Source organism: Musca autumnalis, unplaced genomic scaffold (genome assembly GCF_047663935.1).
Source record: "Musca autumnalis isolate F117 unplaced genomic scaffold, ASM4766393v1 scaffold_3, whole genome shotgun sequence".
NCBI lineage: Eukaryota > Metazoa > Arthropoda > Insecta > Diptera > Muscidae > Musca > Musca autumnalis.
Window position 1 is genome coordinate 247260874 of NW_027411866.1, and position 63049 is coordinate 247323922.

Here is a 63049-nt window from a genome sequence, read left to right on the forward strand (position 1 = left end):
CAAACAAAACACCCTACATAGTGCCGCCAAACCACTGCCATTTTTTTAGAAAAAAAAACAAAGAAGAAGAATACACACACCAAACCAAATATAATTGTATGTAGATATCCACATTAAATACCTTGCATTCATTATTTTCACAATATACATTTGTATTTGAATTCAAGGAGAATGTATTTTAACACAAGAGGTCCTCAATTATCAAATATAAATCTTCATAAATTTAGAAGAATTTTTTTTTAAATTAAAATATTTTTTTTCGAATTTAAAATAATTCAACTGTTTAACATTCAATAAAACTACTGTGCAATTCAAATCTTCTATTTTTAAAAATACTACACACAACACAAAACGAACTATTTGAGTTAAAAACAAAATTAATTTAAAACAAAACTGAATTATAAAAAAAAAAAACAAAACAAAAATAAAATTGTCTGAAAAGGCTAAGCAGTATAAAGTTAACTATTTTTTAAAAAAAGTAAAAAATAAATTAAAATAGAAAATTAAAAATTAATAATAATTAATTAAGTGACAAATGAAAACTGAGAAAACCAAATATGCCAAATTATAATATAAAACCCTTAGAAACAATTTAGTTATTTAAACAAATATTTTAAGCATTACAACAAAGCGATTGATTGAAGCGAAAACATGACAAGAAGTAAAAACACAATCCCCAGAGAAAAAATACTCAAAAAATTAAAAATCAAGTAGTTAAATAAAAAATTATTTAAAAAAATATATAGACGAAAAAATTAAATTAATTTAAGTAAGCTCTAAAATTTATTAAGAATAAAGAAAAATCCAAATACAGTAAAAAGTTAACATTGCATAATTCGTAAAAATTTAGATTTAATCAAAAAACAAATATAGTTTATATTTTAAAATTAAAAAAAAAAATATTTAATTTTAACAATTAAGCAATACCCCGTTTAATACAATTTAAAACAACAAAAGGCAACAAACGAATATAAACGAGCCAACAGAAAAAGAAAAACAAACAAAAATATGCCAAACCAAAAAAAAAAAACATAATTATTTATGTCACATTGACATGCTTGGTTTAATGATTTTCCTGTTTTGTTGATTTTATTTTTTTTTTCTACAAAAAACAAAGACATATGCAAAAATATCGAAATACAAATTTGTTACAACAAACAAAACAACAACTACAATAGCAATAACAATAGCAAGGTGAGAAGTTAGCCATTTAGTGTTAAAATATTTATAAGAATTATTATAATACATATTTTGTAAATATAGTTAAAAATAGCAAAATAAATACTAATATAAAAAATTAAAACACAATGAAACTGAAAAAATTCCATATGGGTTGAAAAGTTTCAGTTCAATGTTTAAACTTTACTTTTGTAAATAATTAAACGTTCTTAATATTAAGCCTCAACATTTCAACACCTTTCTAACGGGGTATATGAGAGGAAACTTTATTAACTTTCCGCAATAAGACACACAGAGACTGGCAATTAAAATAAAATTAAAAAATAAGGAAGTCACCAAAAACGAAAACACAACAAGCAATTCCTATACTTTTTACACATCAGAAATTGAAATGCAAGGAAATTGAGCTAATATTTGTCCGAGAGAATATTTTCAGACGCGATGAGAATGTCCTCAATACAAGCAAAATAGAAGGACTGTTTATACGGAAATTCAAGCCATCCCAACGGCGTAATTTTCGGACATTTTCTTCAGTTACAGGAATCTGTTTGCTTTGAGTAAATCATATTTTGAAAATACTTACTGAATCCTAGATACGCATTGCCGAATAAAGATCGGGAATAGCTATTTTAAGGGAAAACGATATTCCGAAACCTTTGGAAACCACGTGTAATGGGTCCGACCAAGAACTTTTTCTCGGAAGCAAAATGTTCAAAAAATGTTCAATATTCGAACTCATCTTTTGCGATTTTGAGTTTCTCTGGAAATAACCTCCACCTCTTAACGGAATATGTTGGTCCTTTTGCATTAATGTGATGCTGATGTTAAAACAGCAGGTAACTTCGGTGTCGTGACATCAATACATTCGGAAACAATTGGATTACACCTTCCTTGGATATCCGAAATAAACATAAAATTCTGATCCAGGGAAAACCCGAGTAGTTAAATCAACTCCACAATAATTCCAAAATGTTTCAAAACGCCTGATCCAATTATTGGCTGTGCGACATCGGCAACAATGAATAGTAATTTGTATATTCACTCTCCGGCGGTTAAACTGAAATATTGGCTTCGACATCAGAGATAATCAATAAGCCACTTGAGCACACACAATTGTTTTTGGGTCTTATGTAAGTGTTTTCTAGCGCTCAAGTATTTTTTTCCACCACCACAAAAACACTTACGACGTTAAAGACCGTTGTTTGTGCGTATGGAGTAAAATAAGTGTCCATCCTATTTTATATACAAAACTCTCAAGTGTTGTGATGGTTTGCCAAGTGGTTCAACAAGTGGAAGCACACACAACACTGCAAACAATAAACAATTGTAATGTTATTTGCATTTGTTTCATTTGTGTATGGTTTTGCTTTGCTTTTACAAAATCTTTGAAAATGATCATTGCTCTCACTCTCTCTAGGAGAGCATGAGACAATCGGTTGAGTTACAAGGGTTGAAAACAACGCTTAATGTGCGATGAGCAACCAAGTAAAACAGAAAATACTATTGAGTAAACAAAACTAATTGGCAAAGCATACACAAGTGTCTAAAAATATCAATTTTAAAATAACTTTATTTTGAGTGGCTAGGCATACTTATACTTATTTTTGAGAGTGGCAAGCCACACTTACACTTGTTTTAGCAAGTAGCTCACGAGTGTCAAAATCAGCTACTTAAGTTTTTCTATGTTCGACATCTATAAAGAGCCTGCACTTCGATTCTTTATCTTGAATGGACAACCGACCACACACATCCCTTATCTTAGATGAGATGACTAATTATTTTCCGATACTTTGAAGGCCGACATTTTATAGCTTTCTTGTCAAACTTTTAATGGGTGATCCTACCCGAGAACTGCTTCTTGAACGGCTATAATTCACATTTTTGCCTGTTAGGACGAAGAGCATTCGTAAGAATTGAATGGACAAGGATTTTTTTGGAAATGAAAAAGGAAAATCGAACTGCGAGTTAGTTAGTATTGTAATTAAGAGACCAAGCTTATCAATGATTTTTCAAATGTGTTTCTTGAAGTGACGTTTGTTTTTCTTCCCCTAACTGTAAAACTATCTTACTTACTTAGCTGGCCCATTACAGAACATTTGTTTCATAGGCCGAACGAAGAAAAGATCTCCATTTCTCTCTATTTGTGGCTTCGCACTCAGGAATATCGCGCCTTTTCATCTCTTCATCCACTTGTTTGCGCCATCTATTCTTTGGCCTGCCAATTCTGCGTGCACCGCCAAGCGGTCCGTATTTATACGCCTTTTTGGCGGGTTCATCTTCGATCATTCTTATGATATGGCCTAGCCAACGCAATCGCTGCATCTCGATACGTTTAACTATATTGATGTCGTTGTATAGCGGATACAGCTCGTGGTTCATGCGACGTCGATATTCACCGTCAACGCAGATTGGTCCGTAGATCTTTCGAAGAATTTTTCTCTCAAACACACCAAGCACTGCCATGTCTGCTTGCGCAAGTACCCAGGCTTCGGAGCCATACATCAGCAGGGGTAATATCAGTGTTTTATAGAGCGTTATTTTTGTTTGACGATATGTGGCTTTGCTTTTAAACTGCTTACTTAAACCAAAGTAGCATCTGTTGGCCAATACAATTCTTCTTTTTATTTCACAACTGATGTCGTTTGTTGTGTTTACGGAGGTGCCGAGGTAGACGAAGTCTTTTACTACCTCAAAATTATAGGAACCAACTTCCACAGTTGGTCCGAGCTCAATGGACGCATTGCGCATCGACACCATTAACTTTGTCTTCCCACCGTTTACCGCCAGACCCACTTTTGCAGATTCTCCTTCGACCTTCCTAAAGGTATCAGTTACTTTTTTTACTGATCGGCCCATGATGTCTATATCATCAGCAAAAGCAAGTAACATGTTGCTATTGGTGTAGATTGTGCCACTTCTTTTGACGTTTGCCTCTCGTATAACCTTTTCCAGCAGGATGTTGAAGAGATCACACGAAAGGCTGTCTCCTTGTCTGAAACCTCTTTTGGTACAAAACTCTTCGGAGAGATTCTTTCCTATTTTAAATGAGGACCTCGTATCAGTTAAAGCCATTTTACAAAGCCGGATGAGCATTGCGGGGATACCAAATTCAGACATGGCTTGGAATACCTTTGAACGCAGCGGGCTGTCGAAGGCTGCTTTATAATCAACAAAGGTGGTAAGTGTCGATGTGCATCTTTTGGGTCTTCTCTAGGATTTGCCGCAGGGTAAATATCTGGTCAATGGTGGACTTGCCAGGTTTAAAGCCGCATTGGTACGGTCCAATTATTTCGCTGACCATAGGCTTTAGTCGTTCGCACAATATCCCTGACAGTATCATGTAGGCAATTTGAAGAAGACTTAGATCATACAGTATTATCTCCTTTCTTGCGGACGGGACACAGGATGCTCAGCATCCAATTGTAGGGTACGCGTTCTTCCTGCCAAATGTTGCTAACTAGCTGATGCATACACCTTATCAGCGTGTCGCCTCCGGTTTTGAACAGCTCGGCTTGTAGGCCTTGCCCCATGGGCTTCAGCTGCCTTATTATTCTTCAGCCGGTTTATTACTGTCTTTACCTCAGCTTGGCCCGGTGGTATACATTCAATACCATCTTCTGGGATTGGATCTGTGGTATCTTCGTCGTCTTCGCTGGATACCAACAGGTTTGAAAAATGCTCTTTACATATCCTGAGCACACTATCTGTATCAGTTACCAAATTACCTTGCTGGTCTCTACAGGAGGAGGCGCCTGTACCAAAGCCATCAGTTTGATGCTTCACTCTTTGGTAGAATTTTCGGACTTCATTCTGGCTCCTGTACATCTCGATTTTTTCACAATCCCGCTTTTCCATCTCTCTCTATTTCCTGCGGAAAAGACGTTTCTCCTCTCTCCTTTTCTCCCGATATCTTTCTCGTGCGCTACGCTTTGCTACGGATTGTAAAGTAGCCCTATATGCCGAATTGTTGCCGTACCAACAACAAGGTGGGGGTCCGAGTCTATGTTGGCTCCTCGGAACGATCGCACATCCAATACGCTCGATGAATGTCTTCCATCTATCACAACGTGATCAATTTGATTTCTTGTTCTTTTATCTGAGACAGCCAGATGCCCTTATAAATATCGAGATGTTTAAATCTGGTGCTGCTAAATACCATGTTTTTTGTCGCTGCGAAGCCAATCAGCCTCATTCCATTGTTCGACGTTTCATTATGGAGACTGAATTTCCCGACTGTTGAGCCAATTTTGGCATTAAAATCGTCTAGAATAATTTTAAGGTCATGGGCATGACAACGGTCATATGTTTCTTCTAAGCGCTCGTAGAATATATGTTTGGTCTGTTAGTCCTCGTCTTCGGTTGGAGCATAAAGCTAATATTAAAGAATTTTGCTTTTATCCGTATTGTAGCATGTCGTTCATTCACTTGTGTGAAGTTGGAGACCAGATATTTTAATCTCCTACCAACTACAAATCCGCAACCGAACTCATGCTTTGTGTCATGCCAGCTATAATACAGTGCTAACCTTTGGGTGTTGTTGTGACCCCTTTCTCAATCCATCATATTTCCTGTATGGCAGTAATGGCAGACTTGTACTTTTCAAGTACATCTGCCAATGCGTAAACTGCACCTTCTCCATAAAGAGAGCGAATATTCCAGGTACAGATACGTAAATCATGGCCCTTAAAACGTTTGCGGGGTCGTCAACTTTTCTTTCTTTTTTTCATAGTAGGCTGCTTTTTTCTAGGGCAGGGTTTCTAACCCGAAACCCAAGTTTTTAACGCTCTTATGGGTGAACGCGCTGCACATGTTAGCTCACTACCTTTAACGGGTATTAAAGGCAGTTCCCCAGGTGACATCACAGGGAAGCCAGTGTCCCCTAGAGATGAAAGAGGGACCAAAATAAATCCTGGGCTTTGCCATGTTAAAGCCGGTCAGGACCGTTCCTTGGTATCTTGCGTCCCCTACATCACCTATTAAAACTAAAATTTTGAATGAAAAATGGTAGAACATTACAACTACAATTTTTTGGTCGCTAACATGCCGAAAAGTAACATTAATTACTGGAATTATAACCATTTTAATTTTATCGATTTTTGTTGGTAATATAAAAATTAGCTAGAGAATCGCACCACATGCCAGGTGGTATTCCGTGTTGGTAGCGTCTAAGGTGTCTTCGGAAGTTTCTAGGTAGAGGTTTTTGATGTAGAAAGGTATAATTGGGATGTTTTGATTGATGGCATGTCATCAGGTACGAATGCTACCTGTTTATTTCACATTATACTGATATACTGGTAATATCCTGTATACTACATATACATATACCTCTGTCATTAAAAGCTATCCTGAGAGCATTGTTTTTGATTCTCTGTAATACATGTCACTGGATGTCACTTACAAATAACTTCCAGGTTGGACCGCGAAGTTATAACGGAACGACCTATGGCGTTATTGGTCGTCAAGATAGTTTCTTTTTCAATACCCAAGTAGAACAAGTGTAGAAGCTCTGTAACTTTTATCGATTGAAAAGTTGCTAAAACTGCAAGATTTTGGGGTTCAGGTTTAGTCGTCTACTCATACATCAAGTTGATATCTTAACTCCTGACCCTGTTATAGTCGATTTGGTAGGTGACAATACGAATACTGCATAATACACCATATGGGCATCTGGTTATGGTTGAGGTGGACTTGCAGGATAAACATTGAAAAATAATTGTGACACACCCATCTTTGTTTTGCGGTAGCGAAATTTCCGGCCTCTGAACTCAAAAAATGCTTGTCTACCATGTTGGCTACAACCACGACACGCTCAGGCGGTCTCTGTTGATTCAGATCATTCACTTGTTAAAGTATTTAGTGCCGTTGTGGTGATGTATACCTTACGAAAACCGCGTTGGTGATCTGCAAATGGCCAGTGTTTTACGAGAGACGGGAGAAGAGGCGCTACTAAAATCTTGTCCGCGGGAGACAGGAGGTAGATGGGCCGTTATGATTCTCCTATCTGGATCAGTTTATTAGGTTTTAGAAGTGAGATTACTCTAGCTGTCTAAAAATATCCGGAATCACCGAGATTGAAGATCATGCATCGTCAGGTAATCCACTGAAATAGGTCCTGGTTTTTTAGTCAACATGAATCTACGGTCTGAACCAAGTGCTTTTGAGGACTTGGCCTATGAGATGACCGCTACTACTTCATCTGCAGTGAAGAAGCGAGAGTCGTCATGGTGAGAAAACTTTTTAAATCTTCTCAACGTACTTTTCTTGGTTCAGAATGAAATGTGCTGTAAACTCTGGCTGATGTTCTTCATCTGCGATAGATAGGGGATGTATCCCGAGGACCGTATTCACACGATATGTTTTATGGCATCTGATGGGCTTGCTAATCTAGGGGTTCGCTCTTGTAACGTTGGATCTCTCTCCAGATCATGATAATCCCCCCTGACATACATATGTTCCTGTGTGGGAGTTCCTATCCACTATATGAGGCTTGAGATAATTCTCATGCCATTGTGTTGCGGTAGTGAAAGAATAGTCGTACCCTCATGCAGATCACATAAGGAGGCAGCTTGTTGCAGTTCTCAAGGCGTAATTTTTACAGGTTTCAATATTGTTCTATCGCATTACCCTTATGTTCACGGACCACACTGGCACCGCATGGCTTACCACAGACCGCCTTATCGCGCTATATGCATTCAACACGAACGACGTGTTGAATGTGACACCTACAATCTTTGGGGTACTAAGTTGTCGGAATTCTGCTACCATCTACACGGAAATTCCACTTTATGAGGTGAACAGAGCTGTCGTAGATTTAGTGCCGGATATCTGCACGTTCCTCGATGTGGTAAGATTGATCAATTCGTTGTGATCTCAACGTCGTTTGGAGAAGGTGGAATACGGAAAAATAAGATATTAAACAGCTCCAGAGATATCACCACACCTTGGGAAACTTCCATTGACTGAGGTCAAATCTTCTTTCTTCTTCCCAAGTCTTGAGACTGAATTAACCGTTGACCACAAATAACTATTTTTTGCTTCCACTTATGCTCACCGACCAACCTGTTAACTTCCATTTTCAGTTCCTTGACTCTCGATAAAGTTTGTCACGCTCAGTTCCAATTCCTCCCGCCTCTGGTTTTCAATTCTTTCCGCCTCAGGTAGAGAATTTGTCTCACGTTGGGTATTCGAACAGCAGAATGCGGAATGTTTTTTCTAATACTCGATCATCAGAAGTATTGGCCACTTCTCTGAAGCGGTGATTGGAGAACTCTCTGAAACTAGGCCAAATAGATTTTCCATGATTGACGAAAGTGCGGCGTTCAGAGGAAACGATGTCGGGCGGTCTGCAAATGTAGACGATTATTAGAAGAATATCTAACGTAAGATAAATGACAGGTTGCCAAATGACTTGGTTATGAACTGTAGCACTCTCTACTAATTGTGCCTGGCATTAATTTCCCCTAACAACAGTCGCCAAAGTGAGGTATTGTAGGCTCATAACCTAAAGAAAAACTTATTATCGGCGGGATGTACACGATAAGCAAGTTCTATTCCATAAGCGGTTCATTAGAGCCAGGCTCAAGTGAGTTAAGTCTGTATTGAACTGGCTGCTGCAAAAGAAAATGTTGTCCCCCACTTCCACTTTTGGTGCCATCCTTCCTCAGTGCATTGTAAGCTGCAGTTGTTCATGAGTTTGGGTTCCTGCACCCCGGCGACAATTTTATTCGTCCCACACATGAAGTCCACTATTTCCACGATCTTACCACGGAATTTCAAAAAAAAAAATACATTTTAAGGGGGATGCTACGATCGGTATTAAATGTTGCGGATGTGGTATTCGTATTCTGAAAACGAAAACAACGATCCACTGGGACTGCAGCATCACATCTAAGATGCACCCACTCCCGACTTCTATCATATTTCAGCACATTTACGAGAAGTGGACTTAGCATTGACTTAAGCGTGTTGAACCTTTGTGAAGAATGTACTTGAAGGTATGAGCCGACATAGTCCATCTTAGAACTTGATCTAAGAGTGCTCAACGTAGGGGATAATTATTTTTTAACTTTCATGTCAGACCAAAAAAACATTATGTCGTGGTAAACTAGTACTGTAAAAGGTATGTTAAACTTTTAATTTTGAAGTGAAAATGTAGATTTTTTTGTGGGGGAATTACTCAAACGAGTTTTTTGTTGAACTCCATCCCCGCAAAGGTCCATGTACAAAGGTTGAATCAATTCCAGTCGCTCCTCCCTATAATTATCGTAATATTTGTAATATGAACAAAGGTTGAACAAATGTCAGTCACTCCACCCTATAATTATCGTGACTATCAGCCATTTTTTTACTCAGCATGGGCTTTTTTGCACCTGTCGAGATCACAAAGACTGCTTTCGATGAAAACGTCAAAATGATTATGAAACAGCTCCTAAACTGTACTTAGCTAACATTTTGAACTTTTGTGAGGAAGCTACCCAAAGGAGTTGTCCGACATAGACCTTTTTGGAACTTCATGCTCGTTTTGAAGAAATGACACGAATTTCACTATTTGTAAGTTATCGTTTTTTCCTTTATTTATTCCAGTTCATTCCATTTTATTTTGTCGTGACAAATATTTTTAATTTCATTAAATGACAGGTTTATTTTTATGATGTCTGTTATTAGCGTTCTTCGCCATGTGTTCTTGGGTCGTTCACGTCTTCTCTTGCCTTGTGGATTCCATTCCAGAGCATACCTTGCAATGCAGTCGGGGGTTTTACGAAGAATGTGGCCCACCCAACTCCACTTTCTTTGCATTAGTTGTTTGCCAATCGGTACTTCGTTTGACTTCCTCCAGAGTTCGATATTAGATATTGCGTTAGGCCAGAAGATCCGCCAAATTATTCGTAGGAATTTGTTTATTTGTGTTTGCAGTTTTCGAATTATTGAGTTTGACGTCAACCATATTTCGCTGCCATACAATAATGTTGTTTTGACGCAGGCATTGAATATACGTAGCTTGGTTTGGATGGATATTTGTGGAGATCTCAATGTTTTAGTCAATCGTCCAAAGGCCGTTCTAGCTTTGCCCAGCTTAAAATACACATCGTCCTCTACTCCTCCTTGGGCTGATATAATACATCCTAGATAACAGAATTGTCCAACGAAGACAATCTCTACATTATATATATTGAATTTTCGGATGATGTTGCCGTTTATTTGCATGGCTTTAGTCTTGCGGATGTTGACTTCAAGGTCGATTCGTTTGCAGAGGACTGTTAAGTTATTGATTTTGCTTTGCATATCGGTATGTCTGTGGGATATTAGGTATATATCGTCTGCAAAGTCCAAACCTTCAAGATGACGCTGAAATCCCCATGCAATTCCTCTCTTTCTCTTGCAGACTTCGGCCATTGCAGTACCAAGCACTAGCGCAAACAATAGTGGGGATAGAGGGCAACCTTGTTTCACTCCAATGTTTGTGGTGAATGTATCGCTGTATATATTGTTGTGTTGAACTTTGAGTGATACATTCTCATACATTGCTTTTATTATGTGGATTATGTTGTGTGGGACTCCATTATTTCGCAAAGCATTCCATATTGCGCTGCGTTTTACCGAATCGAAGGATTTCGTGAAGTTAATGAACACTAGGTATAAGGGCGAATGCCATTCGATGGATTGCTCGATAAGTATTCGGAGAGTATTCGATTGGTCGATACAACCATGGGGTCTAAATCCAGCTTGTTAACCGTTTCACTTGATTTAGTCTACTAGGGTTTTAAGCTTTCCAATTTTATCCTCTACTATATTCTTTAGCATATTACAAGTAGTTTCCCATGAGTAGTTATTGTTTGGCAAAAGTGTATAATTTTTTGTTGTCTCAGCTCATCTCTTTTATTGGCGTTTGTTAATTTTTGGACCTCAAAGCGTTTCCGTACTCCCTGAGTATTGTGTCTTCTATTGACTCTCTTCAACTTGAGTTGGATGTGGGCAATGACCAATGCAAATGTGATCGATTTGGTTTCTTGTGTTTCCATCGGGCGATGTCCAAGTATATTTATGTATTTCCTTATGTGGAAATATCGAGCCACCTATGATGAGGTAGAAGGCGGAGTAATAATCAGTAATTTCAGTTGGTACCGTCTGGGCATTTAGAACTTTTGAGACAATATCTCAGAAAGCTTTGGCTTGCACATCGAAAACGTTGTTGGAATAGCCCCAAACTACAAGTTGACGAGCTGTTAGATATCCTTGATGTCGCCGTGTTCTCCATTTGACTTTCCTTATGTCATAACAGAGTTTTTCCCAATGTTTCGAGTGCTGCTCCACCTCGATGAATATATGTTGTGTCTAACTGGGGTTTCCCCATTTCTGAACGTCTTTGGCCATTCAACACAAACGGAAAACAAGTTCATTAAAGCAAAACTATCTTCGTCCTTCCTCTCAATAATTAAATAATCATTGTTTTCTCTATCCTTAAAAACACATTTTGCATTTGAAAACGTTCATATTAAAGTCCTGTGCTTTTAACTTAACATGAAAATAATTTCAAAAATTTTCAATATTTAAACATGTGAAATAAATTTTATGAAATTTAGTTTATAACGTATTGAGAACTGAACTTTTTAGCCCATATGTTGTAATTATAACATAATAACGAGAATAATAAAATATTGTATATAGTTAAATATATTAAAACACACACACCCAAGAACACAGAAACAATAATGTTGGTAATGTATGTAACTTCCTTTGCTATAAATCAACAAGAACAACAAACAAAAGAAAACAACAACAAAAACAATTTATTATTAACAAGACAAGACAACTTGTTCTCTGACAATGTCATATCTAACATTAGCAATCTTTAGCAACAACAACAACAAACAAATAACTTTAAACTGATAGCAACAAATGTTTAAACATTTCAAAAGAACAATTTTTACACACAAACATACAGACATAAGTATACATAACTTATATACCATGAAACCATAAAACTTAAACTACTAAACTTAAGCAAATACATATTACTTAATACTAACTACTCAACTAAACTAAACTTATACTCAATGCTACTGCTACTGTTACAACTGCTACAACTATTGAATTAACTAAATTCCTTGCTATTTGAAATCATTAGTTCTGGCCAAAATATGCCCTCACACACACCCACACACACACTTGATGGGATTCAAGTGACGCTTTTAAACCTAATCTAACATCAGTTAAACAAACTATTTACATTGCCACTCACACATATACACTTTCTTAATTCCCACACACATATTGTAACTAGTTTCCCCTTATTGCTATCTAACTGCTCTGCATATAATACTTACTCTCTATCAGCAAAACAAAAAATACTTCAAAAACAAAAGAAAATATTTATAGTTTTATCTGCTATAACTTAGTAATAATCTCTCTTATCTCTAAACTGAAAAAAATATTGCTAATAAAATTAAAAAATAAATAAATAACGAACATTTAAGTTAAGTATTAAATAAATATACAAAGTGAAAATAAAAGAGAATAAAACATAAAAACCAAAAAGGTCTTCCTTACAACTATACAAAAGCAAACAGAATAAGACAAAAAAAGTTAAACGAAAAACTAAACAACAACAAAAAACAACATAAATAAATTTAAAAACATTTTATATGGTCATTGAAGTTATTGATTGCTAAACTATAACAACACACACTATGATAACAAGTTTTCGTACTTATTACATTCATCCAAACATGCGAACGTTTTTCATACTATCAACTCAGAAATTAACATTCCTCAACATAATTAAAGAGCCATCCATTGCGTATGAGTAACATTTGATGAAATTGTGATAAATGTGCAAATTATTCAGTTAAGCAACTATTCCATGATAAAACAGTAGGTAGGCATTTCTTAACATATCATAATGATGATGTTTTACTAACTATAAGAGACATTTCAAACTGCTAGTGGACTTTCGTTGTTTGAACACAGCAGAGACATAGCAATTCTTCCTATGGATGACGTCGAAGCTCAAGAGAGATCGGTCAATAAAAACTTTAAATTTATAATCGGAACGAATAAAAGATGACATAAACGTAATATCTCTACCCATAGCGAAATGTTTCATGCCATAAGAACATTAATATGTCAACAAAACAAGTAAAAAAGTATCAGTCGGCTTTGCCGATAGAGATATACCCTCAGCCTCTGTGGATTGACAAACTTTTTTCCCAAAAAAAAAATTTAGCGGGGTTTTCAAAATTTTGGGCGTATGCACTTACAAAAGTGTGGATAGGATAACCGCTCAAAAATTTGCGGGGATATCGATAGATGGAGCCTACGAAAAACATTATATCGCTGTAAACTGGACCACTAGGAAAACCTTCGGAAAAAAATGTCCAAAGGATCCTCGAACAGACCCTTAACCATTTGTGTGGGTGGTACCGCAAGGATTTGACATATAGGGCCCAAATTTGAACATAAACTAAGTTTCGACAATATTTAAAGATCCAAAACTTGGACAAAATCGGTTGCTACGTCTATAAGAAATCGCAAGTACCATTTTAGCGAATATTTTCGAACTTTTGAGTCCTTATTGAAACCTCATCTAAGTCTGGTAGAAATTTCACGATGTGCAAAGTATGTTCCGAATGCGCACAAATGTTCCGAACATTTCCGAACTTTTGTGGGGGAGGTACCGGAAGGAGTGGTCCGATACAACCCATCTTCGAACTTAAACTAAGTTTGGACAAAATATTAAGAAAGCCAAATTTTGTACCCAATCGGCTCATCCGTTCGAGAGTTATCGTGCGCACCAGCCAGACAGACATACAGAAGGACGGACATTGCTAAATCGACTTCAAATTGTCTGAAACACATTGCGTCCAAACATACTTGGGGTCAAAAACCATTATTTCGATGAGGTACATTTTGCCCGTTAGCATAAATGCTGAGGGTATAAATATGCGGATACAAATACAAGCGCCTCGATTCTAAAGGTTGATCCATTTCGAGATTCCCAACTTTTTTAAAGAAAAACAAGTAAGCAAAGGCTATAGTAGGACGGGGCCGACCATGTGATACATCAAATTTTCATGCAATATTTGTACAAAAATCCAATTGGACAATTGGACAACTGAACTGAAAATTTCTCCGTCATGATAGAGACAATTTGTAGTATGGGAGGAAATTGTGGTTCTCTACACAAAACCCATTATATATTAGGCATTAGGCCCGTTATCTACAAGAAACATTATTGCAATTTGCATCAAGGGAAATGTCAGTAGTTATTTTTCCATATGTAGGCTACCTTGCCGGTATATGCCATCCAGGAATTAAAATATGGACCAAAAATAACATTTTTATATTTTTCATAAAAAAATAATGGTCCATTTAACCCACTAGATAATATGAGAGCATCAATCAAAATTGTAGGCATGTTTTTAGACCTAAAATGTCACATCGTGCAAAATTACGTGACTATTGAGCTATAATTACGACCTCTAGCGTGATTCTGATTACGTTACAAACAAATAACTGGATATATTATGCTGTTACTCTGTTATCTGAGCACGTAAATCAACATAATTGACAACAATGGAAAGGTCAAGAGATCATCTTCCAAGTGTAGCTTACTTGCCCGGAATGTCTCTTTCAGGAATAAAGATATAAGCTGTATATTAAAATCTTTCACACAAAAGTTTTGGTCCATTTATCCCTCTAAATATTATCTGATCGCCATCTCAAATTGCAAGCTTCTTCTTTGTCATATACTCTTACTCTTACTCGATCGGACTATTATTGCGACCTACAGAGCAGCTACAAAATCGGATAAAAATTAGGTTTTTGGTCCATTTCACCCGCTAAATATTTCACGATCATTACCAATTAAAATAGCGATCTATTCTGATGTGAAACCGACCTCCATACCAAATTTCGTGACGATCGGCCTGGAGTTTGATTACAATTTATAATGAACAGACGGACACACGGACGGACGGACGGACACACATCTCAAAATCGCTTTATCTCGCCGAGATATGAAGATTGGTATACCACATTGGGGGTCTCCCATGAATATTTCGCGGTGTTACATGAATTTTTACCAAAACAAACATATAATACCCTTTCCACATAGTGGTGTAGGGTATAAAAAAACAGAAAATTCAAATTGAATGGGAAATGTTTATTGTCATTGAAAGAACTTTCTTTGGCATTTATTATTGAAGCTTCTGTCTGCCAAATTTTGGCCACATACACTCGCCATCATCTGAATAGGTTTGAAATTTTTTCTTTTTATATGTTAAGGTATCTTCTGATGTGTTCGTATTACAGATCCATACAATTTAGTTTTTGAGAGTCCTTTACTATGCCAACATTCACTAGAAAAAACTTAACGATGTTGCCATCTTTTTGGAAAATATCCCAATTATAATAAAAAATTTACAAAGAAGTGTCCAATTGAATCAAATAAAATTGAAAAATTGTACTACCCATGCAAATATTGTGCAGTTTTGGATTTTGTTAGATTTTTATCTAGTATGAATTATATTTATTCTTTATTTTATTCTTTTATTCATCCTTTGACACTTTTCACCTGTAACCAAGTTTCATATTTTTTCCATGTATCAACTCGAAAAAAGAAGGAAAATATTTTTTCATCAAAAAATTGGGAAACATTTTTATGTTTTTCAGCAAAATTGATGCTTTCATTTCTTTGGTAACCCATAGTGAAATTTGACGAAGAATATTTTTGTCTTTGACGTCATCTCTCTAAAAGTATGTTTTGGGGGACAATTTTGAATAAAATCAGATGAAGTCCGACTTTACCCCAAAACGTGTTTTTCATTTTTAGAGATTCCTGGCGATTAGATAAGATTTACAGATTTGGTGTATTCTGAGACCTATAGTTAAACTTATGGAGAACAATTTTGTAGAATATTTGGATTAGATATGATCACATTTTAAAGGAGTTTTTGAAAGATTTTTGAAAAAAGGACTAACAAGACTCCTTTGATGAACCGCATGAGGGTTGAAATTTTTAACAAAATATTCCCCCACATCCTCCTCTGTGAAGTTGCCAAAGACACTATGTACCTAAAATGCAAGGATTCCAAGATATCTTATCGCGTTAAAGTTAAGTAGTTTTACTATCTGCGCCCATGCCCGACCGAAGCCATACATATATTTACCACGACCGCCTATAGAAAATATATTAGAGCTGCCCTGGCCATGACATTAAGATTGTCGTAGGAGTTTAGAATACAAAAATTATGAGGGAAAATATCTTTGGACCTACGATCGGGAATTTCAGCCATCACGAGTTAACATGTGCCAACACGATGAGATGTTGAGCAGCAACAAATGTCCACATCTCAAAATCCCCGGACGGCAATATATACCAGAAATCAGTTTACTTATTTCATGATAGACTGTGATAAAACACAGAGTAAATCACCAGACTAATGGTCATGGTGCAGAGACTTTCTTCTGAAAAGATAAAGAAGGTAATCTTATAATTGATACAGAGAAATTACTGATGATTTGAGAAAATTGTTTCAGCAGACTTTTGGCAACCAATAGAGTCTATCCAAAACGACGATATTGACTGTATATCACGTAGCTGAAATAAGATCAGGACCCAAATAAATCGGCTAAATATCAGTAGGAGCAGATGGGCTGGCAGCCGAACTATTCAACTACGTTGGTGGCATGCTGATATGGAATATGCATCAGTTAAAAAGCAAAATTTAGTTAGAGGGGCGTATTCCCACAAGACAATACGGTATGTTCCAGCCACAGAGGCATATGTCTATTTTCCATCGCATATAAAGTAGTGTCGAATGTATCGTTTGAGCTGCTTTTATGTTAATTTTTGGGCAGTTCGGTATCTGTGGGCCGGAATCGGAGAAAAAAGTTTAAAAATCGAATATTTTCAAAAGTTTTTGGCTATTTTCACATTTAAGAACCGGTCATAGACATTTCGTATGTTCCAAAAAGTTGTTTGCTGATATCTCTGTTACATTACTGTGGGCATTGTTTTCTTGAATTTTGAACGGTTTAGCATCTATGGAGCAGGGACCGAGAAAAGAGGATAAAAATCGCATTTGATTTACTATTTTGACCATCAAGAAACGTTTCTACAGAGATTTACTAAGATCTAAGGAACATTTTTTTAGTTGGTTGTTTGCCTCAGTTTTTTTTTCGGTTTGATATCTGTAGACTTAAATCTGAGAAAAAAATTAAAAGTGAAATTTGACCTTGACGATTTTGACCTTGAAGGTGAGGTTGAATGGATTAATTGTGAACACATTATTATTCTTTAAGACGAGAGCTACAACTTTTCTTCTACGAGTAAATCCAAATTCTTAGCAGTTTAGAAGATATGTGCCTGACAAAATAATCCCTTTTGACATCAAGGCCTCAGGCCTTTGGAGCCCATAACCGCAAAAGTTGAAGTGATAGGGAAAAACGCCGGGACACGTGTCTTCTTATTTTTGGTCTTCTATCCCGCTGCGGTGTCAGAATATGGTTTATAATTTTCGTGTCGCACAGTATAATCTATTTAACAAACATATATTACCTTAAAAAAATCGATAAATTTTTTAATGGTAAAGTTAAAGATCGTATGAGGTATGAGCGTTGGATTCGTAAAATCCATTGTGATTTGTATGGAGCATAGAAACTTTAAACGTGTATGGATTTCTCTTGTAATCGAATTTATACGTAGTTCGAAAACAGCTGTACCGATCATAATATATTTTTGTGCGCTCAAATCTTGTCTTTAAAACGTTTGTACTTGTATCATTTTTCTGTGTTGAAAGCAGAATATTCCGACATGTCTCCTCCGGATTCTTTTCGACCATACCGGGACGGAAGAAATTCCAATTTGGATGAGCTAGTTGTCACATCGGCGTCCACCGCACTCAAACATGGGTAAGATGTGAGGACTATATTGCTGAATGCTGGGACAACACCGGCTGCCGTTATCGATATCAGAATACTAGACTCACCTGCAGTCCTCCCAATATTAACCGCACATTTACTACTTACAACAAGTCGTTGCTGTTCTTATCGCTGAAAATGGATCCCTTTGCATTTTACAATGGATTCCAAGGTAAGGAATAGTGGACTTTGTGAGTCGGAAGAATACCATGGTCGCGCGTGAGAAAGAATCCCACTGAAGTGCTGTTGCACTAGATTGTTCAATACATATCTATTTCGCTTAAGACTCGCTCTAAGGTGTGGAACTGCCGAGCTAGAGCTGCTCCCGACGATTAGTAGCTGTATTCCATGTCTATATTAGTTCGCTTTTGGAGGGCAATAACTGACGGGTATCAGGACGCTTCAAACCTCATAACGAGATGTGGCATTCGATGTAGGTAATGACCAGAAGGGTATATCGCTGACTGAGCGATTGTTAGCTCTGTATTTTGCACGGTCAATGAGAACGCCAAAACCTGTCGAACCCTGGAAAGAGCAAGATATAACCTCAGTCACGTTTGGCGAAGAGTTTCGCAAGTTATTTTAATCGAAACTTTGTCATGCAGCTCGGAAGTGACAGGGCGAAGAGAAGAATATTGAGTCGCATTAGATCACTTCCTGTCACAACAGTTTACAATGGATGATGTTGCATATGCCATCAGGAACCATAGATCATACAAAGCATTGAACCCTGATGGTAAATTTATGGTAATGCTGAAACAGCTAGATGAACCGAGAGTTGAGTATCACACTAAAGTCATCAACCTGTCGCTAGCCACCCACATCGTGCCCGAAGTCTGGAAAATTGGAATGATGGTCCGGCTACTAAAGCCAGTCAAGATTGTCAACAAAGTTGAATCTTACATGCCGATTTCGCTTCTGTCGCCCGTAGCAACAACTCTTGAGGATTTACTCCTCCATAGAGTCAGAAATATTTATCCAGTTGCCGGTCACCAAGACTGATTCCGTAAACAGCGCAGTACTATAACAGCGCTGCACGCCATCTCCACACATATTAATCGTGGACTCTGCCAAAGCAAGCCGCGAGATAGAGCAGTGATGATGGCGCTCAACTTATCCGAAATCTTTCATACTGTCAAGCACTCCACGCTGATTGAGCAGACTACCATCCGGCCTTCTTTGAAACGTTCTATAATCAATTATATGTGTGGACGCCAGTTGTACGTATAATTCAGATACAAGAAGCCAAAGTCCCGTATAGTGATATTTCCGAAACTCGATTTAGTAATGTCTGTCTGGATAGCTGGAGCGCGCTATAATTGGTTCTAAAATTTGGCCTTCGTAATATTTTTGTATGTTTTGTAAATATTTTGTCCAAAGTTTGTTTAAGTTCCAAGCTGGGTCATATCGGTCCACTCCTTCGGGTACCTCCCCCACAAAATCTTTTCGCTAAAATTATGTTCACGATTAGTCTCGGAGGCAGTAACCAGTAACAGATCTAATCTAGCCATTTGTTTCATAACACTGCATATGGTAATGTTACTTTCAGGTTTAGATTGGGTTCGAATATGGGCTATATCGGTCCACTCTTCGGGTTCCTCCAACACAAAATTCGGAAAAAGAGAAGTTTAAGATATCCTCTCGGATAGTTTTGAAACTTGTTTTCAGAATATGTCGTTGCGGTCCCCATATACGATGTTAAAATTTTTTTTCTGGGGCAAGTCCATTTTTCCTGAATAAAATTGCAAATCCACAAGTTAATTCTCGCAGGTCCAACTTTTGCACTTTGTATTATTTCATATAATCATGTATTAGGTTGGAATATGGAATATTCGGTCCCGTCCTTCGGGTACCTCCCACACAAAATTTGGGAAAAGTGCAATTCATCTCGTATAGTTTTGAATTTTCTTCCAAAAAGTTCTTCCTGCGGGTCGTGTTACTGGACATCATGTTTTGTATGCGCCCATAGTTAAAATGGTACAATTTTTATCGGGGCGAATCCATACTTCCTGAGAAATTGTCCCTAAAACTCAAAATATCGACATCAGAAGTATAGTGTTTGCTTCATTTTTTTAGGTTCGTGGCTGAGGGTATATCTCTGTCGGCACAACTGACTGATGCTTTCTTACTTGTCTTCTTCTTATTTCATAACTGCATAGGTAGACGAAGTTTTTAACTAAATAAAAATTATAGGTGCCAAATTTCACAGTTGCTCCGGGTTCTAGGGACGCGTTGCGCGTCCGTTCAATCAACTTGTTTTTTCCGCGTATTACTGCCCAGATACTCCTTCGCTAGGTCTAAACCCGCATTGATATGACCCAATTATTTTCTTGACCATAGGCTTTAGTCGTTCGCACAATATTTTATAAGTAATAGAGGGCAGATCTATGCCCCTATAGTTAGACCACAGTCTTCTCTCCTTTCTTGTGGACGGGACACAGGATGCTCAAATTCAAATCCTCGTGTACCCGTTCTTCCTGCCAGATGGTGCTAACTAGCTGATAAGTGTGTCGCCTCTGATTTTAAAGAGAATATTGCATAGTTTTGTGATAAATGGCTACCTACCTACCGTTTTTAAAAAGCGTTTGCGGTGCCAAAGATAACTAAAAAACTAATGGACTGATTTTCATATATTTTTGTGGACGCTTTAAGAACAAATCGACACATTTCAACTTTCAAAATCGTGATAACTTAAAAAAAAAATTCTTTAAATTCGAACTTTGACCGCGATTTATTTATTTATTTTATTTATTTATTTATTTATTTTTTTTTTTTTTTGATTTTTCTCATCTATGAACATTGTAGTTTTAGAATCCGCAAAAACTTCCCAACTGTAAGCAACTTTCATTTAAAGTTAGTTAAGGTGCACCCTGTAGATGTACTTGCATATTACTAAAAAAACATTGTACTTTTCCTAACTTCTTAATATTTAGGAACAAAATTTGCTCAAAAATGGAGATATGGACGCAGCATGTCTATTCAAAACAATATTCATACAAATTTTTATATAACGTGATCCGCAGAATATATTCCCATTTAAGTCCCAGAAATAACCAAGGGAATCTGCCAATTCCATATAATGTTACTCATACCCGCAAAGTCGAAGGTCACACTAGCGCTGTTCCAAAATAGCGACTTCGAGTTTATAGGCGAGGGGTATGAGATATTGAAACCCCATTTAAGTCCCAGAAATAACCAAGGGAATCTGCCAATTCCATATAATGTTACTCATACCCGCAAAGTCGAAGGTCACACTAGCGCTGTTCCAAAATAGCGACTTCGAGTTTATAGGCGAGGGGTATGAGATATTGAAACCGCTGTGCCTGTTTTTCTGTGTTTGCGATGTTGCCGCTTTTCATTATTCGTTTCTAGAAACTCGCTAGTGTGACCAAGGACTACCAAACCTCATTCGCCCACATATTCGCCCATTCAAATGAAGCCAACAAAGAAACAAAACAAAAACTTGCCAAAAAAACAAACAAATATTGAACACAAAATAAGATCTGATAAATTCGTAATCAAAAAGGGTAATTTTTTTAAAATATTATTTTATAAAAGTATTTTTTAGTTAATTTTTACAACAATAACAGATAATAAGAAGAAGACAAAAACAAAACAAACTACAACAAAAAATAACGATTTTATTTAAACAATATATGGTTTCAAATGATATACAGAGTAACATTTTTGTGTCGCAAAATTTTTCATAGAACAACCAACAACAACAACAACAGCCGTAAAACAGAGGAAAACTAAATAATAATGGAAAATGAATAACAACTCTTCATTAATAGACAATCTTTGAAGAACAACAAAAAAGTTACATAGGATTTTTTTGGGGAAAGTCTTCAAAATTTGGGAAAAAATTACAAAACAAACAACAAAGTATGGATATCATTTTGACAATAGTTTAACAAAAGTAATTTGTTAATTGTAGAAAATTTGAAAAAAAAAAACTAAACAATTTTAGAGTTGGTTCCTTCCCTCAAACATTTCCAAAAATTAGTTATGATTACGAAAACAAAAAGCAATGGCGAATTTAGAAAAAAAACTTAAAAACTAAAACCAAACTAACGGAAAAACGTTACAAAAAACTCTTAACACTTTCCAAACAAAAATTATGAAATTCAAAATCAATAAAAAACACAAAGTAAAAATGGAATAATACACAAAAAATTGAAACCTCAATCTATTTCGGTTTCTTATAAAAAAACAATTAACATTACTAATTAAACAAAAACTCATCACTTGAAATCAAAATAATTTCAAAACACAACAAACAAAACTAAATCTTAATTCTTAAGTCTCTTAATCAATGAAAATGACATTTGGCCATAATAAAATGCTAAAAACTAAATACTCGCTTGCTTATATTTTTCAAATAAGTGCAGAATAAACAAACAACAAAATACAATTAATAATAAACACACATTATAAGAATAATTAAAATACTTTTTCAAAACATAACCTAAAAACAGTAACAACACACATTTACACTCAGAATTAAATAGTTTGTTATAAACAATTAATAGTTTTAATCAATAACAAAAAATGATAAAAAACAACAACAAACCAATGTTTAAAATACAAATTTAAAAAAATCAATAATAACAAAACCAACAACAACAATCACAACTCTTGTGAACCATCTGAGTTGTGATTAATGTAAAGCAGAGGATCTAAATTAATTCATAAGTCAAAATGAGAGAATACCAAGAAAAAAACCAAAATAAAAAAAATAAAAACCTCTAATCCCACAAAGAGTAATAAAATCTTTTTTCACATTTCCAACATTCTAAAACCCAAAAACGGAATACATTTACCAACTAACATAGGGTCCGAAAAAATAATAAGTTTTTATTCAGAGGAGTAAGTGATTGGACTTCTGTGTCCTATCCTGGCTGCTCTTAATTAAGATTTCCCGGCATTAACCTTTCGCCTAACCACGAGTCTGTGGGCTCCACCGTTGACCTATATCTGCTCATTCGCAGCAATCCCTAATACGCATATACCTGAAGACCAAATTTCTAAAGTATTTCAGCCTCTTACATATATATTAGGGTTATACTGCCCATTATAAGCCCCTGCGGTCATTTCTATAAATACTTACTTATTCCGGACCTCAAAAACCTCTTCACTGCAATGTAAATGAGGTCAGGGATAAATACATATTTATAGAAAACCTACAAAAGTTCCTCTATCAAGATAAATCTGGTGCGAAATAAGACCTATAAGAGGTTTCTATAGATAAACCTTTCCAAGATTTTCCATAGAGAAACACATTTTTGTGATTTTCTAAAGTTAGAAGACTTTTGTCTTCTATAGACAGTAGGCCCATTTTAGATCTGCTCTTTTTGTCGAAAAAAACATCGAAAGACCCTAGCTAACTGGTTTCGAAATATGTTCGAGACTTTAACATGCTAAAATCTACTCTGAGTCATCATCCCCGCAAGCAACCCTATTGTCGCAGGGAGGAATGCTCTAAGGAATTCTGCTATTTATCATTCCCCCTCGAATTTCGTCTTACCAAAGAAGTTTCAATATGATTATCTTTATCAATTTGATGAAGTAATGTTTTAGTAGGGCTCACTAATCCCACAGGGATGGGTTCTTCGATATCGGATTGAACCGAAATCTCAAAACACCCGTGTTTTGGCCAGCGGTTGCCACATATGTATTTGTATTTGTATATTTTTATGTGTTGGGAGCAGCATATCCCGGAATGCCTGCTCGGACGAAAACCCAGGACCAATATGAATGTGCTCAGTTAGTCACATCCCCAGAAGTGGGTGCATCTCAGGTATTGTTCTGGTCTCGTTCGTGCGAGGGACTATGACAGGAACAATGTTGCTGCATGCTGTGTCAATACAGACCCCAGTGAGTCATCGTCGTCATCTGGATACACAAATTCCCCGCAGTCCCCCTAACAGCAGAAGCACACGCAGCACATAACACCAGCCATTGCTGTTCCAATTCGCGAAAATGCATCCTTTTTGCTAATAATTGCAATGGACTCCTTACAGAATTAGCAGAGAGAGTCACAGATCGCCAGACCTAACTACGTGACCGTGACTACAAAGACAGGAAGTCCAAACCACGTAGAGTGAAGCAGGGAGTTCCCCAAGGAGGGGTGATATCTCCGGAACTGTTAAACCTCTACCTGTCTGCAATTCCACGCCCTCCCGAAGGCATTGAGTTAATAACGTACGCGGATGATTGTACACTCATGGCGTCAGGTCCCAATATCGGTAACGTTTGTGACAGGCCGAATGCCTATCTCATTGATCTTGTAGAGTTTTTCCACGCGAGGAACATGGAAATATCCACCACTAAGTCAACAACCACACTGTTCACCATGGATGGCGCAAATGAAGCTCCCACTGAATGTGCAGGTCGACGGTGCAATTATTCCGACCACAAACTACCCCCAAAGTCCTAGGGGTCAAATTCGATAGCATGTATAAGTCGTCCCAGCATACTAAGTTATCTGCTATAAGCTGAGAAACAGGAACAAGGTCCTCAAGTCCCTAGCCGGCAGCACTTGGGGTGCAGATACAGAAACCTTGTTAACCACATATAACGCGATAGGTCGATCTGTGGTAAGCTATGCGGCGCCAGCGTGGTTCGCTAACGTAAGTGATACGCAATGGGATAAACTACAAATCTGTCAGAATGCTGCCCTGAGAACAGCTACGGGATGTAACCTCATGTCTGCAGTGGACCATTTACATGAGGAGACAAAGATCCTTCCTGTCCGTCGTCACAACAGGATGTTGACGATGCAGTACTTGCTTGGATGCTATAGCCAAGACCACCCAAATCACCATCTGGTGGATATGCCTGAACTCCCAGGCGAGTTAGGGAGGATTATAGAGATCTAGAGAAAGAGGTCCAAAGATATAAAAGAGAACCTCTAGATCAATGTGCATACCAGGCAGGTTTAAGAGACATTCATACTGATGCGGTTGCAGAGGCTCTGGCAGCCTACAGTGTGAATATCGTCCTCGAAGATCATCCACCACCCGTGGCAGCGGAAGAACAACAGCTGCCAAGACAAACGAGAGTCGTGTTGGCACACCTTATATCTGGTTGGTGCAGCCGCCTCAATTCTTACTGGGTCAGGATTGATGGCACGCGGTATATCTGCCCAGCATGTGACACCGGTCCGCATACCACGCAGCACCTGTTTAACTGTCCAGCCAACCCGACTGACTTAACTCCCATCTCTCTTTGGACTAATACTATTCAGGTGGCGTCCTTTCTGAACTTGGACCTGAAGGCAGAGCCGAATCAATAAAATAAAGATTTACATGTACTTGTAGAAGCTGCTACAACAACAACAACCGGGCCTGACAAACGACGTCAGCTGGCAACCCGTCATTTCTCCTGGATCAGACCATCTCCCAATAATTGTCTCCATCAGCAGATCGTCCGATTTCATCACCTCTCAATGCCGCACTTTCATCAATCATGAGAAAGCAAATTGCGTGTTGAGCTTCGTCTTGCCGATCCCAAAGTTAAGGAGCTGACAATGGATGTTAACAGTATGGTCGGTGAACATAAGCGGAACAAGTGTTTAAAACATCTGGAGAGTTGCAACATTGTGAGCAACGGTTAAGTCAATGTCGAACCCTGGAAAAAAGGCAGATATGACCTCAGTCACGTTTGAAGATGTTACGCTGACTGATCCGAAGATGTGCGCAAGTTATTTTAATCGGCAGTTTGTCGAGCACCTCGGTAGTGACAGGGCGAAAAGAGGAATACTACATAGCATCAGATCTCTTCCGGCCGAGGATGAAGCACAACCATTTACAATGGATGATTTTGCGAATGCTAAATTATCCAAAGCGTTGGGTCTGGAATTTCCATGGTAATGCTGAAACTGCTGGATGCACCGGGAGTTGAGTACCTATATCATGAGTATCACTAAAGTTCTCAACCTGTTGCTAGCCACCCACATCGTCTGCAAAATGGGGCAGGATGCCAGCAAAGACCGATTTCGCTTTTATCGCCCATTGCAAAGATCCTTGAGATGTTAGTCCTCCCCAGCGTCAAAAATAGATATCCAGTTGCCGATCATCAGCAAGGATTCTGTAAGTAGCACAGCGAATGTGAATCGTACTGACCGATAGCGACACAGCGCTGCACGCCATCTCCACACATTTTAGTCGAGGACTCAACCAGAGCAAGTCGTGCGTTAGGACAGTGTTGGTGGGGATCGACTTACCAAAAGCATTTGATACGGTCGAGCACACCAACCATACTTCATATTAACTGTAGCCAAATATAGACGGATTTATCGTAGGTGCATCAATTTTGGTACAATCTTCAGGATAAAAACTGGGATGGTCGGTCCACGTTTTGGTATATCCCCCATAGAACCGTACCTCCCGATTTCAGGTAGTTTGAAAGTTTTAGTGATAATGACCAACCGAATTGACTGAAATTTGTTGTTTAGTCTTCGGCAGAGGTATGAACATTCCAACATAGAATTGTAGGTGTAGATCCACGTTTTGATATATCCCCCATAGAACGGCACCTCCCGATTTTCGGTATTTGAAGTTTTTAGCCTCATTATTATACCGAAATTGCTGAAATTTTGTATTTAGTCTTAGTAGGGGGTATAAAAATTTCACCTTGAAATTTGTCGCTATAGGTCCAGGCCTTCATATAGCCCCCATAAGTCGGTACATGCCGATTTTCGGTATTTTAAAGGTTTTAGCCTCATTATCACACCGACATGGCTGAATAGTATAACTTTCCACCTGAAATCTGTCGGTATATGTCCTCGTCTTCATATAGCCCCCGTAGAACCGTACCTCCCCATTTTCGGTATTTTGAAGGTTGTGGCCTCAATACCCACCCGAAAGGACTGAAATGATGTGTTCAGTCCTCATATTTTGTGTGAGCTTTTTGCATATAATGATCAATGATCAAAACGATTAATGATCAAAAACGGCCACTTTTTGTAAAAAAAAATTAATTTTGACTTTCGCTGCTCACCATTTTTTTAATGATTTTTTTTTTAAGTCCCTCGTCCAAAAGGAAGATTATTACGTACTTAATAAGCCCACAAAAATATATGATGATCGACAGATTTCGATTCGTTTTCGAGCTATAGCCAACACCGCAAAACGCTTTGTTAAAAAAGGGGGTAACCCCTGTGTGATGTGGTCACTGAAAAGAGAAATAAGCTTCGTTCCAGTACTTTTTTAATGATAAAAGTGTCAAAAGAGCAAACTGTCGAAAATAAGCCCAACATGCACATTTTTCCAAAATGGACGGGAACGAAAAAATGGCAGAAACGTCAACAAATCTGGAACAAATGTCAAAGTCGACATGTCAGCCAATCAGAAGCCGGCAAACATGTTGCACATTTTTGCTCGCCCAAATTTGTCGTGTAAAAAGTTTCTAAAGAGAAAGCTACTCAGCGCCATTTTTGTTTAAAGAGAACGGGAACGGATTTTGGGCAAAAATGTGCAAAATGCGTTAAATGTGTAAAAACTTTTTGGTTCTGGAACGAAGCTATAATGTTCGTGTGCAAATATGTACAGCCGGCTCCTTTATACATTTGAAGTACTCACTTTTGACAACACAAACAACAAATAATAGCTTTGTTCCTTTACGTTAAAGTTTCTTCAAGTTTTACCACTTTTACCATTTTTAACTCGCAAAGCGTTCCTTAACCCCAAAAAGTAGTAAAACTTGAAGAAAAATTTAAGAGAGAGCATGCCAAAAGGGCGTGCTACTTTCCCTCGACAAATTTCGTGGTGTAAAAAGTTGAAAATATGTCAAACTGCAGATTTAACATTTAAGGCAATAGAAAAAAGAAATCAAATAAATATAAATAATAATAAAAACAATGAAATAAAAAAGCAGTGAAATTTATTTTATTTGTGATTTTTTTAAGCAGCCATGTTTGTTTTTTTACGTTGCTGCCAGATCTACTACACATTTTTTGTCCTTGTTTTAAATTTTGTGATATAGTGTTACAGCAGAACAGAACAATTCAGCGATGCATCTACCTTTATGATTGCATAATGTCAAAAACAGCACAAAATGTCAACAATGCTTTTGACAGATTTGGCCATAAAAAGAAAAAAATTGTAATCAGCTGTTAGCTGTGGCCTACCTTTACTTTATTCTACCATGCTTGTTACCTGAGAGTAATTTTGACAGTTCTCACTTTTGCTACTTTTACTATTAAAAAAGTAAAGGAACAAAGCTAATATCGATGTACACTCTTTATACAACATTATGTGTGTTCGTTTACTCAAAATTTGTACAAATTGTTGCTGGATGTTGTTCGTTTACTCTACAGTACAATGCAAAAGACCTTAGCAGATTACAAGAAGTTACTGAACTTGTACAAATTTGTACAAATTGTTGAGTAAACGAACACACCTATTTTTCGCACTCTACTAATTTTAAAATTTACTTCACAAAAGTGATGAATTAAGTACTACATGCTTGGGTAACTGTAAACGCCATATGATCATTACACAGTTTATACAGTTGGCCATTCAGAGTTCTGTTAACAACATTTGACAACAAACATAATAGATTGTTCATTATTGTGATTTGATTTCCTTTGTATTTTATGCAAGATCTATTTAACAGGTCACGTAAGTAGCACAACAACAACTCATTTTTGGCGGAAAATTCTTCAATATGTCAAAATGTTTGTTTACGTTTTCATACGATTTATTCACAATAACAAAAAATTTGACAGATTGAAACCAATCAGCTGGACGTTTTACGCCACCTTATTATTTCATCATGATTTTATGAATTTGACAGCAAACTAAATAGTCAGGGCTAACTAGTTTGGGCTGAATGGCCAACTGTATAAACTGTGGATCATTATTTACATGGAAACAAAAGTGTAGCCAAGTTTATTACACCCTAGACAACATAGAAATTAGGTCTGTCTGGTTACCCTAAAATGTGTAACAATTGTTGCTGAAAGTCGTCTGTTAACACAAAAAGTCAGCAAAAGAGAGCGATTCAAGAGAGTCATTTTGACAGTTCTTTTACTGAGAGTTTGCAAATTCTTCTTCCTCCTGAAAACAATCAATCATCTGTTTTTAATTTTTCGTTGATTTATGTTTGTAAAAATTAAAAACAATTTTTTTGCGGAAATAGCAAGACTAATTGTATTATTTTTTGGAGAACAAAGTTGCAAAGAGGAAAAATTCTTTTTGGGGTTCATTTTCTTTTCATACCCTCCACATTAATATGGAGGGTATATTAAGTTTGTCAGTCCGTTTGTAACTCATCGAAATAATCGTTTGCGACCTTGATCAGCTTAAATTTCTAAGTCGATTTAGCACTGTCCGTCCGTCCGTCTGTTGTAATCACGCTATCTTCCGAATGAGTTGAACTACAGGGCTGAAGATGGGCTATATCGGTCCACGGTTTGGTATAGCCTCCATATAACGGTACCACCAGATTTCAGATATTTTGACGTTTTTAGCCACATTTTCAGACTGAATTAGCTATCATTTAACATTGAGGGTTCCCAGTGAGCAAGAAACTTCTCCACCAAAAATGATGGACGTTTTCTTATAGCCCCCATGGACCATCATGACATGCTTTCTTTGCAGTACTTGAATGTTGCTCAATAGTTAAACGTATCATATTAATATCGTCCACACTTCATCCACCCACTTCAGAAACCAGACTTTATGGAATTCAGTAGCACACACCACAGCAATTTTCAAATTCCTTCATGTCTGCCTTTTTAGCAATTTTTACGCTTATGCCTTCTTTGATTGCCTTCGAAATGTACCTTGCTCCCAGACTACAGATATCAAAGGGAGGAGGTATTCAGCACTAAGATTTATATCGGTTTTATATAATTCGGCTGGTATTTCATCAATATCGACAGCTTTTCCATTTGGTAATTGCTTGATGGCAGCGAAGACTTCACTTAAGCTTGGCGCTGTTGCTGGTATCCTTGAATTTACATCATAGATGGTGTGATCAAAATGGAAATGATGTTGTTCAGAATTAATTTTAACTTTCAAAAAGTTTTTGCTCTTTGTCGGTATTGAGAAGTTGAGGGGGTATATTACGGTTTTCCAATTCTTTGGTGATCATAAATACAGTGCGTGAGTTACCAATGTTTGCAGGCTTTTCTGCTTCATTTTCCAAGTTATATTCTTGCGTTTGTCTTTGACTGAGCGGTACACTATTTTATGGAGGGATCGGTACTCCAACTCGTATTGACTAGTGTTAAGGGACTCAATTTTCCCCTCCTATTCAACTTTCTCCTTTAGCTCCAATCGATTTTGAACGGTGTTCCAGGTTTCGTCCGCCATTCATATTTGTATGCCTTTAGTCAGAGGACTCAGAGTATACTTTGCGCATTTCATAAACTTATCTTGGTAGTATTCAATATTTCTGAAGCGGTCTATTTACTTTGAACATTATTTCTCTATATTGCTTCCAAAAGTCTACGAAGTGTGTATAATTGAGGCCTCATGCTAATATAAAACATAGCAAATGCGATTGTAGGTCTAATAATTTGTTTATACATTAATATCTCCACATCCTGACTAAAGCCGTCCGACGGCCTTATTATGTATTTGCTTTGTCATATCCAGTATATAAGCTATGTCTTTAAACTGGAACGTCTAAAGTAATCTATAGGTCTTTTGTTTGGCCAGTGTTTTCTTGGACCTTGTGTTGTTGTTTCACCCAAAACCTCCTCTCTCCATATTTTGCAAATTATTTAATTAGTTTTTAAGTTTAGTTATAAGTTCGCAACACAAACACTCACACCAGTAAAATTCTTTAAACCTAAACACCCACACACACAAATCGGTACATAATCAATAAAGTAATAAAAAATCAAATAAAAATGTAAGGTAAATTTCCAAACGACGAAAACTTAATTTTAATTTTCAAATGTAAAAAAAAATCGAAAAAAATTAATTGAAAATAAAATAATAAATTAGTGATAGCATTTTTAAAAACAACATTAGAATTAGGTATTAGTCTTAAACAAGTATAAGCATATTTAGTATAATAAATAAATAACAAGAATTTTAGAAATAAAACCTAATATATAACAAATATACAAAAACTATAGAAAACATATTTTCATAACGAGAAAAAAAGGTGTAGATAAAAAACAAGCAAATAAATGTCAAATTAATTAATTCACAGCATAAACAACAACAATTGAGAAAATAAATTTGAAGTAAATTAATTGAAAATAAAAATATTTTAAATTGATTTAGTTTTGAGGCCAAGTGAAAATATTGATGAAATATTTAATAATCGTTTGGTTACTTTTTATATAAAAATTAAGCTCTTCATTTAAAACTTTCTAAAATAACAGAGCATATTCTTGGTTACTTAAAACAGGGTACCTATATTCTAAAAAGTCGTTTAAAGCCTCGGCAAAATGGCTCCGATGAGTGCCCGGTAAAGCAATAAAAGACAAAGGGCAGTTCGAATTTTTCCTTACCATTTTACAAGAAACCTAAAACTTGATAGTGTTTTCGGGTATAGATAGACAATAGATGAGACAATTATTCTAGGTCTAATACCCTGGACAGAAGGCAGCGTTAATTTGCATTAACTGCCTTAATTCAAATTAATGCGTGCATTATCCACATTCTTAATGCGCAAAATCAAAAGGAATTTTAACTGAATTTAGGTATTTCAATATGGCAATGCTGTAAAAGAGAGATAAACATGTAGGAGAGAGAGCGTATTCATGCTCTGAGACACAATTTGCATTGCAAACAACAACAAAACGGTTGTTTACCAGCAAACAGCTGTTTCGTAAATGCAGAAACTGTCGCCTGTCAGGTTAAAATTAAATGCACATCTTAATGCAAATTAACGTTGCCGTCTGTCTAGGGTGTAACAAATTATTTATAGGCCAATAATTTCATATCCTGACTAAAACCGACCGACGACCTTATTATTCGTTGAAATACCCCAAAAAATGGAGACCCCCTACCAAGACAAGACCTAAGCACCTTTCTCTCACATTTTCTTATTCTCTCCTTTTGATAAGAGGACACAAGAGAGACTGTATATGTGATTATAAGTCTAATAATTTGTTTATAGATCGGTAATATCACATTCTGACTAAAGTAACCCCTGGTCAGAGAATTGTATAGACTGTCCTAAAATTTCGGGAGCTGCCTCAAATTTCGTGGATGAATATGTTTTTTGAGCACATTTAATAAATACAGTGGCCCCAATATTTCGTCTATCGGATATCGTCTGTTGGAGAGTCTTTCTCGCCTGATTGCCTTGCTTGCTTCTTGTAAAAGAATAAAAACGAAAAGGGCAAACTAGTTCGAAACTGGCTCGACCATATTTATTCTTTTATTTTTATTCTGTCAGAAACAAAGCAAGGCATGAAAGCCAGGCGACGAGGCTGTTTATGTACCCAGGCCTTTACCCTTTTTAATGTTTTTTTCATATTTCTACATGACTTCAAAACAGTTAAAAGAACAACAAATTAAACATAATTTGAATTAAAGAGATCCCTATAAACATTAATTTAAAGTTAAAAAAAACCAAAACATTTCCAAAAAAGGCAATAAATAATATTTAAGCTTAACTAAGTCAATGAAAACCAAACAAACAAAAAAACACAAGAACAACAACAAAGTAGTTATTATTAAATTAATATTTTCAAAGAAAATGGTTGTAAAATAACTAAAGAGAAAAAAACAACATTAAAAAACACAAATACTTTTGTAAAATGCCAACTACTAAAAATGTTTAAATGAGAAAAGCAAGGTAAACTGCAAAAAAGATATGAACAAATGGAATTGTTAATAATAAAATATTTTCGACTTTTCTCATATTACAAAAAAAATAAAAAAACATGCAGAAGAATGACAAGAATTCCAGGTTAAAATATCAAATAAATGAAATAATTAAAAACAATTGAATAAAATAAATAGTTGAAAAAGAAAATGTTAAAATGAAGTAAATAAACTAAAATATAATCGAAATATGAATAACAAAAAATCAATAAAAACAACAACACATTGTTAATGTTAATATCACACAACAAACAGAAACACAGATACATGTAATAAACAATTAAAATTACAATTTCATATAAACTGAAACGAAGAAAACAAACAATTAATAAAGCAAACAAATGAATAAGTTGAAAATAGAAATTACAAGTGTTTTTCATTTGCAAAGAGTGAAGGGGCTAAGGTATGTATTAAACTACCATTTTTTACAATTTTTTAAATATGATCTTAGTGGTCCTCCAAACAAATTTTTAAAAATAAAACATTGTAAAAACATTCGTTTTTTAATTGAACTCTAACGACAATAATCGCAACTAAAAACATTTGCTAGTAAGGTGTTTGTCTAGGCTAGAAACCTATTCAATGGCATTGCCATTCATTGCAATGTGCAAAACTGCGGAAAAAATTGGCGCACAGGAAGTGATTCAATAATTTTTTTATAATGAACTTTGATGCATCATAATTTCGGCGCAAAAAAGTTGAATCAGTTGAATCAAAATGAAATGAATCAAAGCAATTCATTCTTCTTCTCCACAACTTTCACATGTAGATGGCGCGATGAAGAAAAACTACTACAATTGGTCTGTTCCTTTACTTTGAAAGAAAAAGTAGATGTCGCCAATGCATATGGGAAAAGAAAATATTTAAGGTGTGTTCCTTTACTTACCTGAGGTTACCATTTTTACCATTTGTTACCATTTTTAACCTTCAAAGTGTTCCTTAACTCCAAAAACTTGTAAAACTGGCAGCAATTTTTAAGAGAGTGAGAGGGGAGAGAGAGCACATATGCCTTTCTCTTCTGCCACAGGCTACCAGACAAATTTCTGCAGGTAAAAAATGGCAGAACTGATTTTTCGACTTTTGTTTGACGATTATTTCACAATGAAGAAAAAAAATTGACGAAAAACAAAAGAAAAAGTCGAACGCTGACAAAACTGGTAAAAATGTTCAAAATAAAGCGATTCACACAATTTGTTCAACAAAATTTTGTTAGGCAGTTACATGATGAAATTATAAGGTGGCGTAAAACGGCCAGCTGATTGGTTTCAATCTGTCAAATATTTTGTTATTGTGAATAAATTGTATGAAAACGTAAACAAACATTTTGACATATTGAAGAATTTTCGGCCAAAATAGAGTTGTTGTTGTGCTACTTACGTGACCTGTTAAATAGATCTTGGGCAGTTATTAATAAACGCATTAATATAAAAATCCACCAAATATTCACAAATTTTCGTTTAAATTTGTGTGTGTTTTTTTTTTTATTTTGTGTTTTCAATTACAACAACGTTTTTGACAACTCGCAGTACATCAGCTGGGCTGATGCGGATACCTGTATGATTGTTTATTTGGGAATTGTTGAATAGCATATGTACAGTATGCAAAGTTAATATTCGTACACACCTAAAAAATGAATAAAATCGTTATTAATTCCATATTTTATGTGCAAATATGAAATAATTGATAGGAATTACCAAGTCTGTCTGGTTACTTTCCCAGCAAGAATTGTCCAGCAAGAACTTTCTCAGAGAGTAAGGGGTTTTTATTCTCTTTTGCTAGAAAATTGTAAAAAGTAAACAGACACCTTCCCAGCAAAAACCAGCAAGCAATCAGCTGACTTGCCAAAACAGAACAATTTGTCCGCCAACAAAGGAAGCAAACACGTTGTATTTTATTAAAAATAAAAAAGAAAATGAAACAAAAAAGTATTTTTCCACTTTACAAATTTGTTCTCCATAAAACAATACAATTAGACTATGTTACTTCCACAATAAAATTGTTTTTAATGTTCACAAACATAATTCAAACAAAAACTAAAACCGGCTGATTGATTGTTTTCAGGAAGAAGAAGAGCTTGCAAGCTTGTCTCTCTCGAATCGCTCTCTTTTGCTGGTTTTTTGTGTTAACAGACGACTTCCAGCAACAATTGGTACAAATTGTTACAAATTTTAGGGTAACCAGACACAGCTACCATAACGAAGAAAGATTTAAGAATAACAAAACAAATTTTTAATTTATTCCGTCATTTAGGTATATGTGGCGCCTGTGTGGGTGGCAAAGTTCGTATTCGTACACCTATAAGCACTATATATTTGGAGTTTTTAAGGATTTTCAAAGCAAAATTCCACAAATTTGTGTTCTTTTCTTCTTTTGGAATGCCTCTGCTATAGAAAAATGTAAAAATAACGGTAATTTAATAAAAATTTTGCATGAATAAAAAGTCGGACGAATATTTGAAATACTTAACAAAAATGTGGTAGATATAATGTGGTAACTATTGCAATTTATTCTAGAATTTTGGACGAAATAGCTAATAGCAGTCATTCTGTAACACTATTCGGGGTTTAATATGAAAATAAATGTTGTCAGCGTTTGGAAATGCAAAGAAACCTAATCCGGGCTTAGGTAAAGTAAACACATTTTTGGTTTTTACTTGGTGAAAATCGCAAGTTTCGTTTTATATTTAATATTAATGGTCTGTTCCAGAACCTGCAAGAATCTACTAATTTTTACTACGATAACCATTTTTCCTTTATGTCATCGGAAAAAATAGTAGAAATTATTAGATTTTTGCAGTACTGGAACATACCATAAATCATGGTTTAATAAGAAAGGTTAGCCAAAGCTTTATGCCAATTTAAATTTTTTCATTCGAGTATGCCTAAAACTTCAAAACAATATAAACAAACTGTGTGTGGTGTTTGAATAATATGCCAAACAATTTTAAAAACAATCGAATTCAATGATTTTTAAAATTGTTTTTAGGCCATTTGTATGGAAGAAATTGGTGAGAGTTGCATGGAAACAATCAGTTTATCATATTCAGAACTCGATTATGTAGAGAAAACTTAACTCTTCATTCATTTTTCGCGTTTTTTATAAAATGCTCAAAAAATGCATTGTAAACAAACCCACTTGTTGCTTTTATTTTGAAGTTTTAGGAATTCAAGAAAAACAAGGGTTCTATAGATTTTTTCATTTAAATCTACCTCTTTACTTATACCATGCCATAAATGTATTGGATTCATCTAAACCACAGTTTATACAGTTGGCCATTCAGAGTTCTGTTAACAACATTTGACAACAAACATAATAGATTGTTCATTATTGTGATTTGATTTCCTTTGTATTTTATGTATTTGACAGCAAACTAAATAGTCAGGGCTAACTAGTTTAGGCTGAATGGCCAACTGTATAAACTGTGATCTAAACACTTATTTCAATGGGTGGGGATTTTCCTACCCCTTCCTAAAGAGCATGAAATATCATGAAATATTATGCTCTTTACCTGCTGGATATCATTTCCGTCATGTGTTACGTCGAGTTGACGGACTCTTCTACTGAAGTGTACCGTGGGGTTATAGCTCTGTTCCTTTACGTGCAAGAATCTTAAATTTTTACCACTTTTTACTCGAAAAGCGTTCCCTTACTTCAGACACAAAACAATTCATATGGGATCAGTTTACAACTTTTACCACTTTTGCCGGTTTTACCATTTTCAAAAGTAAAGGAACAGACCATATAATAGGTATGTTCTTTTACTTTTAAAATGGCAACAGTGACAGAAAATGGTAAAAGTGTTAAACTGCTTTCATATAAATTGTATGCGATTTAAAGTAAGGGAACACTTTGCAGGTTAAACATGGCAAGAAATGGGACCTCAGGCACGTAAACATGATGAAATAATAAATTTTTGTTATTGTGAATAAATTGTATGAAAACGTAAACAAACATTTTGACATATTGAAGAATTTTCCGCCAAAAATTTGTTGTTGTTGTGCTACTTACGTGACCTGTTAAATAGATCTTGCACGTAAAGGAAGAGAGCCAATCATGGTGGAATAAGAAGGTTTTACATCAAATCATACCAAACGTCAAATTTGGTCACAATAACTTATTGTTGTGAATTGCTTGTTTACGTTTTTTATGTGTTTTTATTCACAATAATGAATTTTGACAACTAGTGTGATAACCAGCTGTTTTTGCCGCTGTACCTGTATTATTGTGCCATGGAGCCAATACAAGATCTATTTAACAGGTCACGTAAGTAGCACAACAACAACTCTATTTTGGCCGAAAATTCTTCAATATGTCAAAATGTTTGTTTACGTTTTCATACAATTTATTCACAATAACAAAATATTTGACAGATTGAAACCAATCAGCTGGCCGTTTTACGCCACCTTATAATTTCATCATGAGCCAATATAATACAGTATAAACCATGGTACAAATACACAGGTAGCCGCATCGGCAATTGTTGGTAACATAAGGTGTCAAAATTTGACATCAATTCAATGCAATTGACACATTATAGCTCTGTTCCAGAACTAAAAAGTTTTTACAATTTTTACCACTTTTACACATTTTGCGTTCCCGTACACAAAATTTATATGAAAATCGTTTACGACTTTTACAACTTTTACGACTTTTACCACTTTATAAAGTACGGGAACAGGCCATATGTTACCATCAGCTGGCATGATAATGCTACCTGTATTATTGTACCATGGTATAAACACAACATAACTTTTTCCATCTATATAGCCCTAGACAGGTTCGTTTTTGACATCTAAAGCCCTGGGTAGTAAATTGTTCAGTTTATTGAACCCTGGACAGTTTCTGTGTAATGTTTTTCTTCGTCATGTAAAAATCAACGAATGAAAGCATAAGAATATTCTCTAAATAAATAAAACATATAACAAACAGAAAGTAAAAGTGCAAGACAACAAAAATGTCATCCCGCAATTTGACGGAGGTTTTTAATATTATGCGTAATAACGCATCAAAAAATCGCAATTTATATTCTGACGACAGAGTAAGTGGATTGGTGTCCTCGTTCAATATGGTTGTTTTAATTTGTGTTCTTTAACCCTGTATAGAATGGCACTGATGCGGAATTATTGTTAAAACGTTCTGTCCACGATGCCGAAGAAGGTATGGAATTGAGGGATGATTATGGAAGTCAACCATCGTGGATCGATAAATTGGAAGAAGCCCAGTACACAATGTCAAAGTGAGTTTCCTAGAGTATGTGCGCTTATGTGATGAAAGATGTGGTCATGTTGTTCTCCGCCATAAAACGGGGACATATGGACAAAATATAAAGTAAATCAATGTAGCAATGACTTACCATGTAGTGTGGGTAGTAGCAAGTCAAACTATTCATTTCACGGCAAAATGAATTTAAACCCTTTAATGTCGTTAGGGAGGAGGAAACCAGAACCCTTTAATGTTGTTAAGGTAGACACAAAAACAAATATAAACCTAGTTTGAGGGAGGGACGAAATGGCAAACGAGGTTTATTCAACAGTCAGTAATGGCCTAAAAGTCTATGGATGGGCTAAAGGACAACCTAGACTAGGCTGCTTTTAAGTTGTTTTGGGGTAGACTCAAAAACAAAGCTTGTTCTAAGAAGTGAGGTATGATCCATCCAAAACTTAGGGATTTCTTGTTGTAGCAGCATGGATACCTACGCACAATCATAGGTTTGATGCTGGGTTGGCAGCAGCTGGCCGAAACACTGTGGTTTCGGGTCAATCCAGTATGATAGAACCCGCTGCCATGGGATTGAGGGATTTCTTAAGGGAGTATAATGGCATGTTATAAAAAATTCTGTCCACCCCAATTTACTGTGGGTTTCATAGGTTGTAGGTTTGATCGAATTTTTTGAACAGAAAATATGAAATTTTAATCCCAAGTCACCCTTGCGATCCTGCTTACAACGATATATGTATGTAATAATGTCTTATGCCAGACTATGAAAAAATTCATTGAAAACGTTTTGCCATTTTCTTCCAAATTTTCATTGACGTCTACACACATATATGAAATCATATGAAAATTTTGATATTTTCTTTGCTTTGCATTGGTTTGAGAGTTACGAATGTAAACACAAAGAATAATTTCAGATTACAGAACCTTGTGTACAGAGTTTCACCCCCTTCACACCTCTTGCCTATAAACTCATTTTCACGTATATGAAATTTTTCATAGTCTGGCACAAGAGTATATTTTCCAATCAAAACTAAAAAAATGTAATTTCAGAATAATCTGAAACAGGAGAAAAGTTTCATTTCCATACCATGTTGTGGTTGTAACAGACTCCCGTCCGTATCCACAACCCTATATTTTCCAATCAAAACTAACTAAAATGTAATTTCAGAATAATCTGAAACCAGAGAAAAATTCCATTTCCATAACTTGTTGTGGTTGTAACAGACTTCTGTTCGTATCCGTACTTTGCTGGTATTATAGCTTGCGCTGAGCTTGCAATCCTTGGTCGAGTAATAATCTGATCGTTCCGAGGCAGAGATCCTATCGTGGTAGATACTAGAGTTGGGTAATCTAGTTCCTAGTTCCTTGTACTAGTTCCAAAATGCATGTGTAACGCAGTTTGTTCAAAGAAAAAATGTGGGCCATTGGAACTGCGAAGTGAACTATATAGTTCCATATAGTTCCTTTGGCACAACTCTACTAGATACGCCTGGGATTTGTAAATATGGGCGGTATAAAAACAGTATGTTTCATGCCTTGCATTTCATCCACCCCTGGAGAAACCTCCCAGTTCCAGATATATGGCTTTTGTAGGTTGCTCGCCATCAACACTGTCGTTTAGCGTTCCGTTACTGTTCCGTTGAAGACGGTCAATGACTTACAACGCTGTTGTACAGTGTGAACAGACTGATCAGCAATATGAAATCAGTCTGCACGATTCACCATTGATAGCATCCTTGACAAGCTTTGAATCATTTTGCAATGAAATCGGTCTGTAAGGTTCACCATTGATAGCATCCTTGACAAGCTTCTGAATTATGACCATCCCGCTCTTCTGCGAACTTCGGGAATAATGAGGAACGGAGGTTATCGACTTAAGAGATTTTGTCAGGGACCAACATTTGGAATCTCGCCAAATTATCAGTTAAAAAGAGCTTGCGAACCACTTTATATCAGTCGAAAGTGACCGGAACAGCAATCCGCTCCTTTTCCCAGTTTCTAGAATCATAGATGGTCCACTATCAGGAGATAATCTTTTGAAGGCTTCTGCACGACTTCTCGAAGGCGTTTCCATTGTGGGAACTCTTCTCGGGCCTACACTGAGGTACCGTAACATGCCAGAGGAGCGTAGTTAAAAATGCACAGATGGTAATTGTTCTACTGCCGATAACAGGACAAGTTATCAGAGCTCCGAATAATCGCGAGTGAAACTCTTTTCGAATTCAAGCAAGTTGAGCAACAATTTGGAGCTCTGCCAGTGATTGACGACATCATAATTCATCCTATATTCTAAGTGAAGTGAAGTCGATGTGAAGCGAGAAATATGTCCAAACTTCCCAAGATATGTGACTTTGAATTCACTAAAATCGAATGAAAAATATTTCCCGTAGGCATACTTTGCACATGTCCACAGTATAAAGCAACGTAACGTTAGTGTAGGCTCATATTGGAGGCTATAAATGTTTCATTTCGATGAGATCCTTAATTTCTCCTATTCATTTATTTCAGAATAAAACCCAAATTGGATGAACTCGGCTCACTGCAGGCCCGTTCCCTTTTGCGACCAGCTTTCGACGAGAGCAAAGAGGAAGAACTCGAAATGGAAGAATTAAGTCAAGAAATATCGAAACTCATCACATCAACACATCGTCATGTTCAATGTATACGCTATAGTTTGGGTGAAGGAGGAAAGCTGGAGCAACGCCTCACGGCCAATGTTATCCACTATCTTATGATGAGTCTACAGGAGCTGACATTTAAATTTCGTTATAGTCAAAATTCCTTTTTGAAACAATTGAATTCACGCGAAGAACGATCACAGCAATTCTTTGATGATTTCAGTAATGGTGGCGGCGGCAGCAGTGGAGGAGATCGAGATAATTATGTTGATTCTTTTGATAACTTTTTGCAACCGGCTGGAGGAGCATCACAACGTAACAACTATTTATATGAAGAAGATGATGAAGCCAAACAAAGTGAATTGGATGCCCATTTCCAAAGGCCAATGGCTAATCACATGACCGAACAACAATTGTTGCTTTTCGAAGAAGAAAATACGCGTCTGGCACTGAGTAGAGATGAGGAAGTGTCAAAGATAGTCAAGAGTATTTATGATCTCAATGATATCTTTAAAGATCTGGGGCAGATGGTCCAAGAGCAAGGTACTGTGCTAGATCGTATAGACTATTCCATTGAACAAACCCAGACCAGGGTGTCAGAAGGTGTACGTCAACTGCAAAAGGCTGAAATGTATCAGAGAAAGAATCGTAAAATGTGTGCAATCCTAGTATTGGCTGGCATTACCTTGTTTATGCTTATCTTGCTAATATTTACCAAATTATAGATGTGAGCCGTAACAAATTACCATACCAAAATTGTTTTTATCATTTTGTTTGTTTTTTGTTGGTTTATATTAAAAAAGAACTTAATTTATGTATCTAAAAAATATATCGTAATTCACAACTAAACCTAAATATTTTTTTTTTTTTTTTGCAATTCATTTAATATAAATATGACTTCATATTATATTTACATTCTTTCGCTAACACGTGAAACAACATTACGGAGATTACCGTAAACTTTACTTGGTGGTGAACCCATAATCAAATTACATATGGCTCTACGTGCAAGTTGGATATTTTGATAGCTACCGAGGAGATGAATTTTACTATCGGCTAAAACAATACGTGTCTTGGTGACATTTTCAATGGTGAATTTGGTGCGACCACCTTTACCAGCCAAACGACCAATAGCACGGTTCATATGATCGCCACGCAGAGTCTTAACATCTTTTACCTCAAAGGTTTCCAAAAACAAGTCATCCAAACGTAACAAGGCCAAGGCATCATCTACTTCGAAACCACATAGGAAGGCCTTAACAAAATCAGCACCTTTTTGGAGATTTGAAATGTCGGGAGTTTCGGGACTAATACGAAGTTCGACCTAAAAGCAAAAATACACATCTTTTAAAAACACGTTGCATGTGGTAATAATGAAAAGCATCCCTACCTGTCTGGCTTTCATATTGAATCTAATTTGCAGCTTCATGTGTTCCACAATGGGTGTAAATATTTTCATCCAGTGTTCCTTCAATGATGAATATCTAACAAATAATAAAATTGAATTGATTTCCACTTCATTAGAAATCCCTTTGAAGGTCTTACCTATGTGGAGGCACAGCAATTTTACGCACTTCACTCTTAACGCGTTTTGCCTTTGGAGGCTGATTTTTAGTTACGATTCCCTCGATGCCAGTAACTTCGTCCACTTGCATTTCCGAAGAATCATTGCGGGTACGTTTTTTGGCCACTTTGGTTGGTAAAATATCATCAACTTTTATATTGACTACTTCCATTTTGAGAAATTAGGAACTTTTTTCGTTTGAAATTAAAGAAATGTGAGAAAAGAAAAATAAATACACCGTATTAAATTAACACATGTGCTGGATGGTTGTCACTTTGAAATTAGAGCTGGCAAACCATCGATGGAAATATCGATATTATCGATACATAATTTTTTTATCAATATCGACGAATAGTTTTTTACATCGATACTATCGGCCATTTTGACATCACTAAAGAAAAGCCATAGAATCAATAGCCAGAAATTTTCACACCCTCAGCCTTTAGGCTGACGAGGTCATATACACTTTGATACGACCAAAAATGTGCCAAATCGAAATAAAGGTTTAAGACCTCAAGTATTTTTGGACGAAATTCGTTTCAGACTATTTGGAGTCGATATAGCATTTAGAGTCCGTCCGTCTGTCTCGAATGGATCGAGCGATTCGAACCAAATTTTGCATTTCGTAATATTTTGCCCAAACTTAGTTCAAGTTCGAATATGAGCCATATCGATCCAATTCTTCGAGTACCTACCCCACAAAAGTTCAACATTTTGCTGTAAAACGGTGTGAACGATAACTATCGATTTGTTTTAAACTTTGCACATCGTATTATTCCTTCCAGATATAGATCGGCTTCGAATATGGATTATCACGGCTTACTCATTCGGGTAGCTCCCACAGAATATTCGGAACATGTGAAGTTTAAGAGCTCCTCTCCGACCGTGGCGAAATTTTTTTTCTGCATTTTCATATAAACGTCTTTTAAATCACCGCGATCGTAGTTTTTCGAAATTTCTTGCACCGACCAACGCGGGGTCCGACCAGAAGACCCCCATTTTTTGCGCCAAGTGTTCATGCAAAATCAAATGTTAGTTGGTGGAATAAATGCCCAAGAAGGCCTTTATCTCACGGTACATAACAGTGCGATCTTGCACTATCCGTTCACGCACGGCTTAATTTTTTCTGGCACAACGATCGTTTTTGAACGACCCTCTGGAACTTCGTTTTTCTATTTTTGCGAATGTCGGCCACGATTGAATTCCTTTAATCAGTTTTTCATAGTGCTATGAGATGGTCTTTTATTGACATACAAAGATTTAATTCGATCGATGCACTCTTGCCGCGATTATCCATGTCGAAAGTTGTGAACAATTATCGGACGAATATGTTCACAAGTAAATTAAGTAAATTCCATATTTTTGCAAAGTGACAACACAACACATGGTCACTGTAAACAACACAACATATGGTCGTATGTCAAACTGTTCTGAGTACGCTCAGACTAAAAATTGTCACACTTTCCAAAAAATTGTCAAATGACGACTGGCGACACTGCGTGTTGCTTAGGCCACAAACTTTTCTAATTCGCCTCGTATTTCACTGACATGCGAAATGTAAACAAAACACATATGTCGGCAATTTTGGATTCTAAATAAATAGGAGTAGGAAATCTACGATAGTATCGATATTTTGAAACGGAAATATCGAAAAAATCGAATTTTGGCCGAAATCGATAGTTTGCCAGCTCTATTTGAAATGGCATAAAAATGACAACAATAGAGTACGTTTGTTATCAACTGTGTAATTTGATGATGATGTTGGCAACGCATGCGTTGAGGATTAGTACCAAACGTAACGTAGAATGAAACTGTGAGCAAATTAGGGTTTACACAAGACAATTTGGAGTATTTTATACATACGAATAAATTTTTGGGGAAAATACACCAAGAAATGCAATACACTCAAATAAAACCGATTGAAAATGACCAAATTCTAGATTTTGTAAATTTAATTTCAGAAAATCTGGGGACAGTTTTCCTTTAGTAACCTCTAGTGTAGAAAATTGTCGATAGTCACAGCTTGTTTTTTTATACTTTTTCGAACGATATGATTCCAATAATATACCCTGAATCAGGGCAATCAACAATTTGTACAAATTTTTACAAGTTCAATAACTTCTTGTAATCGGCCAAGGTTTTTGCATTGTACTGTAGAGTAAACGAACAACATCCAGTAACAATTTGTACAAATTTTGAGTAAACGAATACACATTAGCTTTGTTGCAGAACCAAAAAGTTTATACAACTTTTACGACTTTTACACATTTTACCCGAAAAACCGTTCCCGTACACAAAAAAGTTGTAAACTGTTCACTTCTCTTTAAACAAAAATGGCGCTCTCTTTAAAAACTTTTTACTCGACAAATTTGAGCGTGTAAAAAATAGTAACATGGTTGCCGGCGTTTGATTGGCTGATACGATGACTTTGACATTTGTTCCAGTTTTTTTTGTGTATTTTCCATTTTTCCGTTCCCGAAATATCTCAAAAAACTTTTGTGTGAGAAAAAAAATGTTACAGTTCTCTCTTTTACGAGTTTTACTATTAAAAAGTACGAGAACGAAGCTATTATGTTGTCGATGCAGTACTTACTTGGGTGTTATCGCAGTAAACATCCATATCAGGATTTAATTGGCCACCCAGGCACGTCAGGAGAGATCTTCATGATCTAGAGAGAGGTCCAAAGGTATAAACGGGAACCTCCAGGACAACGAGCCTATCAGGCAGGCAGACCTGGACAGCATGCAGTGGCGCAAGTAGTACAAAGGTACAGTGTTAATGCCGTATTCGGAGACCATCCCCATCGAGGGGATTTATAAATCTGAACGTACTATAAAACTGCATATACATCTAACATGTTTGATAAAACATGGGTCATTTAAGTTGTCAATTACATGGAATATCTGTCAAATAAATGACGTAAATTCCTAAAAAGCCTGTTTTAAATGTAAGTGTAAAATGCGTTTAAAGTTCTATGGGGGCTTTTTACAAAAGGGGCACTTGAAGTCGCATTTGCCGAAAATGTCAAAAATTTGATATCCCGACTGTCGGTGAAAAAAACGTTGGACAGCTGGAAGACAGCCGACCATGGTTTAATAAGAAAGGTTAGCTAAAGCTTTCTGTCAATTTAATTTTTTTTATTTCGACTGTTCCTAAAACGTCAAAACAATGTGCATAATCTGTGTATGTGTGTGTGCTATTTGAATAATATGCCAAACAATTTTAAAAGCAAATAAATTCAATGATTCTTTAATTTGTTTTTAGAACAAACAAACAAAACAAACATTTTATCATATCCACAACTCGGTTATGTGAAGAAGTCATGACGCTTCATTCATTTTTCGCGTTTTTTATAAAATGCTCAAAAAAGATATTATAAACAAACACACTTGCTGCTTTTGTGTTTACTGTTTTTGAAGTAAGTCCCAATTTACATTAGGCGAGTTTACTTGCGGCAATTGTCAGTTTGTAGGTGAGAGAGGGTGCTGAGAGGCAAAGGGTTACCATATGCCCCACCTCTCTCTCCTACAAAATGACAATTGCCGCAAGTAAACTCGCCCAATGTAAATTGGGACTAATAGGAATTCAGGAAAAACCAGGGTTCTACAGATTGTTTTCAATTAAATCTACCTCTTTACTTACCCTGCGTTTACAAATGACAGGACAGTTGACTTCATGTATTGATTGTCAAAATCCCACAACTTGCCTGTGTGACGTTGGCAGACAACTGCAAAAACAGTTGTAAAATTTTGAATGAAAATCATCGATTTATTTTTGTTTTCCGTTCTCATGTTTTGTTTTTGTTCATGTTCTTTTGTTTTCAACACATTTCAATTATATATTATCTCACTTATTTTTACAGAAATACCAAAAATTTGTCTTCCTTACTGTCTGTGAAAAAATGATGGACAGCTGAGAGACAAACGACAAATGTATGTATGTATTAGTAAATCAGAGTTGTATTTGAAGACAAACTGTCTGGTGTAAACGCCTAGTTATACCATGCAGCCGACAAATGTATGTATAGCTTTGTTCCTTTACGTTAAAGTTTCTTAAAGTTTCACCACTTTTACAATTTTTAACTTGCAAAGCGTTTCTTAATCCCAAAAAGAGGTAAAACTTGAAGCAAAATTTAAGAGAGAGCATGCCAACTGGCTTTCTCTTTTACTACTTTCTCCTCGACAAATTTCGTGGTGTAAAAAGTGGAAAATCTGACAAACTGCTGATTTGATATTTATTTGACAAACAAGACAAAAGAAAAAAGAGAACAAAGCGCATTGTCAAAGCAAAATAAAAAGGAATAAAATAAAATAAGTATAAATAATAACAAATGTGTACCAGTGAAATAAAAAATTAAAAAACAGGGACATTTATTTTGTTTGTTGTTACTTTTTAAGCAGCCACGTTTGTATTTTTTTGACATCGCTGCGAGATCTACTATTTTTCCGTTCCTTTACTTTTGTGCAAATCTTTATACATGAGAGCAATTTTGTTACTTTTCTCTTTTGCTACTTTTACTATTAAAAATGTAAAGCTTATGTGTTAGTAAATCAGAGTTGTATTTGAAGACAAACTGTCTAGTGTAAACGCCTAGTAAGTAATGTGTAACCATTGTGTTCTCATATTTTTATACCCTCCACCATAGTATGGAGGGTATAATTAAATTTGTCATTCCGTTTGTAACACACCGAAATATTCCTCCGAAAAATTCTATGTCGATTTGACCATGTCCGTCCGTCTGTGTGTTGAAATCAAGATACAGCTCGCAATTTTAAAGATAGAGAGTCAAAATTTGTTACAGAAGTTTTTATTACTTGCAGGATGGTTGGTATTGAACATGATGAAATAATAAGGTGTCGTAAAACGTCCAGCTGATTGGTTTCAATCTGTCAAATTTTTTGTTATTGTGAATAAATTGTATGAAAACGTAAACAAACATTTTAACATATTGAAGAATTTTCCGCCAAAATTGAGTTGTTGTTGTGCTACTTACGTGACCTGTTAAATAGATCTTGGTATTGAAAATGGGATATATCGGTCCACGTTTTGATATAGCCCCCATAGAACGGTACCTCCCGATTTTCGGTATTTTGAAGGTTTTAGCTTCATTATCCTACCAAAATGGCTGATATTTGGTACGTAGTCTTCTTTAGGGGTATAAAACTTCCCCCAGAATTTTGTCGGTATCGGTCCACACCTTAATATAGCCCCCATAGAACGGTACCTCCCAATTTTCGGTATGTTGAAGGTTTTAGCTTCATTATCACACCGAAATGGCTGAAATTTGGTACTTAGTCTTCTTTAGGGGTAGAAAACTTTCCCCCAGAATTTTGTCGGTATCGGTCCACACCTTAATATAGCCCCCATAGAACGGTACCTCCCGATTTTCGGTATTTTGAAGGTTTTAGCTTCATTATCACACCGAAATGGCTGAAATTTGGTACTTAGTCTACTTTGGTTGCATAAAACTTTCCCCCAGAACTTTGACGGTATCGGTCCATGCCTTCATATACCCCCCATAGAACGGTACCTCCCGATTTTCAGTATTTTGAACGTTGTGGCCTCAATATTCCACCGAAATGATATTTGGTATTTAGACTTCGTTGGGGGTACTCAAATTTCCCCTTTAAATTTATCGGTATGGGTCCACGCCTTCATATAGCCCCCAATGGAAAGGTACCTCCCGATTTTTCGTATTTTGAAGGTTGTGTCTTCAATATTCCACCAAAATGGCTGAAATTTGGTATTTAGTCTTCAATGTGATATAAAACAGTTCGCCAGAAATATGTCTGTACAGGTCCACGCTTTCATATTGCCCCATTTCTGACTAAAATTCGTCGGTATAGGTCCATAGAACGGTACCTCCCGATTTTCGTAATACTGAAGATTGTGACGTCAATTTCCAACCGAAATGGCTGAAATTCGTTATTTCGTCTTCCAAGAATTATAAAATATTCCAGAAGAGTATTATCAGTATAGGACCACGTCTTCCTATATCCCCATAGAAGCGTACTTCCGGATTTTCGGTATTTTTTAAGTTTTAGCCACATTCTCTTACCGAAATATAGGAAATTTGGTATTTATGCTTTGTTCCAGAACTAAAAAGTTTTTACAATTTTTATGACTTTTACACATTTTACCCGAAAAACCGTTCCCGTACACAAAAAAGTTGTAAAATGTTCACTTCTCTCTTGGCGCTGAATGACAAATTTGGGCGAGTAAAAAATAGTAACATGGTTGCCGGCGTCTGATTGGCTGATACACCGACTTTGACATTTGTCCCAGTTTTTTGACGTATTTTCCATTTTTCCGTTCCCGAACTATTTCAAAAAACTTGTGTTTGAGAACAAATTTTTTGCAGTTCTCTCTTTTACGAGTTTTACAATTAAAAAGTACGGGAACGAAGCTTTAGTCTTCTTTGAGCCTAAAAACTTTCCGCCAGAAATTTGTCGGTATAGATCGACGTTTTGAAATAGCCTCCATAGAATGGTGCCACACATTGTTTTATCGAAATTACTGAAATTTATAGCCCGTTTATATATAACCGGATTTAACAAACCGACTGGGTTTTAAATGTCAATTCCATTGCTTATATTTCAAATAAATCCTTATAAAGAAGGTTAACCCTGCAAAAAGCTATAATATAAACGCCGTGTTAGTATTAAGTCTTCTTCATACACGAAAGGAAACTAATTATTCCATTTTACTTCAATACTACTTGTGGTGGAGGGTATAACAAGCTCGGCCCTGCCGAATTTATAGCCCGTTTCCACGGTACGTCGTTCGTTCTCTATTCGTTGTTCGACCCATAACTACGAATAAATTACTTATTTCCCCACACAAAATTCTATGAACGAACGACGATTTTTCTACGTTGTTCGATTAGAAATACTCTCTGAACGACGAATAAGTATGTCCCATCCCTAACAAATGAGAGAATTTATCGAAAAAATTAATTATGACTTGTCTAAATTCAAAATTGAAAAACAATCTTAGCTGACAGCATGTCAGGTCTTCAATATCTCTTAAATAGGCTGGTAGCACAAAGCGAGTTGTATGGGTTAAAAATCAATATTAAGAAAACAAAATATATGATTGTGAGCAAAGAAAACCGCTGTCCCCCTTTCACACTAACAGTAAAAGATACACCAGTAGAGAGAGTATACAGCTTTAAATATCTCGGTGCAGTGATAAATGACAAGCTGGATAACTCATCCGAAATAAGATGCCGAATTGAAATGGCGAGGGAAGCATTCATAAAGTACAAGAAAATCTTTACCAGCCATGATATAAACATAAAAACCAAGCTGCGATACATGAAAACATATGTATGGTCAGTTCTGTTATACGCTGTCGAAGTTTGGACCTTAAAGGCAACAGATATTAAAAAACTAGAAGCTTTTGAAATGTGGACATACAGAAGAATATTGAAAATTCCATGGACGCAGTTTGTTTCAAACAGTGAGGTACTGCAAAGGCTACACCAGGAAAAGGAAATAATCCATATAATAAAAAAACGAAAAACAGCTTATCTTGGTCATATAATGCGAAATAACAAATATAAGCTACTCCAAAATATAATCCGAACAAAAATTGAAGGAAGACCCACTAGAGGAAGAAAAGAAATGATATGGATTAATAACATACAGGAGTGGACTGGTATCCAAGATGTTGGGAATCTTCTCAGCGAAAGCCGAAACAGAGAGTCATTTGCTGAGATAATAAGAAATTTATAAACACCAAAATGAAATTTATAATGTAACAGATGTAATATGTATGTATATAATTGCATTGATCGCCAAAATTCGAAAAACGAATAGGCAAATAAAGAAGAAGAAGAAGAAACACAAAAATTTTTGAAAAAAGGAAAAAGATGAATGAAAATTAATGAACTAAACATTTTATATAGATGTAGAAGGAAGATGGTTGTTTTTCATTCTTAATTCCACACACATTTCTAGTCCATTAGTTCAAAATCGCGTAAAAAATCAGAAAGAAAAAAAACAAATAACTGAAAGTCTGTATACACAAACATTGTTTTGAAATGTCCCTCTCTCTTTAATTCTGAAAATAGAAACATATAAAAATATGTATACTGAAAATACAAAATTATTCAGAATTTTTGGAAAAATGAATGAAATGTGCGTAGTTAAATATAGAAGATACATTTGAAGGAAAGTTTATTGCTTTTCCTATTCATTTAATGTATATTTTATGTGTTTTCGGCTCAAACTTTCGTGAAAACAAGGAAACAAAAATGAAGGAAATTTTAGCTTTGTTCCTTTACTTTTTTAATGGTAAGGGTGGTAAAAGAGAAAAGTGTCAAAATTGCTCAAAATTGCCATGGTACAATAAAGGAGAGGTAGGCCATGTATGAAAATCACTGAGAAATGCCACCCTGCAGCCATGGCTTAAAACGTCAAATTGCATGGTACAATAATAATGGTAGATGTACCTGCATAGCTATCCCGTATTACAAAAACATGTGGAACTTAGAGTTTCACTTTTTATATGTTAAAAGTGCCATATAGTGTAAAAACATTTCTTTAGCTAGGCTCCAGAATATTCTTGTTGGTAAAGTGTTGAAAAAATAGCAAAAGTTCTTTCCAAACTTATGACAGTGAAAAAATGCCATTCACTTATTTTCTACTTGACAAGTTTGGCTAATCTGACATCGTGATTGCTGGCATCCGATTTGCAGATAAATATCAGCAGAATTTTTACAAAAATTGTAATTTTTACATTCCCGTAATTTTGGAACAAATTTAAATTAATATCAATATTTGATAAAAATTTCATTCGTAAGTTTTGCTAAAAAATCAACAATTTTATTTTGCCACGCGAATACATATTTTTTGTCCTTGTTTTCAATTTTAAGATATAGTGTTACAGCAGAAGTTTTATGTTGGAACAATTCAGCGATACATCTACCTTTATGATTGCATAATGACAAAAACAGTACAAAATGTCAACCCTGCTTTTGACAGATTAGGCCATAAAAAGAAAAAATTGTAATCAGCTGTGAGCTGTGGCCTACCTTTACTTTATTCTACCATGAAAATTGCTCTCTCATGAACATTTTTACCAGAAAAGTAAAGGAACGGAAAAATGGTAGATCTTGCTGCAATGTCAAAAAGAAACATAAAAAATCAACTTTCGTGTTTTATTTCACAGTTTTTAATTTAGTTTTGTCAGCGTTCGACTTTTTCTCTTTTTTCGTCCATTTTCTTTTTTATTGTGAAATAATCGTCAAACAAAAGTCGACAAATCAGTTCTGCCATTTTTACCTGCAGAAATTTTGCTGGTAGCCTGTGGTAGAAGAGAAGCCATTTTCGCTCTCTCTCCACTCTCACTCTCTTAAAAATTGCTTCCAGTTTTGCCACATTTCGGGGTTAAGGAACGCTTTGCAGGTTAAAAATGGTAACAAATGGTAAAAATGGTAACCTCAGGTAAGTAAAGGAACACAGCTTTTGTTTATGTTTCTGTTAATTACGAATGGTGTCGTGGAAACGGGTTAATTCGTGTACGTCGTTCGACAGGCGAACAACGTAATTGAAACGCTAGTGTGAACATGACATTAACGCCGTTCTTACATGTTTAATGGTAAAGTTCTCAGAAAAATGAAAAATCACAACAACTCAAGCAGTCTTAAAATTAAATTATCTGCCAAACAAATGCCTACAAGTATGATACTGGAATCTACTTGATCAAATACACTTTCTTCTATTTAGTTTATTTTCTGTTAAAAAAAAAAAAACAATTTTTTCTTAAAAAAATATTAATGAAGCAATCCCATAGTCTGAATCATCCCTAATATATGTTGGGTTAGTTGGCAACACTAAACTCTTATCATGCTTTCTCCAGTGTTTATTGTTTTGATTGGTTGACGATCGATCACCTCTACCCACTGTCTTCCCGGTTTAAATTGGAACCCCCCCTATAATCTACACTCATTAAAGGATTAAAATGTCAAAAGTTCTAATCACTGAAGAGTCCTTCAAAAGCCTGAACTACGATATGGATCAATTAAATGTAAACACTGTAAGTTTTGATGCGACAAATCTGCAATTCTAACCTAAGATATTTTCATATGTAAAATAACATTGTCTTAATTATCTATAGGAATCTGCCAGCTCAGACGGAAATCGCCAACCCACGGTATTGATCGTTTTCGAAAACAGTGATGTTAATGCAGCCATACACCATTTAGTCACCTCACTGGAAAGTCCTTTGTGTCCAAAAACTGTTGCCACTGTTTTGGTACAGGAATCAATTCGCACAGATTTTGAAGAAAAACTTTTAGCACAACTGAAACCCTATGCCAAGGAAAATGTTGAACTTACAAAGGCTTTGGAGACGGTTAAGAAGTTGAACGCCAAAGTGATAACAGTTGCGGGTGGTCCAACCTTAGTTTGCGATTTTACTCACGAACATTTCGGTGGCCAGGTTGCGGGGCTTTGTACACTACACACCTTCCGCACTGCCAAGGAAGCAATTACCTTGGTGGGCAAAGAAACATTAACATTCCCCAACGCATCAATTTGGCATGAAAATCACGCCTATGTTTATGAATTAGTTGCTGCCTTGAAATCTCAAAATTACTTTATTAACTGCTTTAATTTACCCTTGACTGTATTGGAAGAGTCACAGACACAAGGAAAATCGTTTGTAATAATGGAAAATAATTATCATTATGAGACTTTTGCACACAATGGCATCCAAAAGAGCATTGTTTTCCCCGTTGGAAGCATTTTTGCCAACTGATTAAATCAATCATAATCCATATCGAACGATAAGTCAACATTGAATTGGATCGTTGCAGTTCGGTAAGATGTAATATTTAATTTCCCTGTGTTCTTTTTGTTTGAATAAGTCATTATAAAACTTGAGTACTGGAAGATAAACCAATACGTGTCTGAGATAACGTGCCTTTAATTTTGTTTTAAAATCAAATGTTGCAATAAATGTATTTTTTTTATATACCCATGAACTAATGTAACCGTGTCTGTGTGCACATTTTTTTATTATTCCATTCGTGGAATTAATCAACCGTGTGATATACATATTTTATAACTTTTCTTGTTACCATTTTTCTCCACTTTTTTGTTTTGCTTTATTAATTCCGTTGACTATGAAAGATATGTAGGGTAAATTAAGTTTGTTATTCTATTTGCAGCTACTCGAAATAATTGAAATAACATACTGTGTCCAAGAGCCTGCAAGAATTACTAATAATTGTTGGGACCCCAAATTGTTTCAATTGTTTTGCCTCATTGTGAAGATCACAGCTCATAATTCAACATTAGATCATATTCACGGAAAATGAGGCACTAATTTTTGGGAATCGTTTCTAGGAGCAGGGTTTATTATTAAAGGGTTGCAAGCTTTGGTCCCTTTAAACATTCTGCACTACGGTATTTAGATTTAAGTTTCGTTTAGAGATAGACATGCTAAAGAGATCTGCGAGGGGACCTTAAAATTAGTTTGTTTCCACATTTTATACCCTCCGTCTTAGGGCACATGAGTTATGCAAACTTCAAACTTCGTCAACATGTGCCGCTTTGAAGCGTTGGTTTCAGACTCTACATAATACATATATGTAGGATCCCAATACATTTCAGGCAAGGAGTAACCGATATGACCAAAACTTTGTATATCGTATTAGATAAAGTTCGGAGAACTTAGATTAAGATCGGATATGGAATATATTGATACACTCCTTCAAGTACCTACCCCACAAAAGTTGAAACATTTGTGGAAAAAAATTCAAATTCAGCCACTACACTCATCTAGCTACGAGAGGGCGTTTCGAGGCACAATCAGTGCTGTAGCCGCTCGCCTATATGTACCTGCTGGTCAAATACCTGAAATGATACCAAATTTCGCAGCAGAGGTGGCGGGATTAGCAAAGGAGCGTGATGAGCTTCGTAGAACCAACACCAGTGAACCCAGAGTCAGGGAGCTGACACAATAGATCTCTTCTTGCCGAGGAGGAACCGACACAATTTACCACGGATAATGTGGATACCATGAATAACATCAGGAACTCTAAATCATCCGAAGCGTCGAGCCCTGATGGAGTCTCAGTGGTAATGGATGAGACGGGAGTTGAGTATCTCAATAAAGTTCTCAACCTGTTGCTAGCCACCCACATCGTGTCCGAAGTCTGGAAATTAGGCAGTGTGGTTCCGCTACTGAACCGATTTCGCTATTGTCGCCCGTAGTAAAGACCCTTGCGGCTTTAGTGCTCCTTAGCGTTAGAAATAGCTATCCAGTTGCCGATCATCAATATGAGTTCCGTAAGCAGCACGACAACAGCGCTGCACGCCATCTCCACACATACCAATTGTGGACTCAACCAGAACAAGCCATGTGATAGAACAGTAATTGCGGCGCTTGACTTATCAAAAGCCTTTGATACTGTCCTGTACTCAACGCTGTATGAGGACATCGAACAGACTGCCCTCAGGTTAAGTCTGAAACGTTGAATAATCAATTATATGCCTAGACGCCAGTCGCAGGTGGTATTCAGGGACAAGAAGTCAAAGGCCTTAGACAAAATCATGGAGTTTCTCAAGGTGGCTGTCTAATCTCTACGTCTCCTGTATTCCACCCCCTCTGGAGGGCATTGAAATTGATACGTATGCGGATATTTGTACGACATTGGCGTCAGGGACCATCTCTGATATCATTTGGGAAAACCTTACCACCTTTTTTCACGTGAGGAATATGCAAATCAGCTACTAAATCTACGGCTATTCTGTCAAGCACTCCTGGCTGTTTAAGGACATCGAGCAGAACAGAACTGAACTCTTATTTGCCCGATTTTAACACATTTTTTCACGCGAGAAATATGCAAATATCCGCCAATAAATCTACGGCCACTCTGTTCATCACATGCACGGCAGAGGTGAGAACAGAGTTGAATGCCATGGACGATGGTAGCAGAATTCCGAACCCTAAATACGCTAAAATATTGCCACTGCTATATGCGACAAGCTGATATGTAGGAACAAGATCTTCAAGTCCCTAGCCGGCGGCGCCAATGTAGTTCGTGAATATAAGTACAACGGGATTGAAAAATATACAAACCTTTCAGAATGCAGCCGTGAGAACTGCATCTCCCCATATCTTAAGTGGACCATCTACATGAGAATACATGCTATCATACTTGGGTGTTGACGTGAGAGTCATCATAATCACCATATGGAGGATAGGAACCACGCCCCCACAAAGGCATGTAAGCAGGGATTTTATTATTAAAGAGAAAGAGAGGTGCAACATTAAAAGAGAGAATACCTAGATCAGCAAACCTAACATGCAGGTTTGAGTAGCACTCACACATACAATTATCGTGTGATGCGGTCCTTGGTGTACATCCTGATCTATCGCTGCTGAGGAGCGTCAGCTGCCAGTACAAACGTACAAACAAGAGTAGTTTTAGCTGAACTACCTCGGGATGGAGCAGTCGTCTAGGGCAAAGATTGATGACACCGGCTTAGACACACTACACCTAGACAACTCCAGTGGATATGTGGTTACCACCCATCGAAGCAGCCACATTCCTAGAACTGGAGGTAGACCTAGAGGCAGATTAAGCCGAAAGAAAATGGATGTAGGAAGAGACAGTATGGGCGACTCTGCCTCTTAATCTTGCAATATTTGGAATTTTGGCCTCAAAATCCGACGAAAGCTTGTATGCGATTAAGAAACTAAGTAAGCCAATTCCTGACATTCGAAAGGGTGGAATTCATGAAGCCTGAAATCAGCATTGAAAGATCGACCTATCGAACACCTTAGACAGGTTGAGAGCTGCCTGACTACAGCAAGATGTTCTCCCGACTCAAAAAATCCACTATTTCTTAGATCTTACTACCTCGGGGTCCATTGCAATATAACTGGAAAAAGGATGAAAATCATCAGGGGTTGTAAAAAATTTGTTGTGGAGGAGACTGTGAGGGATTGAAAAAAAATGTGTCATTACCAGTCGTATAAAAAACGAAGGTATATTAGTACCGAATTTCTTCTAATTAAGTTATCCATCTGTAGTGGCTTTCCAAGTCGATGTGGCCTCATTTTTTTTCTATTACATTTCCAGCATTTCGTTGTTTGCGTTTCTTTGATTTCCCTTCACTCATTGCTGGTATTTTGCTTTACATTCAAACACACCAACCAAACATTAGTCAGACTTCCTCAATGTTATTGGGTTGATGGGGCTGTTGTTGTTGTTGCTATTATTGGTAACAACAATACTTCGTTGCTCAGTACATCTCTAACAGTTGGTCGCTATTGTTTATAGCTGGAGAGACTTTTGATTTTTGTTTTGCATTTTGCGTTCTGTTTTGCTCTTCTACCACAAACACTGACTGCTGTTTCTAACCCCCACCTGTCTCTCCACTCGGTTATCTCTTCTTGTTCAACCTTTATGTGTGGTGTTTGTTTTAGGGTTTAGATAAAATTGTGTCGTGGCTTTCTCTAATATTCCACTGTGTAATTAGAAGAGTGTTCCGTTCATATCTAGCTAAACATTCTTCGAGTTAAGACCAACGAAGCAAAACCATATTGTAAGCTAAATCTTCCGAAGAAACGCACAAAAAACCACAACAACAAATGTCCACTGGACTATAAATAAATTAGGGAATAGTTTGACAAAAACAAACGGGAATGGTGCCAGCTGGTGTTGCTGCCTGTAAATGACAAAGTTTAACAAACTAAAGGAATATGTCCATAAATGCAAGTATAAATGTTAGTGGAGAAACAAGAAGAGGAGGAACAGCTAGAAATGGGGAAAACCAATTGAAACATGACTCACGAAGAGTTGCTGAAGGTAATAACAGAGTTCCAAGTGATGGAGAAGAGGATTTGGTGTATTACAGTGGAAATATAATGTTGCCAAAAACAGATTCCGAAGAAGATGATGAGGATGATTTTGTCAATAGCAGTGGGGCAGATGCTCCGCTGATACGGGGAAGTGGGGAAGGTGAGTAAAACAAAAACCTTTGTTGATGTTTAAATAATTAAAATATAACTCTCTCGCCCTTGTGTAGATGACTGTGATTGTATTAACACCCGCACCATATTCGGTTTGATGGGCTTCTTTGGCTTTGCTGTTGTGTATGCAATGCGTGTCAACTTATCCGTGGCAATTGTGGCCATGGTCAATCAAACAGCCATACCCCAAGAGAACAACAGTTCCACTGTGCTGGATGACACTTGTCCCGTGGAGGTGAAACAAAACAAAACCACTCCCATGACGGGTGGTGATTTTGTGTGGGATGAAGCAACCCAAGGTCTGGTATTGGGTTCATTCTTCTATGGTTATGTTTTGACACAAATTCCCGGTGGTCGTATGGCAGAGTTAATTGGTGGCAAACTTATCTATGGATATGGTGTACTGATAACGGCAATTTTCACCTTACTTACCCCCATTGCTGCCTATTGGGATTTGCCAATGTTAATACTGGTGCGTATCCTGGAGGGTATGGGAGAAGGTGTTACCTATCCAGCAATGCATGTTATGTTGGCCCATTGGATACCACCAAATGAACGTAATAAATTTGCAGCAGTTGTATATGCGGGATCCAATATTGGCACGGTGATATCAATGCCGCTGGCAGGATGGTTGTGTTCCCTGGAATTTGGTGGCGGCTGGCCATTGGCTTTTTATGTTTTTGGCATTTTGGGCATTGTGTGGTTTGCCTTTTGGATGTATTTAGTCTATGATAAGCCATCAATGCATCCCAGAATCTCAAACAAAGAAAGGGAGTATATTGAAAGATGCACCGGCCTAATGGAGAAGGTAACAGAAAGGAGACCAAATTCCGACATTTATCACGATGATGAAGATAACAATGAAAACGACGATAATAATTACCAAATTGACATGTCTTCCAATGACAATAGTGCAACACCCAGCATACCTTGGCGTTCGATTATGACATCAGTACCCCTCTGGGCTATTTTAATTACCCAATGTGGTCAAAGTTGGGCTTTTTACACCCAACTAACCGAATTGCCTACCTATATGAATAACATTTTACACTTTGAAATTCAATCCAATGCCGTTTTAAATAGCATACCCTATCTCACCTCTTGGCTGGTGGGTATTGCCTGTTCAGCAGTGGCTGATTGGATGTTGGAGCGTCGCTATATTAGTACCCTGAATTCATATAAATTTTGGAATTCCATTGCCTCAATTATACCCTCGTTGGGCTTGATCGGAGTTGGCTATGTGGGATGCAGCTGGAAATGGGTTACCTTTATGTTGGCTGGTGTAGGTTCGCTGGCTGGAGCCATTTATCCAGGAAATCAAATGAATCACATTTCCCTAAGTCCCTCCTATGCCGGAACAATGTATGGTATAACCAATTCGGCGGCCAATATATGTGGATTCCTGGCTCCTTATGTTATTGGTTTGATTATAAATCACAACGAGACCATGTTGCAGTGGCGTAAGGTTTTTTGGTTGGCCGGTGGTTTGAATATTGCTGGCAACTTTATTTATCTCATATTTGCTAGTGCAGAAGAGCAACCGTGGTCAAGGCCAGAAAATCAACAAGTAGCAAATCATAGACGTAGAGGCAGAAGAAGAGGTTCACGCGCCGACAATGAAATTACAACGTAATTTAAAATGAAATTAATATCCCATGAGATGCCCAATGACTTAACAAAGTAATTCAAAACTAATGAAAAGCTAACCATGTTCGGAAACGACAAAAGAAATGACAACGTAATTTAAAAACAAAGTGAAAATGAATAGCTATCGGTGCTCAAAACCATAACGATTTATATACATATATGTATAACGTGTACTATATATTCCTAATGTACCTATTGTTAAATGTAACAATTTATGTGTGTGATACAATTTACCTCTCTCATATTAACCGTGTTAATATGAAACAAATTATGTTTTCTGAAAATAATTGTAAATTTATTTGTTATTGTTCTTTTAACTATTGCAGAAAATTGTTTATAAATGTTTAATGAATTGATTATAATGAAATAGCTACCACCTGAAAGAGGTACTACCTAAAAACGAAGTATACTAAATATGTTAACCAAGGAATTTATTAAAGGAAAAAAAAACCATGACAAGATAAGACACCACAATGATTTATGATTTTTTATACAAACCTAAAAACAAGTAATTTATCTTAACCTGCTCGTAAAGTATTATCTATGTTGTTAGCAAAATGTTTGTTGTTAATTTTTAATGTTAATGCTTTATGTGATTGAAGAAAAGAAGAAAAAAACTTTTATTTGTTGAACTTAAATGCCCCTGAAACATCTTGCCCCCCCTTCTATATGTCTTCAAAGTGCTCACTCATATGAATATCCCGCTCAAAATTTTCGGATTTTAAAAGACTTTATCTAATCTATCGAATCAATAAAACGATATAAACACAACATTTTAACAAATATATGTCTGTTGTAACTTTTAAAGTTATCTCGTAAACTTAATAATATTTAAAATTATATCTTTGACGTTTTAAGAAAACGTTTTTACCGTTTATGTATGTCTTCAAAGAATGCTCAAATGATTTGAAAGAAATTCTAATTTGTAAATATGCAAAAACATACAATATATGCGAAATAAAATCAGTTTTAAATAGAGTTAATTCATGTTTAATTTACTTTTTATACCCAAACCTTAAGACTTCGGGACATAAAGGCTTGGCATTCTCGCTTATATCATCTTGGGCAAAATAATAAAGAACGGCTGAATCAAATTCGAGCTGGGTTACTCTTCGGACGATATTTTTTTCCAAACGTACATTAAATTCCAAGAAGGTTTATATCGGAAAACACAGTTTAATTGATTATCCAATTACAACAATATACGTTTCTTCGTGTACAAGTCCACGATTTCTTCAAATACTGAATCCGATTGACCCAGAACCACACAACATCCTTGTTCCGGCCAGTGAGAAGGAAGGAAAACGCATGCCCAATATGGATGTGCTCGGTTTGTCATATCCGCATCCAGCACACTCAGACTTCGGTGAAATGCAATAGATGTCGGAAGTGGGTACATGTCAGATGTTGCGCTGGACTCGTTCATGTGGATAGGGTCCCTCATGATGCTGTCGTCGTCAGAATATCCCACGACGGCCGGTTCTATGTACCGGATTGACCCGAGGAACCATCTTCTCGGCCAGGGGCCGTCACCTCAGCAACTACTTGTACGTGTTCGTCTTTATTTTTATCTTGGGAGCGGCATGTCCCGGAATGCCTGCTCCGGATTCTTTTGGTCCGTGCCGGGATTGAAAGTAACCCCGGGCCATGGTTCTGCACCGTTTGTCAACGTCTCATCCACCATAGGTCGGTGTCAATAAGATGCAACGGGTGCAAAGGATCGGTGCATTTTAGGAACTGTTCAGGCCTGACCTACCTGAGGGAGTATTACGACAGGGTTTATGTTGCCTCGTGCTGCGCCAATATGAACCCCAATAAGTCTTCATCATCAACATGATCGGATTATGGAACTCCTCCGCAATCTCCCAGACAGTTCCTGAGGATGTAACATTCTTGCAGTTTAACTGCGATGGTCTTCGAGTTGTGATGGATACAACGTTCTTCGCCAGTATCGTGCGAGAAGTGGGGGTGGAGGGCTTGCATTCCTACTGCACCAGTACAGACCTATCTCGCCTGAGACCTATCTCGCCTGAGCTAGACTCTAGGGACCCATACTTGGAGTGTATGGGGGTAGCGGTAAGGTGCGGATCCGCCGAGATAGAACTGCTGAATGTGTATATTCCGCCGGTCAATAGCTGTGTCCCGCGTTATTTGCCTAACATCAGATCTCTGTTGCGAGGTGATAACCGGCTGGTCCTAGGGGATTTCAATGCACATCACGAGTTATGGCATTCAGCTCTAGGTAATGACCAGAGAGGTACAGATCTGGCTGAGCAAATAGATAGCTCCACATTCTGCACTGCGAACGAGAACGCACCCACCAGGATTAGAGGAGACTGCCACAGTTCACCTGACATATCCATCGCAACCCGTCATTTCCCTTGGGTTGGACCATCTCCCAATCCTCATCTCCATAAACAGACCACCAGACTTCATAACCTCTGAACGCCGCACTTTCATCAATCATGGGAAAGCGGATTGGCAAGGTTTCAGAGAGTTCACTAATCAACGCTTCAGAGAACTGCACAGTCCCTCTGATGTTCGGGTAGCTGAGAGACATCATCACTGCTGCAGCCGCTCGCTTTATCCCTGCTGGTCGAATACCTGAAATAAGACCCAATTTCCCAGCAGAGGCGACGGGATTAGCTAATGAGCGTGATGAGCTTCGCCGTACGAACCCTAACGACCCCAGAGTCAGGGAACTGACACAAGCGGAAAAAGTGGCTAGAACATCTGAAGTGCTGCAACATTGGAGCCGGCTGTAATAAATTGTGGACAACGGTTAAGGCGCTATCGAACCCTGGTAGGAGAGACGATCGGACATCTGTCACGTTTAACGGCGTGGCTGTGACAGATCCGAAGAGGTGCGCTGGCTATTTCTGCCGACAATTTATAGAGCACCCCGATAGCGACCGGGCGAAGAGAAGTGTTTTGCGTCGTTTGTGATCTCTTCCAGCCGAGGAAGAACCGCCACAATTTACTATGGATGATGTTGCAGATGTTATCCGAGGCGCAAAGTCATCCAAAGCGCTTGGACCTGACGTAATTTCTATGGTGATGCTTAAACAGCTGGATGACCCAGGAGTCGAGTATTTAAGAAAGGTCCTCAACTTATCGCTAGCCACCCTAATTGTTCCCGATGCCTGGAAGATGGGCAGGGTGGCCATGCTGCTGAAACCTGGCAAAGATGCCAGTAAAGGTGAGTCGTACAGGCCGATTTCACTTCTATCACCAGTAGCAAAAATACTCGAGGCATTACTCCTCCCCAGCATCAGAACGTGTTATCCAGTTGCAGATCATCAACACGGGTTCCCGAAGCAGCACAATACCACAACAGCACTGCACGCCATTTCCACATATATTGGACGGGGACTCAATCAGGACAAACCATGTCACAGAACAGTGATGGTAGCATTGGATCTGACCAAAGCGTTTGATACGGTCAGCCATGTTAGGCTGTTCGAGGATATCGAGAATACTACCCTCCGGCCTTGTCTGAAACGCTGGGTCATACACTATTTGTGTGGACGCCAGTCATACCTGGAATTCAGAGACAGGAAATCCAAACCCCGTAGAGTGAAGCAGGGAGTTCCCCAAGGAGGGGTGATATCTCCGGAACTGTTTAACCTGTACCTCTCTGCAATTCCACGCCCTCCCGACGGCATTGAGTTAATTACGTACGTGGATGACTGCACACTCATGGCGTCAGGTCCCAATATCGGTAACGTTTGTGACAGGCTAAATGCCTATCTCATTGATCCTGTAGAGTTTTTCCACGCGAGGAATATGAAAATATCCACCACTAAGTCAACAGCCACACTGTTCACCACATGGAGGGCGCAAATGAAGCTCCCACTGAATGTGCAGGTCGACGGTGCAATTATTCCGACCACAAACTACCCCAAGGTCCTAGGGGTCACATTCGATAGCATGTATAAGTCGTCCCAGCATACTACAGTTATCTGCGATAAGCTGAGAAACAAGAACAAGGTTATCAAGTCGCTAGCCGGCAGCACTTGGGGTGCAGATAAAGAAACCTTGTTAACCACATAAACACGATAGGTCGGTCTGTGGTAAGCTATGCGGCGCCAGTGTGGTTTGCTAACGTAAG

General features: G+C 37.0%; 4 protein-coding genes across 5 annotated transcripts; 3 read left to right on the top strand and 1 right to left on the bottom strand.

The window, feature by feature from the left end:
- Nucleotides 1-37702: 37702 nt before the first annotated feature.
- Nucleotides 37703-41590, top strand: Syx16 (syntaxin 16). Its single transcript, XM_073977641.1, has 3 exons — nucleotides 37703-37938; nucleotides 38003-38136; nucleotides 40626-41590. The coding sequence occupies exons 1-3, from the start codon at nucleotides 37855-37857 to the stop codon at nucleotides 41458-41460; spliced, it is 1053 nt and encodes a 350-aa protein (XP_073833742.1). The 5' UTR covers nucleotides 37703-37854; the 3' UTR covers nucleotides 41461-41590.
- l(1)G0004 (RNA-binding protein pno1) lies at nucleotides 41492-42578 on the bottom strand. The gene is made up of 3 exons (XM_073977642.1): nucleotides 42281-42578; nucleotides 42126-42219; nucleotides 41492-42059 (listed from the first exon to the last, which is right to left on the bottom strand). The coding sequence occupies exons 1-3, from the start codon at nucleotides 42469-42471 to the stop codon at nucleotides 41646-41648; spliced, it is 699 nt and encodes a 232-aa protein (XP_073833743.1). The 5' UTR covers nucleotides 42472-42578; the 3' UTR covers nucleotides 41492-41645.
- A 9544-nt stretch (nucleotides 42579-52122) lies between these two features.
- On the top strand, nucleotides 52123-53532 carry LOC141399253 (uncharacterized). 2 transcript variants are annotated; one of them, XR_012411801.1, is made up of 3 exons: nucleotides 52148-52341; nucleotides 52423-53126; nucleotides 53477-53532. XR_012411801.1 is itself a non-coding variant. In XM_073977661.1 (2 exons), exons 1-2 carry the CDS (start codon nucleotides 52267-52269, stop codon nucleotides 53062-53064), a joined length of 717 nt encoding a protein of 238 aa, XP_073833762.1. In that variant the 5' UTR covers nucleotides 52123-52266; the 3' UTR covers nucleotides 53065-53299. The 2 variants fall into 2 exon arrangements, 1 of the variants encoding a protein (XP_073833762.1); XM_073977661.1 differs by lacking the exon at nucleotides 53477-53532 and having other exon boundaries at nucleotides 52123-52341; nucleotides 52423-53299.
- MFS10 (major facilitator superfamily transporter 10) lies at nucleotides 53477-59921 on the top strand. The gene is made up of 2 exons (XM_073977660.1): nucleotides 53477-57280; nucleotides 57348-59921. The coding sequence occupies exons 1-2, from the start codon at nucleotides 57022-57024 to the stop codon at nucleotides 58922-58924; spliced, it is 1836 nt and encodes a 611-aa protein (XP_073833761.1). The 5' UTR covers nucleotides 53477-57021; the 3' UTR covers nucleotides 58925-59921.
- Nucleotides 59922-63049: the final 3128 nt, after the last annotated feature.

Coding starts and splice junctions, on each gene's coding strand:
- Syx16 (XM_073977641.1), top strand. CDS start 37,855: ATGTCATCCCGCAATTTGACGGAGGTTTTTAATATTATGCGTAATAAC. Junction 37,939..38,002: donor ATTTATATTCTGACGACAGA/GTAAGTGGATTG, acceptor AACCCTGTATAG/AATGGCACTGATGCGGAATT. Junction 38,137..40,625: donor GCCCAGTACACAATGTCAAA/GTGAGTTTCCTA, acceptor CATTTATTTCAG/AATAAAACCCAAATTGGATG.
- LOC141399253 (XM_073977661.1), top strand. CDS start 52,267: ATGTCAAAAGTTCTAATCACTGAAGAGTCCTTCAAAAGCCTGAACTAC. Junction 52,342..52,422: donor ATCAATTAAATGTAAACACT/GTAAGTTTTGAT, acceptor AATTATCTATAG/GAATCTGCCAGCTCAGACGG.
- MFS10 (XM_073977660.1), top strand. CDS start 57,022: ATGTCCATAAATGCAAGTATAAATGTTAGTGGAGAAACAAGAAGAGGA. Junction 57,281..57,347: donor GATACGGGGAAGTGGGGAAG/GTGAGTAAAACA, acceptor GCCCTTGTGTAG/ATGACTGTGATTGTATTAAC.